Here is a 65,979-nt window from a genome sequence, read left to right as displayed (position 1 = left end):
TTTCAGCTTGTAACAGGGAAGACCCCCTTTTCTGGGAACAATCAGGAGCAGGTACAAATTCCATATAATATAGTAACATAACAAGAAACGGCATTCACTATAGCTAACAGTCGTGCTCTCACTTCCCCATGTTGATACAGTTGCTGCGGAATATACTTAGATCAAATAGCTTCCGGTTTCCTCCAGATTCTAGGAACTTGAGTTCTGCTTGTGTGGATTTATGCCAAAAGTTGCTCCGCTGTAATCCAGGTATACATTTTTTTTATTTACTGTGCGGAGGCTGAATATAAATCTCTCTCTAGTGTAATCTAAAACATAGATGTGGTAGTATGTTTCTTCCTCTTATTTACTGTTAATTTCTGATGAGACCATCCTTGCAACTATTGAGTGACATATCCAAGTGGGTGGTTCACGCTGCACGTTGCATGTGAATTGTGCATATTTTCTAGCGGTTGGCTGCATACGATCCTTATTCATGTAGATTTAGAGTTGAAGTTTGCTTCGCTGATGTTTATTGCAAATTGATATATTCAGCCCTTTCTGGTAAAAGTAAATTTCCTTGATATATACACTACTGTTCTTTTAAAACATTTCCGGTGAAGATGCTAGCTGTCTTATAATTGGATTTGTATCAAAACCATAAGATTTTGGTACATGGAACCCTGTTTCCTTAAACATGGGAACCTTTTTATGGTAGGTCATTATCAAATTGATTGACGATGGTTAAGCTGTACAATAGATTTTGGTTCATGTTACTATGGCAACACTTGCATGTTATATTTTTCGTCAGATGCCCAATAGATACTACAGAGTAGACTCTTAGCTTATAACTTTTGTGTCAGAAAACGGTTACCCCAAGTATCAAACATGCCATTTCAGCTATACAGTAAACTATTTGATTTTTATTTTAAGATTCTAAAGTTGTTTGTCTTAACTTTGTAGTGTGATCCTAATCAATGCTACACCTTTTTGTATCACCAGTTGAGCGCTTAACGTTTGAGGAGTTCTTCAACCATCCATTTATTTCTGAGCACCTTTCAGAGGGGTCCTTGAGGTAAATAAAAATTTATCATCATTCATCATGATGTTGGGAATTGCTTGATTCCGATTTCATATAGTTACAGGACAATACCCAGAACAAGAGATGATTCCGGAAGCAGTCCTGCAAGGCATACTGATGAGAGCTCACAGGAGGATTGTCTGCCTTTCCATTTGGATGATGAATCTAGTGGACCTGATGCAAGCCCATCCTTCCAGTCAAAAAGAACATATGCAGAGTCAACTCCTTTTGGATTTCCTCTTGCTGAAAGAATTGGGAACACAGCTGCTACTAATGCTTCTATTGACACAGATATCTGTTCTAGGAACAGGAAATCTGTTTACAAGCCTGACTGTGCTGATTCCAGGCATAATTGTCTAAGACCTTCAGATGTAACTTTTAGGGAATCTCCAACGGTTACAGAACCAATGCCAATGGTGTCCTCCAGAGGTGCAAAGCTTACCTTGTTATCAAATCTTATTTCTCTCTGAGCTTGAAACCTGTATTTGATCTTTTGTTTTTTAATCCCATTTTCTGTATTCTGCAGTATTGGATTCAATGGAGTTAATTGACCAGGACTATGTCCTTGTCTCTGGTCCGCCTGTTGAAGTTTCATCTTCAATGGGTAGTGTATCTCTGGGGACTAACTTGCCTTGCAAATCTGGGAGTTCACCAAGAACATCTATGAAGGGTACTCCATCAAGTTCACCAATGCTAATACCTGGTATGGTGATCGGTAACACGTGTGGTAGTCTTGGCAGCAATAGCTCTGCACCATCTGGGACTTCACTAGGATCAGTAGACATTGGAGATGTTTCGGAGCAGCCAGCTACTGATTGTCTAACACGGATTAGATCATTGCAGCAATGTGCATCTGCTATCAGTGAGATAGTGAGTGAGAGGGTAAAACTTCTTGTCTAGAATTTTCCTCCATAAGTAAGCCATTATTATTCATGATCATTGAGAATGAATGCATGTATGACATCCAAGATTTTAATCTTCTGGGAATTATGATACAGAAGCAACTTTGTCAGAAGCGAGAAGCAGTTGAACTTTGTTCCTAGTTCTAGTTTAGACCTCTTCTGCTAATTCTGCTTCTTTACACTTTCTACTCTGATTTGCATGTGCTTACCTAATATTGTGAACTTGTGCTCAGATGGACTGTGGCAAGAACTTGGAGGCTTTCTCTGTTCAGTTGGTAATACTTGCCATTTGGAAGCAAGCATTACATATTTGCCATGCTCAAGCTGCATCTGCAATTGAATCAAACCCATCCCAAAAAACTACAGTAAGGGAAGAATCCATGATGATGCATAACGTGGATGTTCTGGATGGCCCTGGTGCCACTACATTTCGAGAACAAGTTGCTGGCTCCCAGATTGAGAAAGATTTTCTTCTTGAAGTTGAACGAGCAGAAGAACTTGCTCATGATCTTGGTCCAGTCGATGGTATGTTCATAAAGTTTATCCAAATACATAAACTAATGGAATAATAGGCTGTAAAAAGAACCTTGAAAAGCTGTAGTGATGCAAGATTCTGTTTTTTCTATCTGTCAAATTATTGACGTAATAAAACTTAAACACAGGAAGCACAGAGATGCCAGATGCAATGGAGGTCATTTTCCAATTTGCTCTTGCATTGGGACGCCACGGTGGTGTATGTACTCGAACTTTTATTTTATTCTCTAGTTTCGAAATTGTGATAAGATCACAGCCTAAATCTGGAACTTGAGTTCACTGTAACCCGACATCTCCTCCCCAGTCTGTGGCAAGAAGCGTATGGCTTGGATGGTCAGATGCGGGAATAAGTTTCATGAGTTGGCATCATGCCGCACCAACTCATGGAAGGACCCAACCAGACGGGCCATTCTAGCCTTTGCTTGCTTCTGTTCAGCCTTATGCTTTTCAGGCTCATATTACTCCTAGTGCAATTAAGAGGTTGTTTAAATATGTTTTCTCGCCTATTGTATGCTTCTTTGTGAGCAAGTTCTTGACATTTAACTGAAGTGTTCTAGAACCACACAAAAAATGCTTGAACCAAGTATTACTAGCAAACATGCATTATGCTTTGATTTTGAATAATTTGTTAGTCTACCTTGATCCCATTGATCTAATATTGATCTGAACCTAGCATGAAACCAGTGTTTGTTGATAATCTGTATACTTGGTTATTCAGTGGTTTTCGTTGGTGGGTGGGTGCATTATTTCATACATGGGTGCTGTGAACAAATATTAAATTTTTCACAGGTTCCTAAATGGTGTGATTTGAAAGGGCTTATTATTCAAAATAGTTGCGATTTAGATAACGATCATCTGGCAATTGAAATGAGCCTTAAAACTGGTGAACAAAAAATTTGCTTTTTGGTCAGCATTCAGTGTTGAATTTGCACAGTAATAGGATGTTTTTGCTATTTTAATTTTTAAAAACTTCTAATGTAATGGCTTAGTGACCCCACTGAAGTAGCTTGACTTGATCTGGTACTAATTGATTTCAAGGCTGCGCTAGTTTCTCGTATGTAGAAACAGATGTTCTGGTTAGTCTCTTTTGGCCTAAAAAGGCTGAACCTGATTGGGGGTGATCCATTTGTCATGCAGGTCGACGAGTTGATGGGTAACATGGACAGTGCTGTAAGCCATTACGCAAAGGCAGTCCACCTCTTCTTCTTTCTTCTGGTGGAGGCGCCATCGCTTATTCTAAACCCCCCATTCTCTCTCACGAATGCAGATCGCATGCGGTTGCGTAACTACATTGATATCTTGAACAATCGGAAAGGTCAATCCAGATCCCTGAGGATGGCCCTTCTCAACTGCGGGGAGCAGACGAGCCTCTGATGAAGAACCAGATTTTCAGAGTCAGGTTGCCATTTCTTTCTCTTGTAAATTTGCATTAATTGTACAGTTTTTTTTTTAGCTTGATGAATTACCAAGGTGAGGAAGAAAAAGGTCGGATGTATTCCCTTAATGTAATGGAGGTGGTGTAAGTGTGGGTGTGGGTTTAGTTCTTAATCGGTTATTGTATAAACATTTGTTTCAATTGCAAGAAAAATCCGTTGATGTGCAGCAAAATATATGTTTTTTTTATTTTCAAAAGTCCTTGTCATGGGCGTGGCATTCCAAACCCATTATCTCCATCTTAGACCTAATTGCAAACGAGAGAGAGAGAGAGAGTCACTAAACAGCAAGAATAGAGACTATCATTTTCCCTTTCCTCTCCTGTTATTATCTATGGTGCAGTTTCTTTCATGTGGGACATAATCTTGCATTAGTTAGCTTAGTTTGGTTGATTAATGAATTGGGTCCTACGTTAGCAGTTGCACCAGTCTGAGGCTTTAGGGGAAATTCCAGTTGGTTTAGTTGTTTAGTTAGAGACAAATATCTCATAAAAAGATTTTTCACAAGGGGCCATATTTGCTAGTCATTTGAAGGTACAAATGCCTCTTCATTTATTTATTTTTTATTCTTTTTCATGAAACTAACCTTACATTTATGATCCATATGTTTTTCTTAATGGGAATCAGCCCTTACAACATCTGATTAGTAGGGCTGGGAAACAAGCCAAGCCGCTCGTGTCTCGGTTCATGTTCAACTGGTAACATAGGCTTGGGAAGCTGAATATGAACGATAGGTACTCTGCTTGGCTCGGCTAGGTTAGGTAGTAACTAGTAAGAAATATATTTTACATGTATTTTATTATAATCCTATTTCTTCCATCTCTAAAACGGTGCATCTTTCTATAAACAAGCCAATTCAAACTCGGTTTAGTTATGAGCTCGAAACTCAGCTTTATTCACCACAAGAACGAGCCAAACTTGATCAAGCTCGTCTCATCTGACTCTTTTTATCAGCCTTACTGATTACAACATACACGCAGGTTTTATAAAGCTTCAAAAATCAACAGCCTACAATTTGTGATCATATCTCAGGTCATAAAATCATGTTTTTTGGTCAAAGAAATACAATTCAAAAGTTGATCCCTATCATATTGAGCATGGCGAATCCATCTATGAAGTCTGATTGGATCAAAACAACCTCCATCATGGTGATCTAGGGGCATTTGTACATACAAACGTTTATAACAAACACTTTCCCTTTTCATGATGTTAATTTTTTTAATAGAATTATATTCAATTGTTGTAAATACAAATCTTTTCCTAGAAAAGTTTATATGATTCCGTGCAAACATTTCTTCTGATAACATGTGAGCGACTGCTCAGAAAGATGGAATAAAAATAAGCATCTTTCTCATGAAATCACGCACACGGAAACTCCTCTTGACTGGGATCAGATGTATTATATATCTAGATAACGCATTTTTTTTCTTACAGGAATGTCATTATCCAAGCAGAAAGAAAAAACAAACCTCAAGAATTCCATCATTTGAGCATGATAAGGATTCTGATAAGAAATCTCACGAGAACACGCTTTCCCATGAACTCTCAGTTGCTTGCATTGCTTCTTCGACATCCTTTTTCTCCTTCTTTCAAACAAAAATTCCAGATTCGAGTGGTTCAATAGCTTCAGAGATTTTGTGATCCACATATGAATAAAACATGTCAGAAGAGACCAGCAGAGAAAAAAAACTCTGCTCAAAGAGGTAATAGGGCTGAACAACTTCTAGATCTAGATAACAAAATTTACAGCTAATGTCAATGGAATATAGCAATAGTACATTAAATACAGACACGGAAACCGTTTCCAATGCAAAGGTAAATCACGGCATCTTCCAACTGAATCCTTCACTCTTGTTATCTTTGATTACCATCCTTATTGATTGATGAGCATTTGATATTTTTATCTACATGCAGGGAACACACACAGGGAAATCTAACAAAATCTGCTCGTCACCAAACCATTAAAGCAACTGGCGTAGCTGCTGGTTTTCTTTTTGAAGGATCTCTAACTTCTTCATAATCTCCACTTGATTTTCCAGAACAGTGTTTATCTGGGTGGTCATTTTCATCTGTGAAAAACAGCACAAAATTCCCAAACAAATTAATTGGGCATAGTGGACCCCATTAACGATACTCTCCTGTAACATTTCATGGCCAAGTAAACCCATTAGTGCCACCTTAGGACAGCATCATTGTTGAATAATTATAAACCATTTGAAAACTGAGAAAAGACTGAAAAAGAAAATAAATAAGAATGAAGCCTAGCAATCTGGAATACAGACCTCTAGCATATGAAATTGACGTAGCAGCTCGATATGAAGGTTCCTCACATCTTCGTGGTTAGCTCTATTCAGAGATCCAAGAGTCTCTTCAATAGCACGCTGGACAAGCTGAAGAGTAAACGAGGGCGTACCATGCTGTTCGTCAACTGAAGACGGACTCTTCTGCAAATGTGGTTGTCCACCCTGTTCCAAAGGTTCATAGATTATTAAAAACTTCTACTCTAGAGTAATCACCAAAATGAAGCTAGACTACCACAACTTGGCAGCAAGTGTGCGAGCGCAGAGAGAGAGAGAGAGAGAGAGAGAGAGAGAGCAACATTAGCTGTCGCAGGGACATTCCCAACACCAGTGGTGCTTGCTGCTGTAGGAACACTCCCCGCAGCCATGGTAGCCTTGGAGAACAAACTATTCACGAGCTCTTCCCTTGTTTCTGTTCCTGTCTTCTTCAGTTTGGGTGAAGACACAGAAGAAGTAGCTCCATCACCAGAAGAACGATTAGCAGCTATTCTTTCAAGATATGACTGTTTCCTAAGGAGGTTCAGTGATCCAGGAAACTCATAACTTGCTTGTCCTGGTATTGTTTTGCCAAGAGTTGGTGTCACAGAGGAACTAAGACTGACACAAGAAGATGGTAATTCTGAAGGCACAGGAGGTATCTCATGGCTAGAAATATCTTTTCCCTGAGGTTGAAAGGCTTTAGGGCCTGTGATTAGTATGGAGCCCATAGCAGGTATGTTGACTGAAGCTGGATCCTGTAAACCATGGTAGATGGTAGACAGCTTTCCTCCAGCTGCAGAAGACCCAGGTGGTAGGATGTAGGATGAAGCAACATCTGGTCGACGACGATGGGTGAGCACATCAGATAATGCATCTGCACCCCAATCTTCAGGAGGAGTTGCAGAATGGGATTGATCACTATTTAAACTTAAAGTTGCTAAAGGTGTGGCACTTGATTGCAATGATGCACCTTGAGTATCTTCCTGCAATCAGTATATTAATTAGAGAATTTGCACTAGAACATGTCATGGCTACTATCTAGATATTGGCAAGCATCGACGACAAGCACATGCAGAACCACCACGGAGAATTTAGATTTCAAAGAAATGCACTGCATATTGCGCAATGGATGGTAAATTTTAACTGGAATGACTGATTCCTTGCATATAGAAAAAAAACTATTTAAGATGCAGTCCTATGCATCAAAAAGTCCATCTTCACAGGGAAATGATTAGGTTTGCAAATGGATCGGATCCCAAAATACATTGGGAAGTCGGATCTTGGGATCCAGGACTGCCAAATTTTGCAAATTTGGCTTCCTGAATCCAATCCGTTTGCAACACTAGGCATGACATATATAACTTGGAAGAAAACATTACTTGCCAAAATAAGAAGACAAGTTTCTTATTAAAGAAAGTTATATATAGATGTGTGTGTGTGTGGTGTTTGTTAGAAATAGTAATATGATGCCTCGGAGAGGTGCTTCCATAAAATATTGCAGTTTGTTGTATCATTTGGATTAAATGTGTATGTACTATTGCTTTTATAAACAGTGAAGCAAACATGACCATTTCCATGTTAATCCAAATTGTGTAACCTATGCCTGCTTAACTGAATAGTATACTCTTCCATATGTTGATGGATGTTCTATGGCTTATTCTGTATCATCTTTCACTTTCTTAGATGGCATGAAGTTTGTCCAATTCAAACACAAGGTAACTCACATCCTTCAATTATCAAACTTCATCTTCTTTTACTTGCTTAGTGGCATTGATTCCTCGTTTCATCCCAACTGTCATCCACTAAGGATAACTGAGTCTAACAAATGATATAAATCAATAGGAAGCAAATTATGCATTTACCTCCATTAAAATTAGTGGGGCACTGGGGACAATGACACCTTTAAGTCAGAAAGTGAAAGATGCAAATATTTTGTCATGGTTCCAGGGTTTCAAAATCAAGACATTAGGCCTAAACCAACCCCCGGATTTTGAACATGAAACTTTGGATTTCAAGTTTGATTCAGATTTCGATCCTTTAATGGCTGACAAAAATTCTAAACATTTTGAGATGAACTCATAAAAATGAAATTGAATCACGAAAAACAATTCAATTATCTAAAAAGACTAAAATCCTAACAGAATAAGACATAAAACTACACATTAGGAAGCAAAGCTGTTCAGGATGGTGACTGAAGGTATTATAAAATAATGCAAACATCTAAGAAAGGATACATTCACAAGTCTCCCTGTTTGTTAGGGTTTGAAGCATCGCTGAAGGCCACTTAGTGAAATCCTATTAAGTCTGCTTGATTTGACTTGAATAATTTAATAGGTTTGATGATACCATTGCCTCCTAGACTAACTGTACTTACCCTCTAAGCTACGCCTAAGAAACTTGCACTCACGACGAAGGAGCAAGGGTGCACCAACCAGTTGTTGAACTTGGCCAATGAAAGGACATTAGAAATGAGTGTGAAACATTAAAGTCTTTACTGTGAACTAAGACATTTAAGAGGTCAGACATCTGATGCGCATTCTTCATGTTCAAATTGCAGAAATAATCCAAATGGTACAAGGGGCGCCATACAGGCATTTGCCAATGAGTTACCCATGAAGACCAAAAAACATCAAGCATGTTCCCAGAGGCACAATGAGTTGCTATGTGTGCCAATAGAAACTAGAAAGCACTTCACTCAATTTTGCAGTGCCTTGCATGGCATACGGCACAAGCGAGCTTGTTCATCAATGGCCAACATCTAGGAAATAAGCTTTTTTCCATAATTATCTAGGAAATAACTTGATAAAGTGGTTTTGGGCCCTGTTATGATTGTTTTGACAATATTGCATACAATAAGTATACGCTGATCATCAAGACTATACATTCATATTTTTGTCGCATTGCAGTGCACATTGGTTTTGCACATTCTGCTGTATGCAGAAGGCTCCCAGTATCATACAATTGATTTTTCTCCCTTATGGTTGTGCTTTGAAGTTCAGAAAAAAGCCTTGAAGCACACTATTTTTTTCTGCATCGCAACAGTGAATTAGCCTTGCTGGGGATAGTCTTATTAAACATTGTTGTACCAGGACTTGTGTCAGCCCTCAATTTGGCATCAAAATATACAAGGTTGAGTCTCAACAAAGGAATTTTCTCAAAATGTCATGTTACGACTTTAATCAAAAGCAACACTAAGAATTAAGAAGAGAACCCTAGATCCTATAAGCAAACTAAGTAAGCATTTCATTACTGGTCATAGATGAGAAACAACTACCACTAATTCACCAAATTGAAACTGTTAAGATATATATATATATATATATATATATATATATATATATAAAAACCGAAATACCCATCAGGGGTATTTCAGCCTTTTCACTGTAATAGGCATCAGCCCATTAAGGGCTGACCAGTCCCTTTATTTTCTTTTTATTTTTTGTATTTTTCCTTTTTTTGGATTGATGGAACAGCTCCAACTAGCTATTGGAGTTGCTCCCAACGGTCACAAATGTGATGTGACCGTTGGGAGCAGCCCAACAGCTACTTGAGCTGTTCCTTTGTGTCTCTTTGTGTTATAAATAAGCCATCAAAGCCTTTGTATTCTCTAACTCTTTAAGAGCTTTCCTATGCAATAACAAGATTAATTTTTACCCTTATGAGGGTGGCCTGGCTTATTCAATCAAGTGTTAAACTTGATTGAAGTGTGTTCTTGCAAGTCCATAAGTCATGTATTTTGGATTTAATCCATTTCATTACATGTTATCAGAGCTTTGGTGCTCTTGAAGTATTATTCCAATAATATCAAGAGGAGGATCGTGAGCTTGGTGAAACAACGAATCGTGGATTGTTACATCGAGAAGCGCACTATCTCTCAAACAAATCTTGTACTCTCTCTCTCTCTCTCTCTCTCTCTCTCTCTCTCTCTCTCTCTCTCTCTCTCTCTTTATTGTAAAGAAACGGAGAATGAAAGGGAAGTAATCGTCTTCATTCCCGTACGACTCAATGATACAAACTATGGGCATCCATAGTTAAGCACAAAATATGAAAAAAGGGTCTATGGGTTTAGTTAATGGTACCAAAAGAGAGCCTAAACTCATTCTTACCAAAATTGAGAATGGAAAGAAAGTTGCTCTTTAAGGATAAGAAATGTCTAAAGTCATTTTCGATTATGAAAAGAAATGGAAAGAATGGAGGATGGGTCATTCCAAGATAATTGGATGGCCCATCAGTAGTGTGGGCATCCACAAGTGTTCTAGCTTAGCGAAATTTGATTTCGCTAGTGATGAATGAAAACATCTTACAGACATGTATAGTCTTAAAGATATTACTCACATATGCAATGTTCAAAACAAAGGACTATGACTCAAGGAGAGATGAGCATTAGAGAATATTACAATGCATTCTTCCTCCTTTGGGATGAATTGGCTCTTCTTGAGTCAAAATGGCATTGCCCCCAAGATGTAGAACTCCATGAAAACCAAATTAAAGCGGAGCACTTCTACCAATTCGTTATCGATCTTAGACTCGAATTTGAAGAAATCAAATCAGCTCTCCTTCGTAGAGGATGTGTACCAACCATAGTCGAAACTCTTGAGGAGCTAACTATGAAAGAAAATAGATTGAAAAAACCATCCGCCTCAAAAGATGAAGAATTCATGCTTGCTATGTCAAAGCCCAATAATCACACTAGGAGTTATAAACCTCCTTACTTTGTAAAAAATGAGAATGGAAGAAACTCAAATGACTATAAAAAAAATGACAAAAGAAGTGATTATAAATACAAAAAGGGTGGCAAAATCATATGTTATCACTGTTATGAACCGGGACACATTAAACCATTTTGTCTCAAAAGAAAGAAAGAAGATCATAGAGATGATAAAAGAGTTGCTTCGGTGGGAACTTCCTTTAAAATGAATGATGTAGACGATTCCAAATGTATTGGCTCACTATCTTTGGCTCAACTAATGGAGGCACTGCAACCAATGTTCAAAACTCAAGCTTCTTCCTTTTTGGGAGAAGTCGTATTCACAAGTGGTGACCCTGGTAAGACTTCTTGGATCTTTGACTCCAGTGCTTCTTTTCATAAGACTCTAAATGAGTCCATATTATCCAAATGTCATACTAACCCAAATAATTCTTATGTTTCAACTGCCGACGAAACATCTTTAAAAATCAAAAGTTTTGGGATTTTTCAAAAACAACCAATCTTTCACATACCGAATATTAAAGTAGTACCAAAATTAAATTTAAATCTATTATCTGTTTCTCAAATTACGGATCATGGATGCAAAGTATTATTTTCATCTAATGATTGTTTAATACAGGATCTCCAGTTCGGAAAGTCGATTGGGTGAGGCCATAGAAGAGGAGATCTCTATGGAATGGACAATCTTGAGTTATCAAAACATATCTTCTGTAATTTTGTGGAAAAAAAAGATATAAAAAATTGACACAAAAAGACTAGGATATCCTAGTGTGTTCAAATTACACTTGTTTTCATTTCTTACAAGTTATAAAGAAAGAGACTTTGTTTGTGAAGATTGCATTCTTGTTAAATGAAGTCTTTACCCTTTGGGCTAAGACATTTGATATCTAAAAATCCATTTGAGTTAGTGCATCCGGATGTGTGGGGACCGGCTCCAGTTGTATCCAAAGGAGGTGTATCTTATTATGTTGCGTTTATGGATGACTATAATAGACACTCTTGGATATTTTTTCTTAAACAAAAATCAGAAATATTTGATTGTTTTAAAAAAATTTATTGCTATATAAAGATTCAATTTCAAACCAATATTCAAATTTTTAGAACGGATTAAGAGGGAGAATTTGTGTCAAAAGAGTTAGAAAATTACTTATATGGGATTATTCATCAAAAATCTTGTTCATACACTCCTCAACAAAATGGACTAGCCGAAAGGAAGTAGACATTATTGAAACCATTAAAACACTTATTATTTCAAGAAATGTTTCAAAGGATTTTTGGGTCGAAGTCGCCTTTACGACAGTATATTTGATAAACAAAATGCCTTCAAAAAACATTAAAAATATCTCTCATGTTGAAAAATTATTTAAAACATCTCCCGATTATAAAAGGTTAAGAGACCTTGAATGTAAATGTTTTGTCCTTACCAATAAGAATGACACTTCCCCAAAAGCAATTCCTTGTGTTTTTAAGCTATGCCGAAAATCAAAAGGGATATAGATGTTATGACATTGAAAGAAACAAATTATATATTTCACGAAATATTACATTTCTTGAAACGAAAATGGTTTTAGCAAAGAAAAAATTCAAGAGAGTTGTGACTATTCATTTCTTTTTTATCTTGTCAATGAACATGAAAAGTGTGAAAACATTCATGATATGCATGAGAGTGAAAAATAAAGACACTCATGATGCAAATGGGAATCTAAATGAGGGTCTTAATAATATAGACCTATCTCATAGTGACATACAAACCTATACTCGACGCACCGAAGACCATCAACCATGTGCTTTAGAAAGATATTCCCAAAATCAAGATGTAGATTCTTTAAGTATTAAAAAATCTGTAAGAATTTCAAAACCCCCTAGTAGATTTGTATCCTATGAGTCTTTTAAACCAAGGTATAGATCATGTCTAATGGTCATACACTCGTATACAAAACCAACATCTTACCATGAGGCTAAAAATCATCAAGAATAAATTAAGGCGATGAATGATGAATTAGAAGCTTTAGAAAAGGCAAAAACTTGAGAAATCCAAACATTACCTAAAGAAAAGAAAACTATAGGATATAGATGGGTCTACAAGATAAAAACTAAAGGGGATGAGACATTGAAAAGATATAAAGCTAGTCTAGTAGTCAAGGGATAGAGTCAAAAATATGGAATAGACTATAATGAGACGTTTGCTCCAGTCGCTCGAATGACTACTGTTAGAACTATTATTTCTATAGCATCAATTAAAAAATGGCTTATCTTTCAAATGAACATAAAAAATGTCTTTTTGAATGGTAATCTAGATGAGAAGGTTTACATGGATCCTCCATTAAGTTTAAATTTAGCACATGGAAAAATCCTTCGATTACGAAAAGCCTTTTATGGTTTAAAACAAACTCCCAAAGCTTGATATGATAGGTTTAATAATGTGATGACACAACTTCATTTTAAATCTTATTTTACTGACACTGTGTTATTTGTTAAGTCTTCCAACGCAAGAATGGTAATATTACTACTATACGTAGATGATATGATAATCACAGGAGGTGACAAGCAAGAAATTAATCATATCAAAGATGTGCTTAAAAACAACTTTGACATGACAGGTCTTAGTTTTTTACGATACTTTCTTAGAATAGAAGTGGCTTACTCACCTCGTGGTTATTTTTTATCACAAACTAAGTATGCAACAGAGATTATAGAACGATCAGCAAATGAAAAACGAGTTAATACACAAGAGGTCATAAATGCAAAAATGAAAAAAAATGATGGAGAACCTCTTAAGGATCCAACTCCATCCAGACAAATAATTAAAGCTTTGTCTTATCTCTCCATTACTCGTCATGATTAGTGGCGTAGCTAGGATTCATGTGGGGGGAGGGGGGGGGGGGAAACAGGGGTGTAGGAAAAAAAAACGGTTTGATAGTTGGGGGTTCGGGGGCACCACCTCCGAAAAAAAAATTGAGATAAAATAAAAAAATAGCTACAATTATTAATAAAAATCTAATTCATATGGACAAATCAAACTATTTGTTGCAGTTAGGGCTGGGGTACAAAAATGGATAAAAATCTATTTCATATGGAATCAGGGTTGGGCTAGGACTGGGCTTTTAAAAAAAAATAAAATATTTTAACTGTTTCGGGAGGCAAGAGTGGTCATGATATTTCTCATGATATTCATTTTGTTAGTCAATTTCAGCATGCTCCCAATACAATACATGAGTGTTGTAATGAGAATTATTGGATATATTAAAAAATCTATCAATTATGAATTATTTTTATCATCCTCTTCCTCCTTAGAAGTCATTGTATATTCTAATTCTAACTGGGGAGGGGATGTAAATGATAGACGCTCAATCACTGGTTTTTGTGTTTTTGTAGGTGACTCTCTAATTTTATGGTGATGCAAGAAGCAACAGAAGGTGCCCCTCTCTTCTACTGAAGCTGAGTATTGTGTCATGGCAACGACTACATCTGAATTAGTATGGTTGAGACAACTACTAGAGGATTTGGATATTCACATCGCAGAACCCTCTAGATTATGTTATGATAACAAGAGCACTGTATACATTGCAAACAATCATGCATTCCATGAGAGGACAAAACATATTAAAATGGATTGTCACTACATTTGTGAAAAAATCCTGAAAAAGACCATCACATTGCCTTACCTTCCATCCGAGTATCAACTAGCGGACTTCTTCACTAAAGCGCTCCCGTCACGTAGATTTCACTTTCTACTTGGCAAATTCTCGGTTGTTCCACCATGAGTTTGAGGGGGGGGGGAGTGTTAAGATATATATATATATATATATATATATATATATATATAACTGAAATACCCATTAGGGGCTGACCACCTTTTTATTTCAATCCCTTTATTTTCATTTTATTTTTTGTATTTTTTTTTATTGATGGAACAGCTCCAACTGGCTGTTGGAGATGCTCCCAACGGTCACAAATGTGACCGTTGAGAGCAGCCCAACAGCTACTTTGAGCTGCTCTCTTGTGTCTCTTTGTGTTATAAATAGGCCTTCAAGGCCTTTGTATTCTCTAACTCTTTAAGAGCTTTCCTGTGCAATAACAAGATTATTTTTTACCCGTCAGGGTGGTGTGGCTTATTCAATCAAGTGTTAAACTTGATTGAAGTGTGTTCTTGCAAGTCCATAAGTGGCGTCTTTTGGATTTAATCCATTTCATTACAGAAACATGATATATAAATGATCAGTTGACACAAGCACCCTTTTCTGATGCATCTCTAACCAAAGTCCATGGCCAAATGAACTCCTTATCGTTTCTTATGCTGTCTCACCTGGAACACAGGAGACTTTTAAGCTTGATGTTATACTGCCAAACCAAACTTATGATGATTTAGACTACAAATACCATGTTAAATTTGCAAACTTTCACAGAAGGGTTCCACTCTTTCCAAGTGTTTCTCAACTCAAGATGCAATTCTGATGTCCAACTCAAGAGTCGAGACCTATCCACAAAGAAATAGCAAGACAAAGAGTAAAGGTATATGGCATCTATCTATCCTAAGTACCAGCAACTGCTTCAAATCTCACTCATTTTTTTCTACCAGAACGGGCTTGGAAGTTGCAGTGCCAATGCGCATTATTTACTAGGTTATGGCTACCCAGATTATGTTATGTATTTAGTATTTACCTCTTTGATAATGTATTCAATCCAATTAGAAATAGCACATTCACCATCCATATGGTCAGGCTCTAGTAAAATAATGAATTTACAGAAAGGATTGACAGTGAAAAGTTAATTAAGAAACCAATAAAACAACTTAAGTCATAAATATAAGTAGGCATCAAATAAATTATATTCACATCTTCCTTAAAATTAAGCACATGCTAATACAAATAAATGGGTAAAGCTAATAAATACCCTTTTATACCATTTGAATATGAAGAAGAAAATTGTAGAAAAGATTAACCCAAGATCACCATGTCCCATTTTGAACCATCAGAGAGAGAAAGAGTTGGCTTGAATTCTATTTACCAAAAATTATGATCATAACGCTTGGAAAGGGGTCACTCAACTTTTGACCAAATACCAAGGAAGAGGGTTGATAGATGAGAGGAGCAGAAGACATGTCTTTTTATAATGACTAATCTGGTTACGTACATACTACATAAGTATGAACTCCTAAGTAGTCAAAACCGCTAGTCGGCGCCCAGGCACCAGCCCCCTAAAAGGTCTAGTCAGTGCCTAGGCATGACTAGTCGGCCTGGTTGGGACCAAAAAAATAAAAAATAAATAAATAAACAAGTGCAATAAATTCTTTAAATAATATAAAATATGTATTTAACATAGTTCATTAAGCTAAACAACTAAAACTTTAAAAAATATGAATAAATCTAAACAATCAAAACATAATTACATTTTTAGCATTCATTTTCATCTAAACAAATATTTGTTTAGCTGCATCAACTAGAAAAGCACAAAAAATAAAATTATTTTAAATAAACAGATAAAAAATATAAAAATAATAAAAAATACTAAAAAACTTAAATATTTCTAAATACTCAAACAAAGCATGATTATAATGTTTTAAATAGTGTAAGAACAAATGTAAAATACCAACCATGGTGCCCCTACCCCAACCTAGGTACTTGCCTAAGCACCTTCGCGGTCCTAGACAGTAGACTTGCCCTGGGCGAGATTTTAACTACATAGATGAACTCTCTAATCATAAAATTTAAAAGTCCTTGACATGTCTTTTAAAGTGTCATGTCACTTTGACAAAAGTTGTATAAAGAAAATAATTTTTTGTCCTGTATACACCTACTGCCCTTACAAATTGTGTAGATTGGATTCTAAGCATAGCCAGAAATCTTGCTCTCAGACTTTCCTTGGCAAGGGAAAATCTTGCAACAAATTGATATTTTTTGTAATTTGGAAGACATCAGAAACATCTTTGTACATTTTTCATTGAAAATAGATAAGAACATAAAACATGTAAGCATTAAAAAATGAAAACTATAAAAATCACAATAAAATTGTGACATATTGGAAATAGGCGAGGTTTTGAAAATCTCATCCAAATATCAGGGTTTTCACAGCCTGTGAAAATAATACAAAAAGATTGCAAGATCTTTCAAAATCCCAGCAATATTTGTGGCACTGCCTCTAAGTTGTCTCAATTACATTTTGAAAAGCATGTTGATCAGTATTAAAGATCACGACTAATTTGATTTATTCACAATAGTTGGCCACGATAAGAACGCAAAAGTCTAAGACTTGGCATAGAAAATAAACTGAGCAACAATTTCTAACATAACTAGATTATATGGCTAAAACCAGCAGCTTCCAACTGTTGAAAGAAACTTGTGTCAGGCAGGAATCTGGACCAAGTCACCCATCATGACCAGCAGTTAAAAGAGAAAAGAAAAAAATCCTATTATTGAAACTATGGGTGAGAACGACAAAATGCTGCAACTCATTATAAGACAGGCATCCAAAGCATGACGCATTAAATTGAGTAGGTGTAAGCTCAGTCTACGCAGAGACTGATAGGATCACCATCTTCTCAGAAATTATTTATTTTTACTATCTAATGGTGATGTTGATTGAGAAAACTTAAAAATGACAAATCTACAGTTTGAAATTTGTAGGTAAGAATAACAGAAAACTTGTTACAAGCTTCACCACCCAAAGCAATATTTAACTGAGTAGATTTTAAGCTTGGTTTAATTTTATGCAGAAATTAGATGAATCACCATCCTCCAGAAATTGTTTGTATTTCACTATCTAATAGTGATGCAGATGCATATTTATAACAGGAAAAACTTTCATACTTGTCTGGATGAGGAATCTGACTTCGTGTCCAATACAGAAGGTATATCAACCACATCCTCGATGTAAGCAAATCGCTTGGAAGATGCAGAGGATAGCAGTGATGATTTTTTATCATTCAGTATATAATCATTTCTTGCTTCATCACGGTCATCACGCCAGTTGGAAAGTGATGGTGTGATCGGCTGAACATCCACAAGAGGAGAAAAAACTTCCATATCATCCTTAAAATTATAATCAGTCCGTACTGCCTGTAGCCTTGATAAAGCTCCACCTGCCCACGGATTCCTCAGTGGAGTCTCTTCCACTGTTGAAGGAAATGAGGCAGCTGCGGTTACCCCACTGCTAACAGGTAGAGAAGAAGAATCAGAACCAGAAGCTGAATGTCCAAAATTGCGCGAACCAACAAGCCCTGCAGCCGAAGGAAGAGAAGATGAAGACAAAGAAGGAAGTGGATCTGGCATGAGAATTGAATCGTCTCCACAACCTCCCAAAAGAGCAGTCTCCAGGGTACAACTGCTTTCATTTACCACAATCGGTTTAGACCTCTGCCAGCACAAACTTGTAATAGCCTGATGAAAAACTGACAAACTTTAGTGAATAACAAACAACAGAATGTCATGAGTAATGAAGTTATGTAACCCAACAATCCAGCGTTTCATCACAAGAAAAGCAAAACCATCAAAGATGATAACAATACTGAGACAAGGCTCTCACTAGAGATGGTATCTTAACTACATTCCTGAAAATACTGATCTAAAAAGACAAAGCCATCTCCCTAGTGAACTACAACCAATCACTAAGTTGCATATCAACATTCAGGAAAAAGAATATGCTTGTTGCAAGATGATTATTCTTATTGATAGAATTTCTATCAGTATCTAAACAAAACTTGTCTTGAAGATCTTACACCAGTGATCAGAACTACATTATTCTGCAGAGAAAGGTATGTGTGCGGTTTATAACTCTCTTCTAATATTTACACAAATATCAAATAGACAGTATGATGTTGGAGACCTAAAAGCTATCTTCACCATGGAACATATCAGATGCAAGTGTTCATTTATTTAGTTTTTCTTCAAGAGGAAGAACAGTAAAACCCAGAAAATTAAATCCTGAAGGTAGTGGGCCAAGCATATCTTTGTGAATGAGATGGCTTGAAGGGGCAAGCCTCTGCAAGTTTTTTAGTTACGGTAACACCTATATGATCTAAAACAGATGAAGCTGACAATTCATTTTGTTACTTATCCAAATTTAGCGAAACTTGTTTACAGTTATTGGCTGCAGCTTTGCACCCAACAGCTTGAGATAATCAGCACAGCACAATTTGGTTTGACAAGTATATAAACTATCCAGCAGTTACACAATCAAAAGATGCTTTCAGATGTCATAGGATAGTTTTGGAGAAACTATACAAGTAACCTGTTTCTCATGCAACAGACTACAGACACCATGTCATGCAAGAGTTGCCCCAGAAATTGATATCATGCTAATCAGCTGAGCAAACCCACATAAAGCAGCTATCTCAATTCAGGGCAGTCAGAGAAATACTGATTTTTTTAGGCAAAAGGAATATTGATTATGTATAGCATTTGTAAGGAAACAATCACAACAAAAGCCTGACTTGCATGGACTGAATTAACATCTTGCAGTATGTTGTAATTTAGTTAAACAATAACAGAATATGGCCAGTCCACTGGACATGAATATTCTTGTATATGGACATCTTTAACATGGTTATCATATTTATGGAGTCCACGACTCCATATCGACAAAAAATGAATGCTTCAGTACATCATTTGGATTTCACATGACATGCAAGTGCAATATCCCTAGATCCATAGTTTGTTGTATATTGGTCTTTCTCACTGATCGCTAACTCATTTTTCAATGTCACCTCCAATTTGGAGTATATGCAGGGATTTAAGTTAGACAGGATTGAGACAATATGATCAAGTTCAGTCTAAGTCACATTGGCTTGGTCAGACGGACCTATGTTGGCAGCACCAAATTGTCTGGAACTGAATGGAAGTATTGTCCACATGCCTATTAACCCATTCACTCCAGTAATGAGGTCCTAAACAGTGCCATGTCTAGATGATATCAAATGGAATGAGTTTACACATGCAATAAATTCTTGTCTAGCAGATGCCAAGCAGAAGGAAAGTTGAATTCAAACATATAAGCTATTACCACTATCAGATAATCAAATGCTAACTCCACCTTCTCCTGGCTAGATTTGGACTATGTTGAGGTTTCACCTGTATTTAAGATGGGTTGGATTTGAACTGAGCCAAGGTTAGGTCTGCCTATTCCAACCTGGGGCTATATTCGGCCTACATTTAAGTCATGTCAAATGCTGGGTTGTTTTGAGGCAAGGTCACAAATCTCTCTCTCTCTCTCTCTCTCTCTCTCTCTCTCTCTCTCTCTCTCTCTCTCTCTCTCTCTCTGCAAAAACACAGTGAGGGAAAATGTGGTGATATTTTAGAGGGTTATTCACACAAAAAATACCCAAAAAACTTTTTTATAATTTAGATTTACACCCAAAAGATTTGGTAATTCAAATGTATATCTCATTTATTTTACACTTAACTAAAAGCATGCCTATGGTTAGTTCCTAAGTTGTCCTTTCTATTTTTGTGCAAATTCACGATTTTTCTCTTAAGAAAAAGTCAATTTTACCCTTATGTATCTTTCCCTCTTTTCCCATTATATTTCCTTTTGCAATTTTTTCCCTCTAGAATCACACATAACCCATCTCCCTAGACTGCGTGACCCTCCATCTTCCAGACTTCCACCACATCAAGGAAGGTGTACCAAATGAAGGTGGAAGAAAGAGAGGTGTTCACATGATTAGAGAGAGAGAGAAAGCTTTTGCATTAAGATGGGGGTACCCTCATATGACAGTGTGAGGAGTGCTGGTAGTGGATTTTTTGGGGGGGAGGGGTTGGGGTGTTGTGAAGAGGAGAGAGAGAGAGGACAAAATAGGCAACAAAAATTAATGAGGATAAAACTGGTATAATTTAATGATTAACATTAACCATTGTTATAAGGGAGAAGAGTTACCAAGCGTATGAATTTAAATAACTGAAGATAAAACTAGGCATGATTTTGAACTTTAAGCTTTTTAACTATGAATTCAAAATATTAAAAAAAGAATTTTTTGTAATAATCCTGTTTCAGAATTCTGGTTGTTATTGAGAAAATCTTGGGAAAATATTGGCATATATAAAGATATAAAAGACATAGAATACAAATATGAATATACATAATACAAAATTCTTTCAAAATAGGTGATATACTGATATTTTGAAATCATATTTTTCAATATTCTTATCAGCCTTTAAAAATGTCATGATAAAATCACAATATTTTGAAAATATTGGTGATATTTGTGACAGTTTTGGGCTACGGATATAATAAAATTTCACACATGAACATCCATAAAGGAAAATAAAAATACATATGGACAAAGATACTAAAACTCAAGGGCACAAACATCTAAGACTTTTTTTTTATAAGCAAACACCTAAGACTTAATAATAGAAGCAAAAGTCATCACTATCAAGCACACAGTAATATCATCAATGGTTTTGTTAAAAGAATCTAAAAGAAGGTTTCTTTTTGTAGGGGTTGGGGTGGAAAAGCAAAGAAAATTATCAGTAATTCTTTAAACAAACACAAGATAAAAATTTGTAGAATTAAAAACAAATTTTTGGAAACAATAAAATATCAAAATGATAACATGCAATAAAGAGATTTTAGCAATATTTTCAAATTAACACAAGATTTAACTTTTCATATAAAAATCAAGAAATAACAAAAAGAAAACATTCTAATATTTACATGATTATAATAGTAACATATTGATAGGACAGACATGATCCTGAAATTGAGACAAAACCATCTTTAAGAAAAACGGATACTAAACAACCTGCAGTTCCAAGACACAGGTATCTCAGACACGAATATCCAATGAATCCAGTGTCTAGACACCCATAGTGACTTTTAGGTCAAGAAAGAAAAAGTAGATATTTGTGGTCACAATCAATAAACTGCAAGATTGAAAAGTCTATGAAACTATTAGACATCTGTGCTAATGTCCTAGACAAACAAAAAACTACAAAGGCTGATCTCACCTGCATGATAAGAGAAAAAGAATAGTAAACTAGAACTCTTTCAAGGATTAAAACGACAATGCCAAATAATGAAAACATATACATTATCCAATCATGACAGAAAATAATGTGAAAAATTTTGAAAAGTAAAAACTCAAATAACCTATTTACCACCAGAGGAACCAGTAATATTTGTCCTAAAATACAAAATTTTCACTGTATTAAGTGAATGCCATCTACACAATTACAGGAAGGTCTGAATAATATGGTGATACACTAGTATTTTAAGTTTGATTTTATTTGGTTCAAAAAACTAGGGTTTGAATCTCACACATTCCCAAAGTATAGAAGTGGATCTCACACCTCTGAACTGGTATAAGCACGGAGCAGATTGACAGGCTGTAGCTTTCCACGAACATCATAAAATACTATATAACCACTGTTTGTCCCAGCTGCCACCATCCGACCATCATCTCTAAATGCCAAGGATGAGAATGGTGCCTCGAATGAAGCAACAGATGATATCCTTTTACTTCCAGAGTCAAAAGTGTATATTTTCTTATCTAGGCCACAACTAGCAATTATCTGCATGTCAGTAGACAAAACTAATTAACTGCAACTCCAAGAACAGTCAACACACTAGCATCTTTTAAAGATGAAGCATCATCTACAAAGAAAATGGGAAGTTCTTACTTCATACAACACATTAAATATGCAAGACAAAATTTCACCAAGTACCAAAAATGGGTAAAGACAAGACCTTGTCATTTGAAGGTGAAAAGCAAACACCAGTGGTGGGTGCTGAATGTTGCTTCAGCCAAGAAGCCTGTAATGAGAAAAAACAGTAGTCATATTTTTATCACACATAAGCATTACATTATGGAAACTGTTATATATAGCATAGAATAACCAGATAGCCAGTAAATATCATAACAACCTATAGCACAGAAAACAGTATAAGAAGGCAGTCCCCATTGTGAGGAAGAATTTATTATTTGCAATCAAATCACACAGACCCAGAATAACAGTCTGGTTCAAGTTCAAATGACCAATACAAGATTGTGAAATTTCACCCATTAACTTAATATCAAAAGCGCTAGGAGGTGCCTAGGTGTTTTCCCACCTAAGTACTAGGCATCGCCAGGCACCGCCTATTGACAGATAAAAGAAATGCATTTATTTAAAACAAAATACTTTAAATCATAAAAGAAAAAGAAAAAGAAAAAACCTGGAAATTTTGAGTATTTCAAAGTACACAACTAAAATATGATTATAATGTTTTAAACATTCTAAAAAACAACTATAAAAAAACAACCTTGGAGCTTCCGCACCTTGGAACCTACGCACTACCAGGTGGTAGGCTGACACCAAGGGCACCTGCATTAACTACTAAGCCTATTAAACAATTGTGAAAAAAAGAGCTCTACATCTGCATTATTTTTTTGAAGTGATTTCCTGTAAGATACTCGGGAGAAAAGAATTCTGGTGGTCCGATCATCCCTTTAAACCAGTATTCTTCAACAATAGTTACTCGTCCTTATCATATCTAAAGCACAAACACATGATTGTCACTTGCAGGAGCCATTTGATTTGCCTTTGCTATTTGACAGACATACTGTATGATGTGTAGATGAATATGCAAGGTTGAGGATACTGTGCAATTAAGGTTTAATGCAGGACAACATCCTCATTTCAAGTGAAACCAATTTCTTTACAAATCCATTACCTAATAGTTTCACTTCGACCAATTCATATGACCTTGTCTTAACTTTTCAAGAGCGAAGGGGAGCTACCAATGACTGCTAGCCCTTTTCAACTCTAAGAAATGAGCGAAGAGGATGCATTGCCACTATTGCATATGCATGAACACACATCGTGGAGAGAGAGAGAGAGAGAGGTTCAACCAATTTCGCATCTGAAGTTGAAAACTATTTTTTCATATATGAAAATACCTAATAAATGCATCTTGTTCTGAAGAATATTATGAGAGAAGTAACAACACAAGTACCTTCCGGTTATGCCTATTGGTGTCCCAGAGAAGTATTGAACCATCATCACCTGCAGTCACCAAAAGATGCCTGCTAATTCGAGAATAATCAAGCACTCGCAATACCTGTACATAAAGAGATAACAAGGAGTAGCTAGGATTTAATCCAAAAAATAAGAACCTCATGAAAAATTGCTATGTTCAATTCAAATAATGGTAGAGAATAGCTATATGCAAAAGAAATTGATAACAAAGCAACCTGTGCATTTGGATCCTTAAGTTCTGTGGTTCGTGCACTAGAAGCAAGATTGTGGAGAATAAGATCCCCTTTTACACTGATAGATGCCAAATGCTCATCCTTGCAAGTGTATGCAACACCTGTTATTGTTGATGTATGGCCCCTCAACCATTTGATGCAACGTTTTCTTTGCAAATCCCATATTTTAACAACTTCACCACTTCCCCCAGTGCAAAGATATCTAGGACTTTTATTACTAAAGCTTACAGACAGGATCGACTCCTACAAAGCCACACAAAAAACAGATCAAAATGTCAAAACATGAAACATGCTAATGCATTTAGAATACCGATTAATGCATCTTTATTCATTCATGCCTTCATGATACAAAATTAATTAATTAATTAAAATACTCAAGTTCAGTCCTCCAAAGGAACCTGAGGACCTTTGTGAGAGGGATAGATAATGACCAATTAAGGGGTAAAGATGCAGTTTTAAATTTTAAGTCATATAAAAGATCCACACAATTGGACTCACTTTAATTTCCATAATTAAGAGAGACCTGAGAACAGTTGTAAGCAGTGTCTCTTATGAATTTTATTAGTTTCATAGGGATAACCGACAAATTACACAGTTTGAATCTCAAATTGTATCACACAGATATTGACCAGTGAGATTACTTGGGCTGTAACATATGAAATCATGTAACACAGCCTTACAATTGGACCCAGTTTAATTTCCATATTTAAAAAGTTTTCAGGAACTTCTTTTTGAGATTATCATGTTGGTTATTCTTCTTGTTTTACATAAAGAGAGCCATCTTAGCACTATGTGCTAATGTATGTACCTCTTTTCTAGGGCCATATCTAAATAGCTCGAAACTTTCACAATCTCTAGCTGTCCAAAGATAGGTATAACGTGTCAATTAGAGGCATGCAAGGCTTCTTCCGCAATAATCAAATTAAATAGAATTTTCAGAATTAAGAGCTAACAAGCTACCATACTGGCCTTACGATTATGCAATATGAGATTTAATGTCTCAATAGTAGTCTAAGAATATGACAGCTTCTTGTGAAGTGTATGCAAATATTGGCAAGACACCGTGAACAATATAAATTATAGAATCCATTCATCTCCAAGATTTTGACATGCCAAATAAAATCACAGTCATGGAAGACAGATCTACTTTTTATTCATAAAGAATATCAACACATGCAAACACATACCAATAGATTTATACAAATGGAAACGAATGCAAAAAGCTGTGCCGGATATTGCCTTAGAATTTTCACATGTTCATATATAAGAGTGCAAATAATTGAACATTATTTTCTTCTAGCAAAGCACAGAATAGATGTTATCACCCTTATCTAACTTTACATAATTGGTTTTGAATTAATAATCATGAGAGTCTCTTACATCAATATTATCTCCAACGTCATTGGTAGAAGATGGTATTGTTCCCAAATTTTGTCCGTTCTTCCGCCATAGTGAAATTTTCTTATCATCCCCAGCACTTGCTACAACTAAATCTGCATAAGTTTGAAAAATTAATTATGCACGTGATTCATTGGTCCAGAATTAAGACAACAAAGGCTAATTAAAGTGGCTAAAATCATTAAAGAGTATGCTCACCAAGTGTACTTTCACTGTTGCATGTCTCACAAAGGGAAGAACCAACTTATGCCATGCAATTATCTAACAATGAGGTACAAATTGTTCTATTTGTTTTGACATAATATTCCATTCACAAGGGCCAATAAAGCATGTGGCAGCGAAATCCTTATACCCAGATGGCCACCAAAAGAATTACTTTTATGGGGAAAATACCAGTGAAATTAGGTATTCTTGTGGCAACTTTTTGCAACTTAAGTTACTATAATCTTACTAGTTAAAATCATGCCTACGCTGCCTAGACAACCTAGGCCTACCGGCTACCGCCTAGGAAGCCGAGGTGCCTACAAGAGTACCTGAGTAGGGAGGCCAAGGTTGGTATTGTTTATTTTATAATGTTTATAATCATGTTTTGGTTGTCTACTTTGAAACGTTTTTCAGATTTTTTTATTGTTATAATTTTTATATATTTATTTTAAATAATTATATTATTTTGTGTGCCTTTAGATGATGATTAGGTGTTGCTTAGCGCCTAAGGAGGCACACACCTAGGTGCTGTTAAATTATATGTAATATCCTAGGCTAACTAGGAATTGTTTTTTTTTTTAGTCAAGTTAGAATAGGATTTTCTCTTTTTATTTTTGTACTGATTTAGCCTTTTTGACTTGAGCCCAACGACTCCCTCTTCTATACTCTCTTAATGTATTATAAATATGGGGCAAAGCCCTCCTCACTATGAATGTTTTTCTCAAGGGTGTTTACACATTCAATAATATTTTTTTTCTCTCTTTATTGTATACCCTTTTTCGGGTATTTTGTATGAACCTTTGTGGTTCTTGTGAATGATCTTTTCCGGCATTTTGGTTGGAGCTATTTGAAGCTTTTGGTGATGATCCAAGAACTCAATTTCTTACATGATATCAAAGTGTGGTGATCAAGCTAAGTTTATTTTTGGTGCATCGGGAAACATATCATTCAAAGTTTGAAGAAGAAGCAAAGTTCTTTTCAAGTGTATGTGTAATTGTGATCGTGTGAAAATCTTGGAGGAGCACTTGTACTCATTATCGATAGTGAAGAACTCATTATCCTCTCTTTTATCTCTTCTCTTCTTCTTTCTTCTTCTCTATTCTTCTTCTTTCTTTCTTTCTTTTTCTTTTTCCTTCTCAAGCCTTGTAAAATGGATGACAATGATAATGTCACCATTAAACTCATTAAGCTCAATGACTCTAACTATGTTGGATGGGCTTCAATTATACACCTTATATGGGGAAAGGGTTGTGGGGATTAATTGATGGGACCGATTTGGAACCTAAGTTAATCCTTACAAAGGTAGAAGGTGAGAAAGAAATACCTTTTAGAAAGGCTAAGAAAAATAAAGTCATTACCACTTATGAAAAAAAGTGGAAGGAATGGACAATAGGACATGCCAAGATTGTGTCTTGGCTCATAAGTAGTGTCGATATCAAAACATGCTCAAGTCTTGCAAATTTTGAACATGCAAACGATGCTTGGAAATATCTTAAAAGAATATATTCTCTTAAAGACATTGCACATGTGTGCAACTTACAAGACAAAATTCGAAATATGGTTCAAGGAGACAAGAGCATTAGAGAGTACTATAATAGCTTGTCTGAATTATGGGAAGAGTTGGCTCTCCTTGAACCAAAGTGGCATTGTCAACAAGAAATAAAACTCCACCAAAATCAAATAATGACTTGGTTTTAGCCGTATCTAGATCGAGAAATCATGTTCGTCCATACAAACCCCCACACTATGGGAGGACAAATGATGAGAAACACAAAAATGAATTGAAAAAAAAGAAAGTCATTTGTTACTATTGTCGAGAACTGGGACATGTGAAAACTTATTGTCTAAAATTAAAAAAACCATATGAAAAGAAGGTTGTTTATGTCGAATCTCTACAAGAATCAAGTGAGTCATCCATTGGAAGCATGTCCTTAACACAATTAGTGGAGGCACTTCAACCACTACTCAAAGGAGCATCTTCATCCACTGAAGTCGCAGTCTCCTCCATCGGCATTTTCAATCCCGGAAAATCTCTTTGGCTTCTTTACTCAGGTGTTTTTTTCATATAACACTGAACATTGATATGTTATCTGAATGTCATAACTCAAATGAGTCAAATGTTTTTACCGTTGATGAAATATCTCTTAAAAACAAATAAAAAATTTTGAAAATATTTCTCAAAACTTAAAAAAGATATATTCTTACAATCTAATTTTGACTTCTAATAAGACCTAAAATAAACTAACCTATGCATTACATTAACATCAACTGCTAAGAATTAAATATAAACTAACATGAATACCTATTATCTAGATATCAAACAAAAAAACGTTGTTGTATAAAAAAAACTAACACAAACACGTTGATTCAATCAATGACTAAACCTTACACGGCTAATAAAAATAGATAGTTAATAAATAAACAGTGACTTAAACAAATAACTAATAAACATAAATGTTGTTAACGACTTAAACAAAAACTAACTTAATCAAAAAAAAAATAACATGCAGTGACCGAAAAAAAACAAAACGCAGAGACTAAAAACCGGTTAAAATAAAAAAAATAAAAACGTAGCAACTAACTAAACAAAGCAAAGACAAAGAAAATGAAGAACGTAACTAAGACAACTTATTCTTTTGATATATTACCTAAACCGATAAAAATCAAAAACAACATTATATATGCTACAGCCTGACGTACATAACCAAAACGAAAGCACTATGGAATATTAAACAAAATCGCTACATGTGAAAATAATAAAAAACGGCTAAACTAAAAATGAAATATATTTTTGTTCTTTTTATTTTTCAAATGCAATAAAACTAACCTAAACTAAATTAGTATTCAGATGATGTGATGAACAACTAAAACTATATGCTATGCAATGTTTTATGCTATGCGAAACCTAAATCTACGGTGAAAAAGAGAGAGAAAGAAATGACCTGTCACAGATCACCTCCGATGGAAGAGTTGAGAGGAGAAAGTGGTTGATCCCAGCTGCATACACACCTCCCCGACAAAGAAGGTAAGAAAAGTCGATGAAGACGGGGTTTAGAGGATCGATGAAATAAAGAATAAGAAGAGAAAGAAGAAGGAGAAAAGAAATTGGCCAAGAATGAAGAAGAAGAAGGGAGAAGGGAAGATGGAGGCAAGAGGGCTGCTGAAAAAAACGATTTATCCAGCCCTCTTAATCCTATTTATAAGCCTAATTAGGTTAAAATCTAAAATTTCTAAAAAGGTCCAATAATTTTTCACTAATTTCCACAAGGGTCCTTCTTTAGAAACGTGTTTTTCAAAAGGATTTTTTTTAAAACTAATTAAGTCCTAATCTAACTAAATTATGAATTAGAAAACTTCTAACTAATAAAAATACTGAAAAAACGCAGGGTTGAATCGAAAAATGCGATTTTTTCAAAAATTCAATTTCGAAGTAAATTCTCGAAAAACAACGATAAAGATGGGTTTTTAATGCTATTTTATCATGGATCATGCATAAATAAAGATGAATAAAATGTGAATATGTATGCATGATCATATTCCATAAATTATATATTCCTAAACTTAACCTAAATCTTTTATTTGTCTCTCAATTATCTAACCATGGGTGTAATGTTTCTTTCTCCTCTCGTAATTGTCGAGTGTAGGATTACCCGTCAGGGAAGTTGATTGGGAAAGGCCATAGAGAAAGAGGCTTATACTACATGGATTTTTTAGAAATACTCAAGAATACATTATGTTGTAAAGTTTAGAAAATAAATTTGGATTTATGGCACAAGAGACTTGCCAATCCTAATATATCCAAGATCCAGTTTTTTTTAAAGATGGAAAAATTTTGTAATTCTGAAACCTTTACATGTGATAAATGTATTCTTGGAAAAATGAAGATATTACATTTTCAAGAAAGAACCTTTGTCTCTTCTCGACCACTTGAGTTAGTACATTCGGATGTATAGGGACCCGCACCTGTTATATCAGAAGGTGGTTTTATGTATTATGTAATTTTTGCAGATGACTTTACAAGACATACTTGGATTTATTTTCTTAAACCCTTGAGGCATGTGCCTCATAGGCCTTGAGGCGCACGCCTTGAGGCGAGGCGCGCCTCGGACTGAGACGCACACGCCTCGATTTATTTGGTAGGGCTTAAACAAAGCCCTACCGACCCCTTTTATGTGTTTTTATTTTTTTCTCACCACCTATCTCCCTCTCGTTTTCGTGCACGACAGCAGGACCACCATCGTCGTCGACCTCCTTCTCGCAACAACAACAGTCCCAAATGTCAGTTAAGGTAGGATCTCTGCATAGTCTTCTTCCTCGTGTTCACACATAATGCATTTGTTGGCCACATGAATGTCTCTCTTTTTAAGGTTAAACTGGGTTGTCAAGAGAGACCAACCATGAAAACATGCGAGCTCTAGGGGAAGTCTCAGCACTTAATAAGGCATGTTTGGAAACCACCCAATGCCAGATCTTGTCTTCAGTGCATCACACCCACCCCAGTCTGCCAGCAGGGCTCTGTTCAAGACATCTAACCTGGTGATGCCTAGTCCACCTCTGTCTATTGGGAGGTGACCAGTGCTCATTCAACTATATGCCTTTCCTGGTTTCAGTAACACCATACCAAATGAAGGCCTGCATCAATTCAGAATTACAAATTCCAGTGACATGGGTATTATTGTATTTCTGAGCAATGTATATAGAAAGAGATCCCCAGCCACACCCAATATCCAGAATTGTCTGCCCATCTTTTACATCTGCTCTCTCACAATATGTCGCCAGCATTGCTCTCTCAGCTTCCTCTAATGTGTCAGACTTATTTTTGAAGTAACAGCAGCTACAAAATACAGTTCATAATATTTCAATTTGTTTAAACTGGGTCAGAAAGATCTGGTATAAGAAAGAACCAAGAGTAGCACACTTCAACAAACAGTTCTCGTGCATTCTTATTTTTGGCATTCTTGGGTCCCAGCAAACAAAGTGTTCTATGTTGATTACATAGGATTTCATTTTTCAACTCAGATTTATTTGATTGATTGCATGTTTTCGGTTTTAATGAATTTTTGTATTAAGGATATTGACAGAAATTTATTTATGTTAAGTTCCATGACAGGATATAGATGTATTAAGCCTAATGACAGTTTTGAATTTCTGCGTTAAGCACATTGACAGAAAGTGATCTATGTGTTAAGTTCCAGGGCAGTTTTGATTCTTTTTAGAAAAGAATAATTCATTTGTTTTTTGTCCACAAGGATGCTTACCGATATTCTATGTTGCAGTTCATGCGCAGGTGTACGATGTTTATCTTTTTTTTATTTTTCTATTTTTTTTAATTCAAGAAAGCATGCAGCTGTAGAAAGTGAAACGATTTTTAATTTAATAAATGTCCATGTTTTATTTTTTAGATACTTACATAGATTAAGTTGTTGCATTAATGTTACTTTTACATGCTAATCTCATATTTTTTTCAGTATTTATTTGAGATTTTTTATTTCTTGTTGGTTGTTGCTTCATCAATAAAGATTTATTTATTTATTTATAATTTTAGATATTTTTTATAGTTTTTTAAAAAAACTTTGAGGCTTACGCTTTACGCCTCGAGGCTTACGCCCTCAGATTTTGGTGGAGCGCCTCACTACGCCTCAATGCTTTTCACAACACTGGTCACAGGGCTATTCCAATTCGACTTCCATCCTCTACTCCCCATATACTGTTGTCAATGGATCTCAATGATGGCATCTTGTGTCATAAGTCTCTAACCATGAAACATAGCTAAATGCAGATGGCAATGATAAAAGTTGATAAGTCTTGTTCATTTTATTCCCTCTAAAGCATCATCTCTTGAGCTACCAATGTTCTGAGTTGATCATGCAGGATAGTTAATTCATGCCAGCTTATACTGCTCCTTCTTACATCAGTTGGTAATCTTCCATTTCTGGGTCGTGCCTAGATAAGTTTATTGAAAATTGGAAAAGTTACATTACATAAATTATAGAGATGACAGTTGGTTTCCCTTACAGTGTGAGCCATCACTTGACAGCTTAATTCCGAAAAATAGAAAAATATAAACCAATGTTGTTATCGTGGCTAATCAGCCTGAATTGGCTTAATTTGTATTGTATTGACAAAAAAACGATACAATGCTGACCTGAACCGGCTTGTTTTCAAATAAATCTACAAAATGGTCAAAATAATTTTTGTGACGTGTCTTTTTGTGGTAGAAAGTTGGTCGATTCAGTTCGCTTCAGCCCTGAATCGGAATCACCCAATTCCCTGAATCGATCCGAGACTATTCTTACAACATTGATATAAACTCATTCTTTTAGCACCATGAACCTAGGGTAGATCGAAGTCACTATCCAATTCGCCCCCTTACCCCAAAAAGAAAAACAAAAACAAAAAAACACAGCTTGATTTCAGAAACACAGTATCAAAGATGCACATACAGTCAGCACTATGAAACTCCATTCCATCAAACAATTAGGCGCAACCTTCTTTCTTCCAACATCAAAAGGCACTTCCATTGTCCATCTCGATGCCAATATTCCAAAACACCCAAACATCCGTTCACAATATCTCAATTGACACTCACACCAATCCAAAAAACACTATTCGTTTACAAATTACTAATCTGCACTCGATCATCCACAGTATCATCTCGAACAAACCATTCATCGACAGCAACATTTCCACCACTCACTCTCCTTTTCTTGCGCAAACCACATTATCAAACTCCAATTGCCAAAAAAAAAAAAGCCAACAAAAACGCAAACCACAGCACAACAACGGCGATCCCTTTCCCAAATCGACTTCAATTTTCACGCGCATTGCAATGTCGACTAAACCCTGATCACTTTCGACCAACAAGCACTGATCAACATAATTGAACAAAGAAGCCGAAAAGAAACACACACAGATCGATCAACGATGGCTCAAACATAACCACTAAACTCACAGACACGACTCTATCGTGAAGCGTCGCCTTATTATCAGATGCAGAAACTCTATAATCTGAAATTTAGAGAGAGAGAGGGTACTGGTATGATTCCATCTGACGGAGTTGACGGAGAAGCCCGGGGAGGGAGAGTACTGAAGAGTGCAGGGGTCCCCCGACTCGATGGCGGTGTCGAAGATCTTCACCGTGTCCCCCGCGGACGCGGCCACTAGGGTTTGTCCTCCCGCCATTGCTCCTCCAGCACTGCCCTGCAAAATAATACCCCCCTCCTCCTCCTGTCCTTCCCTCTCCTCCCTATTGATGTAAAAACTCCCTTCGATTGACTCTATTTACATCTTTAGTTTCTTTAAGGACGCGGTAAATAGCATGTATAATGCAACCCTTAATGGAAATGAGTTTAAATGGGCGCACTTTTCTGTAGGAATGGGAAAGGAAACGAGCAGCTCGCTGTTCGGCTCGGCTTGGCTCGTAAGAAGCTCGGCTCGACTCAAAACTTGAGCTCGGTGAATCGAGCTATGATCCAGCTCGTTTAAGTAAGTGAGTCGAGCATGAACATGAAAGCTCGGCTCGGCTCAGTTTGTTTTAGATATTAATACCTATATATTATATTATATTATATATATATATATATATATATGTGTTTGTATTTTGTATGTATTATATATATTTTATATTATTAAGCTCATAAAACATTTAAAAATATTTTTTAAAGAAAAGGAGCCAGCTCGTGATCGGCTCTCTCAACTTGGCTCATAACGAGCTCGAGCTCAGATCTGCTTGAAACAAGCTCGAGCTAGAGCTAAGGTGTACCTTAATGAGCCGAGTCCAAATAGGCCAAGCTCAATGTAACGCCTCAGATTTTCAAAACACTACTTTGGTCAAACATTCATAGATTTTTTTTTTCTTTGCAACAAAAATAGACGATAATGAATCGTTAGTTTTGGAAAATATCTCGCAAGTCACAGGTATGTGGCCAAGCGTTCATTGACCACCAAAGTGTTTCATTTATAAAAATGAAATATTTATTACAAGCATCGCTGCTTAGAAAAGTAGTATTTCATGAAACTGGTTTTTATAAAGAAAGCAGTACAAAACTGTTTGAAAAAACTCTGGAACTCGATGTCGCCTTACTCCACATATTGCATCACAGGTTCAATACTTGTATTCTTCATTAAACAGGGTCAGCTGGTCTGGTAGAAAAGCATTTAAATCAAATTAAGTATAAACTCATGAAAATACACAGACCACTTAGGGTCATAGTTCACAATAACGACGCTCAAGTCTCCATGACTTAGCGTATATCGCAAAATCTTTTTCACGATCACAATTTGAATATTTCGCTAAAGTCTCCAAGACTTGGCATATATCATGTAAGTCTCTTCAGGATATCAATTAAAACATCGAGTTCAAGTTTACAAGACTTGGCACATTTGTATCCCCCAAATCTAAGCGAGAGCTCTTTGAGCTTAGCTTACTGATGTGGATACAAAACGGTTCTTTGCCCTATCGGTCAAGTAGTATACTGATCTTAATATCGTTCATAGGTTATCCAAGACTTGTCAGAACAATGCATATTCATTCATACATTCATATATCGTTGAACCTAAAACTAATGCATTGTTTTGATATTAATCGTTCACCCCTTAGTACACGGGATAAGCTTAAACTTTAATATTAATGCGATGTTCTGTGAGTTTATTATTCTATGTATTTTAAATACCTCAGAAGCCTGATGACCATGTCCATGGTAGGGCGGTAGAACTCATACCAGGATAACCCTACCAGGTTGTTTCAGATGCATCATCTACTGCAATAGTGGGTTCAATCTTCATATATTAAGGATAATCCGACCTACAAACCTTCTGAGTGACGTGAGGTCCCTTGAACTCTATCGGTTTATGATAAATATGTGGTACTCACGGTTGTACTATCATCGTCTGTCACGGTGAGCACTAGTCCTGAAGGGGTTCGGTGGCGTAATCATTCTTTATAGGACATTTGAATGTCACTCGGGCAACCAGTGTATTATGCACTAAGAAAATATGTACCCCAACCTCATTCAGTATTCTAAAGCATAGTCCAACAGTGTGGTCCAAGGACTATCATTATGTTTTATTCATACGCATGCATGACTCTGCTCTTGGCATCTACAACCTTCATGAACACTTCATCTCTTTCAGGTGGACAACGAGCTCCGGAACTCCAGCCCTTACGAGTCTAGTTATACAACAGTATTTTACATGAGCATACATGTACCACAATCACATCGGATCGACTGCTCGACATATGTAGCTACAACAAGCACTTAAGCCTAGTCAAGGCGCAACAACTAATCTGGCACATCGGCTCTTATGAGTAGGGTGCCCTCACAAGTGAAGGTGAAACGTGCTATTCTGGCAGCATTCTGACAACAAGGGCATCATCGTGACATTTAAACTAGTTCAGACAAGTATTTTGCCAAACATTTATGCAGCACTTCCTCTCCTTAACGGAAGAAGCATGACGACCCTTTATACTTGTAGAAAGTAACTTATCAAAAATTTGACAACACCTCCTCCATATGATAGAGTATGTGATATATTCTTTCTAAGCTTTATTGAGCTTCTTTCAAAAATTTTGGCAGCACTTCTTCTCTTTGACAGAGAAAGCGTGCATTCTTTTAAGCTCAGTAAACATCTTTTCAAAAAAATTGGCAGCACTTCCCCTCTTTGACAGAAAAAATGTTACGCTTAACTCAAAGATAGATATACAACGTTGTGTGTAATTCGCATTTATCGTGGTTCGTTGGAACCTTAGGCCTTAGTTTAGGCTATGCGCAAGTGACTTAGGTTTTTACGAAATAGCAGTTTTGCGCAAGGGCAAAGCCTTTCCAATATGGGCTTCTTTCATCAATTAAAATCTTGATAAAGGAGTGACATATAGAAACGCATTGGCGATAGGAGTTGATCTTCATTTGAATGTGCATTTATGCGTTGCTATATGTAATATAAGTAGGAGCTTGTATGATGTAGCACAATGGCGTAAATGAAAACATATGCAATGTTTGACGGAGAAAATTAAACCAAATAACTTAAAAAAGCAAATACATATATATTTGCAGAAAGCATGAGCCTTGGCATCGTTCGACACGATGACAATCTTAAATGCATAAGCAAATACATATATATGTAATATGCGAAAAGTAGGAGCTTTTATATTGTTTGACGTGATGATAATCTTAAATACATAAGCAAATATATATATATATATATATATATATATATATATATATATATATATATATATGCGAAAAGCAGGAACCTTAGCATCGTTCGCTGTGATGACAATCTTAAATACATAAGTAAATACATACATACACACATATATATATATACATGTATATATATAATATACAAAAAAACAATAGCCTTAGATCTTAAATGCATAAGCAAATTATAGAAAGCAGGAGCCTTGGCATCGTTCAACACAATGACAATCTTAAAAGCATAAGCACATATATATATATATATATATATATATATATATATATATATATATATGAAATATGTGCATATACGTATATATCGAAAAAGGTAGAACCTTGGCACTGATTAGTGCGCAAACCTACCAAGATATGCAATAGTGCTCCAACGAGGTAGTTGAGGCACGCCTAAATCATGGCCGATACGTCCTTTACATCCGGTATGGCCACAACTAAGGGTGTCTCTTACAACTTCCAACAAAATGGTGATCCGACAAAGTCTACACCAAGAACCGGTTTGGACCTAGCTTAGGTCCAACTAGGTTTGAACCTACCTCAACTAAGTTAAGTTTAGTCGGATGGGTTGGGTTTAGGCAATGAAAGGGTATTGAAGATGAAGTTGTCAAGACTAAGGTGACATGTCCAAACTGGGTTTAAGCTGTGTTAAGTGGGTCCAAGCCCACCCTAACTAGGCTAAGTCTAGGTCAAGTGAGTTTGACTTAGGCTAAGACCAAAACCAAAGAGGAGAGAGAAAAGCTAAATTAGTAGGTCAAGTGGGTCTTAAATAATAGGCTCAACTTGGGCTAAGCAAGTCCAAGTTTATTGCAAGTGGGCTAGGTCTACGCTAGAACCAAGAGAGAGGAGAGAGAAGAGAGGGGTTAGAGTGATAAAGAGGAGAGAGAAGGGAGGGAGACGATTTTTCTAAAGGGGGCTCACCCCTATTTATAGTTTTTCAAATGGGTCTTGGATCCATATATGGTGTGGATCTAACCCAAACCCTTTACTTGATCCAAGACCCAAGCTTGGGCATAAAACAATAAAATGACATTTATATCCCTTTGGGGCCCACCTAATTAATTTTATGAGATATTTATGTGGAGCTCACAAGATATTTTTGGTGAGATATTTTTTTGGCACCTGTTGGATATTTTTGTGGGTCCTCCAGGTTTTTGGAGTTTTACCGATAGTTTTTGTGAAAAATTATGAGTACATCTTCTTTGTATCGATAAAATTAAGAAAGTTGACTCATTGAAAACTCTTAATTTTACTCAGGAAGGAAGTTATGGCTCCTTGACTTATTAATCATATATTTGCGAGTATATATATGTTGTAAGTATAATTGGTTCATTAAAATCTATTCATTTTGCATATTGGGTTCATATGCTATTTTTACATAAAATACCTCGTGGATTTATTCAGATTTTTTGCTGAAAAACTGCAGGTCTTACACTAGGCCAGTTTACCAGAATTACTTAATTTTTTGGAGCTTGAAAGAGAATGGGAAAAAAGGATGCTACTCACCCAGGTGGTAGCCCATGCGGTAAGTGAGGTCCTGTGTCAAGCTGAAGGCCCAAGATTGAATTTCGCCCCCACACGAGGCGGTTGTTGTTCGTGTAGGGTCCACGTAATCTCAGCTTGCCTTTCAAAAAAATAAAAAAAGATACTACTTTATCCCATGATATGACATATGATGTTTTAGGATGCTATTTCAACCCTAGCTGTCCAACTATTGCATTTGGGATTTCGCATGTCGGTGAGAATATGGATTGTTCAAGTCGTTGGTTGGATGGCAAGGATCAAGTAGAATGGATCCCATCATCAGTCATATGATGAGATATGTGCAAACCAGTGTGCTCTCAAGAATGGAAACCATAGTCACAAGTTTAAATTTGCAAAAACATGTCTTATCACATTTTTACTGGTAAAATATATGCAATGATAAAAATAGATTGATAATCATAAAAAAAAATGTGTATAAAGGAATCAATAGTGTAAAAAATGTGTAAAATATGGTAGTGGGCTTAGGGAGAAGGTTCTGACCCCTGTCGACTCCCACTGGGTCGGTATAAGGGCTTCGGTGTTGATTCCCCCACTCGGGGTTTGCCTTGTAGGGACAAATAAGTAAATTATATATGTTGTTATTTCTTATTAAAAAATAAATTAAAAGTGTTGCCATACTTTCAAAATGTCCTCATATATTGAACATTTTAAGCAGTTGGATAGTGTTGGGATTTGTTTTTGTAGATACCGTGAAATCTATCATAATCATGTGTGACACGATTCAGACATGCTATGACACACAGACACATCCATGATATGTATGAACATTCACTTAATATTTTAAATGTTATTTTTATTTTTTTATAATAATATTATAGTAAAAATAGGTATTTATATATTAAAACATTATGCAGGAGCAAGAGTGTTTGAATCATAGTCACTATGCATTATAAAATTTTCATTGTAGAGAAGACATTAAGCTTAATGAATGAATTATGAGATAGTTTTAGTGTTTTTTCTTTAAATTTTTTTTAATTTTATGTTTTCATGTTGATCATGCATAATTTTTGCATTTTATATACATAATTTTATGCATGATCCATCGAAAAAATGCATTAAAAACCCATTAGTGTCAATGTTTTCGAAAGACTGCTTTAAAATCAAAATAAAGATAAAAATGTCAATTTCAAACCTTACCTGCATTTTTATAGTGTTTTAATTAGTTAGGATTTTTCAATTTGTAGTTTAATTAGTTCAGGAGTTTTCAACTAATATTTTATCTTGTTTAGGATTGTCCTTTTCTGAAACACATTTTTAGAAGTATATGCATTTAGAATTTTTAAAACTTAGATGGAGTTTTTAGAAAATTTGGTTTTAACCTAGATTTTTAATATAAAAACTAATTTTCAAGGAGGGGGCATCTTTCCTCTAGGGATTCATGCGCAGCTGCTTCCTCCCTCTCTCTCTTCTCTCTTCTTCCCCTGTTTCACTCTTGGCTGGTTCCTTCCTCAGCTCTTCCTTCTTCTTCTTCGTTTCGTCTTTACTTCTATAATATTGTAGCATCTAGGATCGTTTGCTTTTGATTTTTGTTTTTGCATCTAGGATAATAATACATTGAAGTCATTGCATTATCTAGTTTGTTTCTTGAATGTTGATTTCATACTAGCTAATTTTAAAATACACAACATATAGTTTATTGTTTTTATTATTTATTTTGTTTTAGTTTTTTTTTTACACACAACATAGTGTGGTTTGTGTGAATTCCATACCAGATCTGTCATTGTTGATAGATCTTGTCATATTTCCTTAGATAGGCCAGGATCGATTTGAGCTGCATAAATCGGTGCAAGATGATCAATGTGAAAAATTTATTGGTTTAATGATTTGATTTGTCGTTCATTAACCAGATTAGATCACATTGTCATAGTCGATCATGTGCTTTTAGTTTGATCATGTTGGTTGGCACATGCATCCCAATTCACACACACCAGCCCGATCACGCATATCAAAGTGATATGCTTGTGAGGCATCTCTCGGTCATGTCATCACCATGCTGGATGCAGCCAAGTCTCTCAACCAATACTGCATGACCTCCTTGTTTTATTTGATGTATTGTTTTATCGTTAACATTTTTAGACTTAATTAAGAATTTTTAGATTCAATTAGTTATAGCTTAGTTTGCAATAGATTTTTTATTGCTTTATTGTGTAGTAAGGTCATAATTCAGCACTAGTTAATTAACATTATAAGTTAACCGTTAGATTATTTAGTTAGATTTATTGGTTAAATATTTATGTTTAAATTAATGTGTTCTTCTATTTATAGTAGTTTAGTTTAATTCACAAGTGGTTAGAAGTAATTAGCTTATTTAAATTAGTTAATTTTAGATTCATGTTTTCTTGAACTTGATTTAGTTATTTGTTTTGAGTTAGTGTTTTTTCTTGTTTCAAAGTTAGTTAGTTTGTTAGTATAGTTGTTACCTAGTTTGTTACAAGTTAGTTTATTTGTTACAAGTTTGTTAGATTCTTATTTCTTGTTGGACTAACATTAGATTTTGGTAGAGTTTCTTTGTTTTTGTTTTTGTTTTTGTTTTTTGTTTTTTGTTTTTTGTTTTTGTGTTGTAGGGAATGTTTGCATGTGAGATAAGCCTTCAAAGGTATCCTCAAAGAGCCCTCAGATATCTCTAAGAGGCCCCTAAGAGAGTTGATGAAATGCTGCGGTGTGGACTCGGTACACACCAATCCACGATCCAAATGGATCCAAACACACGCGGAAGCTTATACAATGTAGAGTTCAAACAGAACTCTGGAAAACAGATTTTTGGGACCTGTGCACTCTGTTTCGACAGAGGCGGTCCAAATGAAAGTTGTGCATGATTTGCACAGCTTTCCAACGAATCTAGAAACACAAGATTTGGAGTAGGAATGTCCGTTCCACGAACTCGGAACCAGGACTGCTATTCAAGTATAACACAGACTGGTGATTTCGACAACAGTCTGTTTGATGGGATTTTGGGACCAGTGAACGTTGAAGTTTCCAAAAACTCACAATTGACGAAATGAAGTTTAGTTATAGACCTTTTCAGAACACTAAATAACGCAATTTTTTGATGTCTCTACAATCCTCTATGAAATTTTGAATATCTGAAATGATATAAAAATATTATTGCAGGAATTAAACTTCAAGTATTCGATGACAACATAAATTGATATTTTTGGAATATAAATACAATGATTCAATAAAATTTTCAAACATCAAAGTTGTAGGCTTCGGTCTTAGCTTTTCACAAAATAAAAAATTTCTATTTTTTACAAAACAAATCTTTAGATAACGGCAAAATACCGAACACTACTAGGACTGTTCTGAACCAAATTAATCACAGTGGGTCACTGTCAGTCAAAGACTTTGACAGCAATTTTCAGGGCCATAAACTACCGAATCATGAAATAGTCTCAACTACAGAGTTAGATACAATCTTCTTAGCTTTTCGGAATGCTAAAGAATGTCCAAATCGGATTAGTATTGAGACCGATATGACTATTTCTTTGAAGATGTCTCTGACAAACCGATACAACAATTTTACGCAATTTGTTATAATAACGAGTTCCAAATCACACTTAATATTCTGGAAATTAACTTGATTGAGCAATCCGATTTTTAACATAAAAATGATCTAATCATGCATTTAAAAGAGTCAATGAACAAGTCACACTTTCAACAAGATGAAACAATCAACACAAGTTTCATACGATCAAAGTAAACAAACAAAATGAAGAACCCGCTATTATCCAGTTTGTAGTTGGAATGGCCATCGTTGGGAAGCAACCAATGTCACAAATGATCCACGAACGGAAGTTTAGATCAAACTCAATGAATGAAACCATCCACGAGTTTCACTTCCATACTCACAGGGTGATACAAGGTTTCACTTTCTTCTCCAAGCAACCTTCCACCAAGCATCCACACTCAAAAGCTTTTCTCAAGCACCAACCACACCAAAAACTTGATTTTTCTCACTCTAGAACCAGTCACACTACCAATTTCGAAAATGAAGAAGACCCCTAACCCCTTGGTTGACCTCCCTAGTTAAAGGCTTAGGTTGCTTGGGAAGAGACACAATAAAGAGACTTTGGGCCTTCCCAAGCTTTGCACCAAAAACGAGTGTGCAAGCCTAAATTTTGTCAAATGCTAATAACTCCACCAATAGTCCATTTTTGACTTTGGGCTGGTCAACATGAATTCAAATGACACTACAAGAAAATACGTTGTTAGCGACAGACGTTAGCGACGGAAAGATTCCGTCGCTAGTTAGCGACGGACGTTAGCGACAGAAAGATTCCGTCGCAAGTTAGCAACGGATTGGCGAGCGACAAATATTCGTCGCTATAATTACTGAATCTTATGAAAATAGCGACGGAAGATAGTCCGTCGCCTAGTCCGTCGCTAATTAGCGACGGATGTTGCGACGGACTGTTTTGTCGGTACGATCGCACCATTTACCGACGACGTTAGCGACGGAACCTAGTCCGTCGCTAAATAGAGACGGATGTGGCGACAAAATATAATCCGTCGCTATTTTCGCGAATTTGATTTTACGTTGGCTTAGCGACGAAATGAATCCGTCGCTAACTTTCGAATAACCCTAATCCCAGGCAGCTTTTCCTTTTCTTCTTTCGCTGCTCCTGCCATTCGCCGCTCCCGCCGTTCGCCGGTCCCACCGTCCGCCGGTCCCACCGTTCGCCGCCCGGACAAAGGTAACGCCCTCCCGTTTCCGGCAGGGGGTTAACCCCCATTTTCACGCAGGGGGTTAACCCCCTCCCGGTTCACACAGGGGGTTAACCCCCTGCCGTTTCCGGCAGAGGGTTAACCCCCTGCCGTTTCCGGCAGAGGGTTAACCCCCGTTTTCACGTAGGGGGTTAACCCCCATTTTCACGCAGGGGGTTAACCCTTTCCCGTTTCCGCCAGAGGGTTGACCCCCTCCCGTTTCCGGCAGGGGGTTAACCCCCGTTTTCACGCAGGGGGTTAACCCCCTCCCGGTTCACACAGGGGGTTAACCCCCTGTCGTTTCCGGCAGGGGGTTAACCCCCTCCCGGTTTACGCAGGGGGTTAACCCCCTGCCGGAAAACGCAAGGGATTAACCCCCTGCGTCCCCTGCCGTTTCCGGCAGGGAGTTAACCCCCTCCCGTTTCCGGCAGGGGAGTAACCCCCTTCCGGAAAACGGAGGGGGTTAACCCCCGCGTTTTCCGGCAGAGGGTTAACCCCCGCGTTTTCCAGAAGGGGGTTAACCCCCTACGTTTCTTGCAGAGGGCTAACCCCTTGCGTTTTTCGGCAGGGGACCCTTGCCCCCTGCCTTTCCGGTAGGGGGTCGACCCGGGCAGGGGGTCGACCCCGGCAGGGGGTTAACCACCTGCCATAACAGGCTTGGGGTCGACCCGCTGCCCGAACAGGGGGTCAGTTAACTCCCTACGTTCCGTAAGGGGGTTAACTCCCTATGTTCCGTAAGGGGGTCGACCCCCTGCCGGAACAGCAGGGGAGTCGACCCCTTGCCAGAACAGTTTTTTTTCCGTGGTGACTTCATTTTAAAACAGTATTTTTTTGTGCAGATTTTTCAACGGAACTCGCTTGTGCCACGCCACCCGTGGTAAGTAAGTGACAAAAACAATGCAAATCGGGTAAATACCCGTGGTGAGTAAGTGATGCAAGCGCATCACATGTTATTTAATTTATTGAATATAACACTTTATTGTTCACACACTCACTTAATTGTTGATATCTAGGACTGCTTTGTTGGAGTTCGGAGATCATGCTGAGCATGATTTTAATGTATGAATATGGAAGTGTTCTTATTTTTTGAGTACAGAGTCCATGCTAGGCATGGTAGTAGTTAGTGGGATATTGAAGTGTGTTTGCTGCAGGTACATGTTTGAGATTTGTTTGATATGAGTTATTTCAATGTATTGCAATGTTTGATGTGATTGGATCCATGCTTACATGTAGTTACTTTCAATTTGATTATGTCTACCATGTGAAATTGTATACTGAAAGCATGCTTCAAATGAATGTATCATGTCATGAATAGTTTGCACATGAAAATATTAAGTTATCAATGCATGTATCATAATTCTTGTGATTGTATGACATCATATATTGCATGATAAATTTGATATTTTCTTCATCATAGCATTCTGATGGTTCTCTTTTAACTGGTTAGGATACTATTTGCAACATCATACAACAAAATGACTGCAAATCGTGAATGGATGTACCGTAGGATAGTGGACAATGAGTTATAGCATGAATATATGGATGGTGTTGACAATTTTATTGAATTTGCAACGGCAAGTGTCAGTACAGTAGATCCCACAGGTCGGATTAGGTGTCCCTGCAAGATTTGTATGAATAATCGATTTGTAGAACCTCATGGCGTTACACATCACCTATACAGGAAGGGTTTTGTGAGTGATTATCAGAACTGGACGTTTCATGGAGAAGAATTTAGAAATGATTTTGATGCACGGGTGAATGTGGTGCACGATAATCCATATACGAATTTGATATTTGATGCCGCAGGAACAGAACTGGGTTCTGCTATGAGTTCTAGTGATGTAAGAACTGCCATAGATAAAGAATCACCAAACGATGCAGCTAGTAGATTTTATGATTTACTTAGAGATGCTGATGAACCACTTTGGAACGGTTGTGAGAGTCACACTATCTTGTCTGCAATTCTTCAACTAATGAATTTGAAGTCCGAGTATAATTTGAGTCAATCATGTTTTGACTGTTTGTGGATGATTATGAAGAGTATGTCGCCTAAAGATGAGAAATTGCCACAAAATTTCTATCGTGCGAAAGTTATGGTCAACGCTCTAGGTATGGGTTACAAAAAGATTGATGTTTGTCCAAATCACTGCATGTTGTATTTCAAGGAGCAGGAAAACGACATATCATGCCCGTCATGTGAGCATCCTCGGTTCAAGCCAAAGACAAAAGACAATGGTAGCACGAGATCAAAGGAAGTTTCATGCAAGTCGCTCCGCTACTTTCCTATCACTCCTAGATTGCAGCGATTGTATATGTCTTCAAGGACAGCTAAACACATGAGATGGCATGCAAATAAAGTTCGACACGATGAAAACAAGATCACGCATCCTGTTGACGCTGAAGCTTGGAAGCACTTTGATCGTACTCATCAGAACTTCGCAATGGAAGTGCGAAATGTTAGACTCGGTCTATGTACAGATGGATTTAATCCATTTGGGGGTAGATCAACTCCATACTCATGCTGGCCAGTATTTGTTACTCCATACAACCTTCCACCAAGCTTGTGTATGAAACGTCCAAATCTTTTCTTGTCTCTGTTGATCCCTGGTCCGACCTCACCTGGCCAAAATCTTGATGTATATCTAAGGCCATTGATTGATGAATTAAAAGTACTGTGGGATGACGGTGTTACCACGTATGATGCCCACAAAAAACAAAATTTCAACATGCTTGGTATAATCACATATAAAGTTTTTTTGCCTGCCTAAGAACACATATGAGCATAATAGAATCACATATAAAGTTTTTTTGACTGCATTAGAACACATATGAGCATGCTATAATCACATATTCAGTTTTTTGACTGCCTAAGAACACATATGAGCATATTATAATCACATATTCAGTTTTTTGACTGCCTTAGCACACATATGAGCATGCTATAATAACATATAGAGTTTTTTTACTGCCTTAGAACACATATGAACATGTTATATATCATTTATGATAGAATCACATATAAATTTTTTTGCTTTGCCTGCCTTAGAGCACATATGAGCATGCTATATTCACATATTCAATTTTTTTACTGCCTTAGCACACATACGAGCATGATCGAATCACATATATAGTTTTTTGCCTGCCTTAAAGCACATCTGAGCATGGTAGAATCACATATAGAGTTTTTCTAGATGCCTTAGAACACATATGAACATGCTATAATCACATATTCAATTTTTTGACTGCCTTAGCACACATATGAGCATGATAGAATCACATATATATATATATATATATATATATATATATAACTTTTTGTCTGCCTTAGAGCACATATGAGCATGATAGAATCACATATAGAGTTTTTTTATTGCCTTAGATCACACATGAGCACATGATAGAATCACATATAGTGTGTAATTTATTTCATTATATTTTGTTTATCAATACTGATTGTTCTTTTCTTGTGTAGGCTGCTAGCGATAATCAGCGTAGTGGAGCTGAAGGGACAGATAAAGACAATGAACAAGAAGACGCACAAAATCTTGGCGATGATTAGAGGACTGTGTTGAAGAAGTTCTATTTTTTTTATTTTTCCTAATTGTAATTGTTGAATTGTAAATAATTAAACTTCTTAATTTTAAGGTGGAACGATTAATTGTTATAGATTCTTGTTATATGAATTTTTTTGTGTGGTTTGTTTTTTATTTACAGGAAATATAAATTGTACAGGAAATAGAAATTGTACAGTTCTCGGTATTTAATTTTCAAATAATTTTTTTTAATTTTTTTTTCATGTTTGCGACAGAACCATCCGTCGCTATTCATATTAATCTAGCGACGACATAGCGACGGAAGTAAATCCGTCGCCAAGCCTTGGTCGCCGTTTAGTACCGGCGGATTGGCGACGGAATATAGCTCTCGTTATTCCGTCGCAATTAGCGACGGACCTGGCGACGGAATAATTTCGTCGCCAGTTAGCGTCGAAATATTCGCGACGTAAGCATATTGTCGCCTCGTTGTTGCTAATCCGTCGCTAACCATGTTAGCGATGGATTAGCGACGGAATGTGGTTGTCGCTAATCTACTGCTTTATTGTAGTGTGAGGTCCAAGATGGACCACACTAAAGTGGTGCCACCTAGGACCCCCCTCATGAAGACGGATCAAGATCCGGATCCAAATAGGCTGCGAATTGGATTCTGCACCAACACCAAGAGAGAAGCGAATTTGCAAAAAAAATAAAAACTTACCCTTGGACCCCATACACCCTCTAGTACCACAAAAAGATTCTACAGGGTACCAAAACTATCCAGATTCGTAGAATCTGACTCCTAAAAAAATAAATAAAAAAATACATGAAATAACTATTGATGAAACAATATCTAAAAATATGATTCCATAATGGAATCAAAGCAATAAAAGGATCATGATGAGCATCAACTAACTAGGAGATCCATTAGGACCACAGATGTCCTGCAAGCGTGTGGATCACCTTGGGTAGCGATGTCCGGAACGGGTCTGGATATTTGGATTGGGATCCAAATTCGCTTATGTCTCTAGATGCTCTGCATCATCTCCCCCAGGTTGAAAAGGCTTCGTCCTCAAAGTCGACTTCTCGTCTTCAGTATCACAACGGTACCGCTCCAAGTGTTTGACACATTCGAAGTTTTGAATTGAGGCGGCAACTGAACCCTGTAAGCATTAGAATTAATGATGTCAGTAACTGCACAAGGACCAATACGCTTAGGCGCCAACTTACCATGCAACTCAGGAGGTAAACGTTCTTTAGTAAGAGTAACCCATACCAGATCTCCAAGTTCAAACAATACCTGTCGAAGCTTCTTATCATAGCTTGTTTTATACTTACTGATGTTGTCTTGAAGATTCAAATGTAACTGTTCATGAATATCTTGAAACAAAGAAACATGATCTTAAACAAAATTTAAAACAGGACCAACAACAGGAATAAGAGCTAAGTCAACAGAAGAACAAGGATTAAAACCATATAAAACAGTAAAAGGGCTAAATCCAGTAGAACGATTCACAGATTTATTGAAAGCAAATTCAACTTGTGCAATTATTTAAGTCCATGACATAGGTTTATCATTAATTAAAGCTCGCAACAAATTTCCTAAGGACCAATTAACAACTTCCGTTTGACCATCGGTCTGAGGATGATGCACAGTGCTAAATTGTAGATTGGTTCCTAACTTTTTCCATAATTGATGCCAAAAATGACCTACAAATTTAACATCTCTATTAGAAGTGATAGTTTTCGGAATGCCATGCAATTTATAGATTTTCTTGAAAAACAAATCCGCAATATGAGATGCATCCATAGTTTTTCTACACGAAATAAAATGATCCATTTTTGTGTATTGATCGACGACAACAAAGACAAAATCAAGATCATGAGAGGTCTTAGGTAATCCTAAAACGAAATCCATGGTTATATCTTGCCAAGGTTTTTCAGAAGTAGGCAATGGCAAATACAACCCAATATTTGTGACATTTTCTTTTGCGATGTGACATGTATGACATTTTTCTACAAATCTATTCACTTTTTTTCGCATGTGGGGCCAAAAATATGTTGAAGACACTAAATGAATTGTCTTATCTAGACCAAAATGTCCCTCATTATGTATCTCAGAAATCAATCGTTGCCTCAACGAACAGTCTGGGATACAAAGTAAATTGCCTTTAAATAAAAATCTATCAACTAGTGAGAAATTGTCATGAGGATGACTTGTCACTTCATTAATAATTTTTAAGAAATAGCTATCTGACTCATATAATGGCGTGAATTTCTCAAAACCCCAAACAGATGATTTTATGGTAGACAGAGGAATGGTTTTCCTACTTAAGGCATCAACGACAACATTATCCTTTCCTGCCTTATGTTTCAAAACGAATATGAGCTCTTGCAAGTATTCTACCCATTTGGCTCTACGGGCATTCAACTTATGTTGACCATTGATGTATTTGAGAGCCTTGTGGTTAGTACGAAGAATACATTCTTGATGCACCAAATAATGCCTTTAGTGCATTAATGCTCTAACGATAGCATAAAATTCTTTATCATAGGTACTATACTTCAATTTGGCTTCATTCAGTTTCTCATAAAAATAAGCCACATATTTACCTTCTTGACTCAACACACCACCTATACCTACACTAGATGCGTCACATGACAACTCGAACGCAAGATCGAAATTAGGCAAAACTAATACTGACGTCAAACAGAGATAGGATTTCAAACGCTCAAATGATTGTTGAGCTTTTGGATTCCATTGAAAGGTCTTGTCTTTGATACAGTCGGTCAACGGAGCAACAATGCTGCTAAAATGCGGAATGAACCTCCTATAGAAGGAAGCTAACCCAAGAAAGCTACGCACAATAGTAATGGAGTTTGGCACAGGCCAATCTCGAATCGACTCGACTTTTGAAGGGTCAACAAATATATCTGTCGTCGAGACCACGTAACCAAGGAATAAAACTTCAGTGGCCCAAAAGACACACTTATCGATAGATGCATAAAATTGTTCCTTTCTGAGGATATCGAACACTAAACATAAGTGTTCTAGATGTTCAGGTTCAGTTCGACTATATATGAGAATATCATCAAAATAAATGACCAAGAATTTGTCGATGTAAGGTTAAAAATTTTGATTCATGATTATCATGAAGGTAGATGGAGCATTGGATAGACCAAATGGCATTATGAGCCATTCATAGAGACCATCATGAGTCTTGAACGCGGTTTTCCATTCATCGTCAGGCTTAACTCGTATTTGATGATATCCGCTACGCAAATCTAACTTAAAAAATATCTTTGAACCAGTCAGTTGGTCCAACAGATCATCCAATCTCGGAATGGGGAACCTATACTTGATGGTTATCTTATTGATAGCTCGACTATCAATACACATCCACCACGTTCCATTCTTCTTGGGAACAAGAAGAACATGAACCACACATGGACTAAGACTTTCACGAATGTGACCCTTAGTGAGCAATTCTTTAACCTGTCTATGAAGCTCTTCATACTCTGTAGGACTCATGCAATAATGCGAAGCATGTGGCAATACCGCGTCAGGGTGTAGATCGATATGATGTTGGACTTTCTGCAGAGGGAGTAATCTGTTCGGTAATTTATCAAAAAAGACTTCACAAAATTTCTCTAAAAGGGGTGTGACTCTAGGATCCATGGTGTCAGACTTTGACTCACCACGCGATGAATTAGAATCAACAGAAAACAAGAAGTAGCACATGCTAGATTGATTCAGAGCCTCTTGGAGCTCGTGTCTAGCAATAAAAGCACTTGAAAGTTTAACTTTTGAAAGAGCAAGTTTGGGTGAAGTGGGGTGGGAAATTTGAGTGGAAATTGGAGTACGAGAAGATGAAGCAGATGATGAAGATGAAGACAAAGGTGGTAGATCCTTGGATGGCTTTAAATGGATCTTCCGCCCCTCGAATGTGAACGAGTATGAGTTGGATCGACCATTATGAATAACGGAACAGTCATACTGCCATGATTTTTCGAGTATGATATGACTAGCATCCATGGAAAGCACATCACACCATACTTGATTGAAATATGTGTTTTCAATCAAAAATTTGACCAAGCATTGCCGGTTGACATGAACATCAACACTCTTTTGAAGCCAGGACATCTGATACAGACGGTGATGAGTATTACAACTCAAACCTAGCTTAGTCATGGCTTCAACTGAAATGACATTCTCACAACAATCTGAGTATATGATGAATCAACCCATTTTTCCATTAATGGTGCAAGCAGACTCAAATATGTGAGTTCTTAGCCATCGATCACTCATTTCTTGCCTCGGGGCCAAACAAACTCGCCTCGTGATGAGTGCTTCGCCTCGATCAGGTAGCAATATATCCTCTTCCACAAACTCGTCTTCTGGTTCTTCTTCAAAGGATTTAATCTCTGGGTCATAAATGGGATCGAACTCAGGATTGAATTGAACATCATCTTCTTCATAAATTCCTTCAACGAATAGAGCTTTTCCATGACATTCAGTGGACTTATGACCGAGTTTTCCATAAGTATAGCACTTGATGGGAGTGCTCAAACTAGAGGTTCTAGTCTGGTTTCTTATCGAGCCATTTTGGCTCGCAACTCTAGGTGAGTTTGAAGCATTGGGGTGACTGTAGGGTGGGACAACTTTCGCACTGGGGACCGTAGGAGCCCGCGCTACGAGTCTAGTCACATGACTAGGCCTAACTAAGGTCTTTCTTTGGGTGGACCTCTCTCATTGACGTGCCTTTTGATGTGCTTCAGACACAGTCCAACACTCTATGAAATTCAATATATATTGTAATTGGAAGTTCAATCCTCCAATATACTTCGAAACTAATTGTTCTTCACTCTCACGGATGTCGTTATGTGCCACGAGATCATGAAATTTTTTGTTGTATTGATTCACCGATCTGGTTCCTTGTTTTAGACTTTGATATTTCTGATATAGCTCACGATGATAGTTTAACGGCAAGAACTGAGCATGAAGCTTCTACTCCATGTGCTTCCATTGCTCAATCGGGGTTTGACCCTGATGTTTGTGTGTCTGCTTGAGCTGACGCCACCAAGCTGCAGCTCGATACTTTAATTTGAAGGATATTAATCCCACACGACGATCTTCAGGTACCTCCTTAAACTCAAGGAATTCATGAACTTCGCTAATCCAATCCAAGAATTCTTCGGAAGTTCCAGTTCCCTTGAATTCTGGGATATCAAAACGTAAGCCTGAATCCCAATGAGATCTCTTAGGTTGTATGTTATCTCTTCTCTCTGGACTTCGTTGGTGTGACTCAAAGTCACCATCAGAATCATACGATTGGGTTTCACAGTTTCCTCAAGAACTGTGCAAACTCCTCTCATCACGCCGATTATTAAATCTAACATTTTTTGCCATCTAACAAGTTAAATCTTCAACTCGGTGATTAGCCTCAGCGAGTTGTCTTTGCAGATCTCACACCTCATATCGGTGGTCACGTTCATTGTTTCTCCTATTAAAATTATTTTGACCTCGACCGCCCATTCGACCTGCCACGGTGAATGGTACATAATTTTGTTTGAACTCCCTACAACACCAAGAATCGTGTCAGATTAAAAAATACAACAACCCTCGCTCTAATACCAAAATGATACAATGCTATAGTGTGGACTTGATACACATCGATCCACGATCCAGGATCCAAATGGATCCAAACGCACGCGGAAGCTTATACGATGTAGAGTCCGAACAAAACTCTGAAAAAATATATTTTCGGGACCTCTGCACTCTGATTCGATAGAGGCGGTCAAAATAAAAATTGTGTACGATTTGCACAACTTTCCAACAGATCCAAAAACACCAGATTCGAAGTAGGAACGTCTGTTCCAAGGTCTCAGAACCAGGATTGCTATTCAAGTATAACACAGACTGGTGATTTCGACAATAGTCTGTTTGATGGGATTTTGGGACCAGTAAACGTTAAAGTTTCCAAAAACTCACAACTGATGAAACAAAATTTAGTTCCAGACCTTTTCAGAACACTAAATAACGCAATTTTTTGATGTCTCTACAAATTTTTGAATATCCAAAATGATATAAAAATATTATTGCAGGAATTAAACTTCAAGTATTCGATGACAACAGAAATTGATATTTTTAGAATATAAATACAATGATTCAATAAAATCTCCAAACATCAAAGTTATAGAATTCGGTCTGAGCTTTTCACAGAATAAAAAATTTCTAATTTTCATGAAGCGAATCTTTAGATAACGACAAAATACCGAACACTACTAGGAGTATTCTGAACCAAAATAATCACAATGGGTCACTGTCAATCTGAGACTTTGACAACAATTTTTAGGGCCTCAAACTACCTAATCATGAAATAGTCTCAACTACAAAGTTAGAGACAATTTTCTTAGCTTTTCAGAATGCTAAAGAACGTCTAAATCGAATCAGTATTAAGACCGACACAACCATTTATTTGAAGGTGTCTCTGACAAACCGAGACAACGATTTTACGCAATTTGTTATAATAACGAGTTCCAAATCACACTGAATATTTCGATAATTAACTTGATTAAGCAATCCGATTTTTAACATAAAAATGCATGATTCAAGATTGGTAATGCAGAGATAGTGTATATAATGAACCAAATGGACAATAGTAGAAATGCAAATGGAGGGAAGGAGTGATAGTGCTAAGTGTCTGTGATTGAAGTGTGGGAAGTGAAGATGCAAAGTGTGTTGGATGCTCGGATATTGTGCACAGAGGTATGATGTAGTGGGTAGTGTGCTGAATGTGAGGATGCAGCAACGTGAAGTGCAGTGAATACAGCAAGGTGGGTGAGTGTAAGTGAAGCATAAATCTATGCTGGTAATAGCGATTGAGGCTGGGCTTGGGGCTGATCCTGGGGATGAGATGGAGGTTGGTGACATGGCTATTGTGCTGTGAGGAAGTGAAGAGGCGATGAAGGAGAAAGGGGGGCTTCGGCTCTGTTTTATAACAGAAAGTCGTTAGGCTCCTTTTGAAAATGGTCCCTTGAAATTTTCAAAATTTTTAAAATTTTTAAAATGGTTGTTGTTATTTACAAGTTTTTTCAAAAAGAGAATTTACTATGATTTTTTTTCAAGAAAAGGGGTTTAAACTCATATTTTTTGAAATCTTTCTGTATTTTTGAGAGAAATTCTAAAAAAAATAAGAAAGAAATATGAGGGATTTAGGAAATGAGGTTCAAACGGGGTTTTTGAAGTATTTTTATAAAATTTTGTTTTGAAATTTTAATATTTTATGAAAATGAGGTGTTTGAGAAAGTACAGGGTTAATTTTGGAAAATTGGGTTTCAAAACGGGTATGGATATGAGGTTTTTGGTAAATATTTGAGTTTGGACGTCGAATTGGGATGAATTCAGAAAAAATATTTGAGAAAATACAACAAATTGATTTTTTGAAGAATAGAAGATCCAGGATCAGAATTGGATCCAGATATCTGATTTGGATCTGAAATTGGTTCAGATGTAAAATTTGAATCCGAATTCCAGTGAATCTGAGAAATAAATAGAATTTTGATTAGAAATTGACCTTATTTATTTAGAGGATGGGGCCAAGGGCAAAAAGAAATTTTTTTGCAAAATTTGGAAAACTTTTTGGTGTTCACACCTTCGTAAATTAAAATCGAACAAGCATTTATATAAGTCTGAAACAATTTGCACAAACATTCAGAAAAGGCTGAAATGATTTGCACAAATATTGATAAATGATGATCACGATTTGCATAAACATTGACCGTGCACTTTTACCATGATTTGTACTCATGCATAGTGCAATTTTTGTCTAGTTGTACCATCACGATTTACACAATGATGTATGAAGGCTACGTCTATGTCAACGATAGGGTTTTAGACATGGACAACAGGTCAGGTCGGGTAGGGTTTTATATATAGATCTATATTAGGGTTTTACATTTTGCAGGTTTTTACGCACGTGTACACAAATTGATACAATGTTTACACTTAGTAAAGTACAAATCAATTTACAACTTGATACCAGTTTAAGTAACAGTTGCAAATTGATTTCACTGTAATGATTTGTACAACCACAAACATAAAGCGGAAAATATTTGTATCGCAAATCGATTTAGGGTTTAGGGTTTAGGTTTTTGGGTTTAGGGTTTAGGGTTTAGGGTTAGGTTTTAGGTTTTAAGGTTTAGGTAGTAGGGTTTAGGGTTTAAGAAGCTACCACGACAATGATATATCTTTGTTTGTCTTTGTGAATGCTATCAATATATAATATCGTGATTGACGAGCTTTGTGTTTTAGGTGTGGTTTTGGTTTAGGAATTTGGGTTTAGGGTTTAGGGTGACGAACTTTGACTATGTGAACGATATATCCTATCATAATTTAAAACTTGATACCGATTTAAGTCACAGTTGCAAATCGATTTCGCTGCGATAATTTATCTTATCGCGATTTGTTTTGATGAGCTTTGTCTAAGTTAACGATTTTCTACCGTGATTTACACAATGACAGATAAAAGATGAAAAAGTAGATAAAAAATAAATTGACATGAGACATGCTATCGCGATTTGACTGATACGTCCTATCGCGTTGACTAATTTTGTAAAAGGCAGATGAAATGACATTTTTTAATTTAATTAATGCGCAATACAATTTATTTGCTTGCGCTTTTTGAAAACTGGCGATCTGTGAAAATGACATTTCCTTTATATATGAATGATACGTTGCACAAGTTCAGGACGATGTGGCTTCAGTTTGCTTTGTGAACAAGGAACAGACAAACCAACAGTTTCTTTATAAATGACATGTTCATGAATCGAACATATAACTTGCTTTATCGTAAAGAGGGTATCGATATTAAGGAAGAAGACGACAGCTACACGACCAATGCTGGTGAATCAGGCGTATATTGTCTAAACATCATATCGATTTTCTTTAAAATTTGTCTCTTTTATGGCGTATATTCGATTTGAGTTGTATACTGTAGAATGGAATTTCAATATCGTTTCTTGAGTGGAATATCCACAAAAGGCGATGCCCAAAAACTCAGCAAAGAGATCCAAGATAACATCAAATGAATGCAAAACAAATTTGCAGAAGGGAACACTATCAATAATTTTGTACATATGAAACCACTATCTATTATATATTTATGTATGCCATGGGTGTGTATGTTAACAAGTTCATATTTGTTGCAAACAGACTATATCTGATTTCATCATGTATATTCAAAGCAACGCAATAAACAATACTATATGCATCGTCACCCCTTATTTTATGGTATATCGGTTCTTTCATATGTTTATTTTCTTTTTTGATTTACTTTTGTTGCTCCATATTTTAACATTACTATTATCACAATTTCCTTCAATAGAGTATCGTCCGTCGATTGCCATACTCCATTGGATTTCAAGATGGACTACCATACTGGGGTAACGATGATCATTGCGGAGACTTTTGGTCAAGTGAAAAGGTAAGTGAACAAACCTCTTGTCTAAGGTTTAGGCATAACAGTCCTAACATAATTTGTACTATCGATTTGCGAATATTGATTCCTATACTCTGGCAAACTGTTGAGCATTGGGTCTTATATGTGATGAATTTATGGGAAAAACAACTATGGTGCTACAACTCATTGGACTTTCACACTGGTGTACAATGTGACATTATGCATTTTGTAAGTTTCTATCTATAAGTGTGTCGTATCTTTTACGGTGGCCCAAATTTTACTTGATTATGCATTAACCACAAGTGGGATTTGTTAAAGATGTCTTGGGTGTCGACATTGGAGAGTGAAGGTTTCGCTCAACACATGATGCTCCTTTATAAAATAATGTCATCGATTATGGCGTATTTGTAATGAAATATATTGAAGCAATATACAATAGATGAGAACCTGATTTTGACGTTGTATTCTCTTTATTATCCTCTATTATTGGGGACTCAATTTATATATTGGTGTCATATTACATTTTTTGTTGCAGGATGATATACCTGGATTCCGCACAGAACTATGCGAAACATTGACGAAGTTTCTAATTGCGGAAGAGAAAAAAAACCAGTCGGCAAGAATACCTAGAGGGCAACGAACGACATGACCCCCCCAGGAGTAATAAGATGTACATCAACTTCTAACATATTTTATAGACTGTACAACCAATTTTTTATAAAAAATTTTGTAAGACTGTGTATACAAATTATATAAATATCTCTTTGTTGAAATAAATAAAATTTAAATTTACTAAACACGCCAATAAGTTGGATTGTTATATAGTAAAAGCAAATCGTTGTTATGTTCGCCCTCTGTAATTGAAAATCGCAAAAGCGATTAGCATTGTGTAAAGTGAAAATAAACTATTTTCTTTAACGTGACTTTCTATAAGTGTATAAATCTATTTTAATCAGTGTAGCACACAAATGTCACTAAACAAATCGTTGTAATGATCAGCCTTCGTAAATTAAAATCAAACAAACATTTATATAAGGTTGAAACGATTTGCACAAACAATGATAACCGATAATCATGATTTGCATAAACATTGACCGTGCACTTTTATCATGATTTGTACTCATGCATAGTGTGATTTTTATCCATTTGTGGCCGACATAGATGTCATTGTGTAAATCGTTATACCCTCGTAATTTACACAATGACGTTTGTCTTTTAGCCAATGAGCTTTGTCTAAGTGAATGATATGTACCATCGCAATTTATACAATAACGTATGAAGGCTACGTGCTATCGTGATTTGCTTTTACAGGCTATGTTTGTATCAACAATATTTCCTAATCACTTTTACTGGCGATTGGGGTTGAGGGTTTAAGGATTTTGGGTTTTACTTCAACGATACAAAATGAGTTAAATTCTTAAATACAAATTAATTTTGTTCGCAAATACAAACAAAGACATATCATTCTCGTCGTAACTTTGTAACTACAAATCCACATGATTTACAACCACATTCATATACAAAAAATTTTAGTATTTAGTTACAATATCTATGGGAGAACATTTTCATCAAACACATATCTATCTTTTAGAGACTCCCATTTTTATAGAAGAGATCATCAAAACATCTGTATCGTTCGTCGTCACATCCTTCTATGCTGTAAAGCGATTCTATATGCAGCTGAGGATACATCCTCTCCAAGAAAATGAGCTCATTAATAATGGCAGCCCAATGCACTATTTTCCTCAGACTGAGGCCAATTCTTAGAGACTCTAGCATTGGTGCACTATTGACAATAAGCTTCGCAACTTAAGCTCAAACACCGTCCTCTTGAAGGAGTTGATGGGCTATATGATAAATTGCTTTTACGTATTTGTCATGAAGTATATCGAAGATTAGGCTTGCGAACAATGGAGGGTCTGACAGTAGGAATAAATCAAATAGATGGACATCAGCATTACCCCACTGTCTATCATGCAAATAACCACCATAATCATCATCAAAGATTATACAAATCTTTCCTCATGGTGTGAAACAACTACGTTATCAACATCAAACCCCATCTATCAAGCACAAGTAGAAGGAACACAAAAGAACAAAGAAGAAAGAAAAATACAAGGAAGAAAAAGAAAGAGAAGAAGAAGAAGAAGAAGACGAAGGCTTAGGAGAAAGAAGAAGAAGAAGTTACGCTGCCACAGAAAAGAAAGAGGAAGAGAGGTTAAATAGATTGAGGTTTTAGACCTGGACAACGGGTCAGGTAGGGTTTTATATATAGATCTATATTAGGGTTTTACGCACGTGTACAAAAATCGACACAATGTTTAGACTTAGTAAAGTACAAATCGATTTAAGTAACAATTGCAAAACGTTATGAATAAATCACTGTATTACATATTGATATCATTCACATAGACAAACAAAGACATATCATTGTTGCAGTTAATTCATAAATACAATTAGACATCCCGTTAATTACCTACTGGTGATGATATCTGTTTTTTTGATGATGATGGTCATGTATTTTATCTAAGCCAAACCATTGTGGTCAGGTAAAAAAGAATAGGTTTTTTCATAAATTAATGCGGTTGTAAATCACATCGATTTGTAGTTTTAAAGTTACTGTGACAACGATATGTCTTTGTTAGTCTTTATGAATGAAATCAATTTATATTTATGAAGTTACCGCGACAATGATATGCCTTTGTTAGTTCTTGTGAATGAAATCAATTTGTATTTATAAAGTTACCTCGATTTGTATCGTTGAATTATTCTTGATTTGTTCTTTACTAAGTCTATACATAGTGTGGCTTTGTTTATTAATTTTCTTTTTGGCCATTTATTAATTAGTCATTTCGACCATTAGTCATGATGTATTGTAAATAGATATTAATATGTAAGAAACTACCGCGATAATGCTATATTTTTGTTTGTCTTTATAAATGATATCGATATATAATATCGTGATTTACTCATCGATTTGCAACTGTTACTAAAATATTATTTCTGTATAAAGCGTAAATCGACATCATGCTGTAAATCACTTCGAATTTGCCTGGATTTTTTTTGTTGTTGAATTTTACGTCATTTTGTAGACGAGACAATGATTTGTCTGTGCACTTTTATCGCGATTTGTACTCATGCACATTGTGATTTTCATCCAGTTATAACATTGGAAATTATGTCTGTAGGGTATTACTGCATGTTGAAAATTATACAAGTTAAATATTGATAAGTTGTACGTAATGCAATTTACATGGGAAGTAATATAATGTCTTACATACATGTTCATGCGAAGGGCTTGGTTGCTTTTGCTTAGAGGTTGGTTATTTCTTAGACCTTTTCTTGCCAACCAATTCTAGTGCACCATTTATCCTCTGACGACTGCGATCAGATGCATGTTTTCTTTTGATACCCTTCGCTTGGTGAATTTTTCCATCATAATCTATAACATTCACTCCTAACTTGTAAAAGATGATGTTTACGTTTCGACGTAACTTCTCATGAGTGTCAAGAGAAGCATGATTTTCACCTCCGTCGTTCACTCCCATTTTTTGGACTGGTCTTCATGATCTGCAACAGACTGATGGTGAATTAATTGCACGTTTTCAAGTAACTCCCTTAACGCTTTTCTCATGCATACATAGGCTTCTTCACTTTTTGATGCCAAATCTTCAACATGCATAAATGATCTACACAATTGTTGGTAACGGGAGGCTGTGTGGCACTTCTCATCAACACCAGATTGACTGACATTATCTGTATCCAACAGTTAAATCTTTGTTTGTCTCTTTCATCTTCGCATTAAATATGACTCAGGTATTTCTTGTATCTTCTCTTGATTAAGTGCCTTTAATGCATGATGACATAAAATAACTTTGAATTCATACTTTTTCCATGTAATTTAACTGTTATGTTATCAACATTGTATGTAACATGTGCTTCGTGCCTTTTCTGATGCTCTTTGCCCTCCCATACAATATGGTATTTGTGCATATTCTCAGTTTGCATGCATCCTTCTATGTTGCAATTCATGACCTGTATAACCTCCTTAATCCATTCAAATACAGTTAGTGTATACAGATCTGCAGGTCACATCAATATTTTCATGCCCAAAGTTACAGGGCGTGTATTGAAGCATTTCATATCTTATTCAAGCTCATTCTGTCTAAGTCTGTCTACAAATAATTCATGTTGTTCCATGAAGCGAAACATTGTTAAACATGAATACAGGGTTTTCTTCAGTGTGACATGCATAGATTCAACTCTTTGTGTGCTTATCATACCTGCACAAAAAGTATTGTCTTCCATATGCCAATGCCCACTTCTCTTTTCTGTATATAAATTTTGTAACCACATACAATCTTCAAGGTCGTACATCTGAATCATTTCCTCCCAATCAGATATAAAGGTGACCTCGTCTATGCTCTCAAGTACACACCTTATAAACTTTTTGTCAAATCCTGTCTTCTGATTAAATATGTATCTTATGTTCTTTGCTGCATTTTGAAAGATATGCCACAAACATAGGCGATGATGTGCATCTGGCCACACATGAGACACTGCAGCCGCAATTGCGTGATCACCATCTGTAAGTACAATTTCAGGTTGCTTCCCATTCATTGCCTGTGTAAATACTCTGAACAACCACTCAAAGTTTTTCTTGGTCTGGTCATACAAAAAAGCTCCGCCTAATATACAACTATGTGAGTGATGATTCACTCCGACAAACTGCGCAAATGACCACTGTTCAATATTAATCTTCACTGTTGTATAAAAAACAAGTACATCATTGAAGCATTCATAAAATACTTTTGAATTTGAATCTGCCCAAAACATATTCACAGCATATCCATCTTCATCCAATTGCATTGCACTAAAGAAACCAGGGTCAATGTTTGATTTCTTCTGTAAGTAATCAACCAAAGAACATATTTCTCCATTCTTTATGTTATCTGTCATCTTCCTTCTCAAGTGGTTTCTTAGATCCATATGTGTGAATGACACGTTCTCGCGACCATCATCTATGTGCGTGCACAAATTGTATGTCTTCCTTAGTGCAATGCCGATGCTATCAACTATTTTAGTAATTGCAGCATGTTCTTTAGTTACTTTACGATATGACCTTAACATAGGAGTCATAAATGAAGCAAATAAATCATGGTTATGATCACTGATTAAAGTACGAACTCTATATTTCCCATTCATAAGTCTTCTTAACACCATTTTCGCTGGACATCCACATTTTGATTCTGGATTGCTCATTGTTGGATTTCAACTTGACTTCTTTCAACCTTCCTTAGAACAAACATATGTCTTTCTCACCACGACACCCTGTGCATTTTTTGACCAATAATACCTTCTAACACTGAAGCCAAATTTTAAGGTATAATCATTGTAAAATTTATATGAACATCCTCATTATTAAACTGCATTCCTTCTAAGGGAACATAGTCAGGTGTACTATCATATACATTCCCAGTGCCTGCACCTTTATCAAGTGTACTATCACGATCGTCTACCTTATTATCAAATTGCATTTCTTCTACTGAAACATTCAAGTCAAGAGTGAATCCAATGTCTGCACCCTTCTTATCATGTGCATCATTAGTGCACATGTTCACTTTTTGAGGTTCATCATTAGTACAGATGTCCACTTCTCTATAACTTTCTAATGATTGAGATAAATCATCTTCATTACAACCAGATGATAAGTTCACCACTGTTATAAGTAAGATATCAATTTGCGTTAGCCAACACATACATTTACTATAATTTATTCAAGATGCATATAACAATGGATACCGATAAGGTTAAGCAAGTCAAAGAAACGATTGAATGGATCACAGTATAAAAGCAACAATGATTTGTTATTTGCTTATACTATGCATCGAGTTGTTATTTACCATGCTAATAAAATAAATGATTTGTCGTATATGTGTGTTGACAATAACGATTCACGTGACAACGATTTAATTATATCTACGACACTATGAAGCGATTTTAATAGAGATCACTAAATGAGCAGCGTTTTGAATACAAAAATCGCCACTGCAAGCGCATAAAAATGTATTTCCGCACACACACATTTTAAATTCTTTCTACAAATATCTTACAAATCGATACTAGAAAACATATAATATCTTATAAATCGATATACATATCGCATAATATATTACAAATCGACACAACAATTCAGCATAATAGCATACAAATCGACATTACAAAACACATAATATCTTACAAATCGATATGTATATCGCAAAATATATTATAAATCGATACAAAAATTCAACATAATAGCTTACAAATCGATATTAACAAACAAAACAATATCTCACAAATCGGTAGTATGTTATTGCAACGGCGATTTGCGATATATTGCATATATTGAGTGAATGGATGATACCGGATGGGGTAGAGGCCCTTCCTCACATCTGTAAACACGCATTCTTGTCAATAGGTCCCAACGTCTTACAAATATCGTTAAGTTTCCAACATTCGAAAGGACAAGATCCACCTGCAATAACAAAACAACGCTTTAATGGCACTCACGGAGACATATGTTCTTCAACAATAGCATGATGACATGAAAAGGTACTCACGATGCCTTAATGGCACTTGTGGGAATGTTTGTGCGCCATTGCTTTCTTCCATTCTGCTTAACGACAATGAAAAAGAAGAGAAGACTGTAAAAAGAGATGTCCGACAAATGCCCTATGATGCCCACCAATGATCGAACCAGTCGATCGCGAACCCGAGAATGTTTTGTAACACAAGGCAGGAATGAGAAGGCGACAATGTGTTGTAACACAAGTGAAAAACCAAGGCGGGAACCTGGACTTGAGACGACGACAAAGGCTGCTCTGGCGGCGACAAACCACGGTAAAGGTGCGTCATCAAAGGGAGCTCCTGTTACAGTAGATGGTGCAAAAGTTTACAGATTAGGGCGAAAACAGAATGTTTGGACTTTGAAGAGTTAACATCATCCTCGACTTTCTGAACGAAGGACATTTTTATCCTTTTCTCGAACCATCGTTTCTTTTTTTTTTGAATGAACAATATTTTTGTTATTTTCTTGAAGCATCGTTTCATGGCGAGAATAGCAGAAAAGGGTACTTAAGTCTTTGCAACCGCACCGGACTTCGATGCTAAGTGATATCAATACACACGGGAATACGAGCCCACATGCTCATATACATTGCGCTCAATCAGACCCCGAACACGCACTGTAGCAAACAATGCATCTTTGGGGGAGAACACACAATACCCTCCCATTGGTGAGGGATTGGTTGACCCATAGTCGCCGACACCCCCAAACAAATGAATATTATTTTGTTATCATTTTGTGGCCCCACACGTGTCACATGCAGACAGAAAGAGGACACAAGACACTTCATTTTTGTTGGAATTTCCATTGACAATGTTGCACAATAGGACACGACACCAGATATGAATTAAAAGTATCCACGTGAAATTGGGCCCCAACAACGCCAACCAGTGACCAAAACCATAATGGGTCTAGGAATGGCAGTGGAAAGGGTGCCCTGCCCTGCCTCGCCTCGTTTGGAACGAAGATGGAGGCGAGGATGGAGGTTAAAATCAAAACCCGTGTGAGGATGAAGGCGCGGATGGATTTACGCTTTTCCCTGCCATGCCTCATTCCCACCTTGATCCCCGCCTTGCCCTGCCCCCAATCATTTTAAGGATGATAATGGACCAAAGGAAAAATGGGCTCCGCCGTGCCTCGCCCCCATTTAGACCAAGGATGGAGGACATGAAACGAAGATGAAGTTACTAATTTTGAGACAGCCACTGCCATCCCTACAAAGGTCAAAGTTTGAACGACCCTCAACAAAGTTTACATTGCCAAGACAATGATTCTAAGTACTGCTGGCAGAGCGAGGGGAACTATGTCCATGATCCTAGGGGTAGTTTCTCCTTGTAAATATAAAAAAAAGCAAGACTCGTTTCACCATTTTGTTTTATTTTGTGGCCACTCTTCAAAGTTGTAAACTTTTTCATAGGAAATTTGATTCTCCATGCCAAGAAATTTAAAATGAAAAAACATAAAAAGTATGGATGAGAAAATTTTACCACCATTTTTCCATCGTTTTGGCCCGAGAAAATTTTTATGCATGATTGAGACAGCGTGAGAAGATTTTATTTTCTACACTTTGTTCAGAATTTTCTTGTGCTTTCCCCACTCCCAAACATTTCTAAAGATAAATGAAACAACTCAAGAAGCATGTCAATGGGTCGGGTTGAAGTCTAATATCCTACGGAACTGCTTCAAGGTTTTGGTATCCAAATCCAATTGTAAACCAGAACCGCTTCAGGCAAAAAGCCAAATGGATCCGATCCTACAAGTGCTTTCCGTGATTGTACCCTCATCCGTACCCTGCTCCGATTTTGACGTACCTGATTAAGTACAGCGTTAGCGATACCGATTCCAGATCCGAATTTAGAACCTCATGAAATGGCCAAAGTACCCCTGACCTGTTCACGTTTTTAGCAACCCTTTCCGCGCCTTCACCTGAGTTGGGGATTCGACGCCGCCGCTGATACCAGATACCTTCGCGGGTTTCCGGCGAATTCCTCTCTCTCGAAGAACGGGAATCGGATCTCCGGAGACCTTCTCCATCAACTACTTCCATCATCCATCGCCTGAGTTGGGGGGCCGGCAACGCAATACCCGCCGAGTTGTTTCCCGGCTACTCTCCCTTCTTCGGAAGCAGAAAAGGATCACCGGAGATCCCTCGGCTATTTCTTTGCCAGTGAATCGACTTCGGAATACCTGTAACCAGGGTGGTTTTCCGCTCTGTATGTATAGGTGTGACAAAATTCGGTCTTTTATTCCGGATTTGTTCTGCATCTCCCCCCCTGCCTGATTCAACTCTAATATGTACTACCTACTGTATCAGACAGAAAATTGGTGTTTTTAGATATTGATTATTGTGTTTCTGATCGTAGTTTGTGAGGGATTAGTTTCTGTTGATCTAATTTAGGCCATTCGTCGACTTATCTTGGAACAGTTTCCTTTGTTGTACTTTTTTGGAGGAGCAGAAGTGCGATTAGCGTTTGGAAATAGGAATTTGGAGGAGCTGTATCGAGTGGATTGTGTTTTGGGGGTCTGATTAATGGCGGTTTCTTCGTCGAGATTGGGGCTGAGTTTGGTCGAGTTCGAAAATTTGCGGAGTAATCGGAGGGTTAATTTGTTGGGGTTTAGTTCGTCGTCGGGATTTAAAAGGATACATAATGTAGAATTTTTGGTTTTGGGGCGGGAATGTAGCTCTAGGGTTAGGGTGCAGAGGTTTAAGATGAGTAGCGAGCTGAGCGCGCAGACCGAAGCAGTGGATGTGGTGGTTAATAGGGAAGTTGAGGGCCTTTCGGATGGAACTCTGGTGAAGGATGCGCCCGGATTGACTGAGAAGAGTTTCGCGCCGGAGATTGATAGCGGGCGTGGCGGGGGCTCTTTTGGCGGTGGTGGTGGAGATGGAAGCGGAGGAGGGGGTGGTGGGGATGATGAGAACGGTGAAGAGTTCGATAGGGATGATGAGGACGTTGAAGAGTTTGGACCGATTCTGAAGTTTGATGAGGTGATGAGGGAGATTGAGTCCCGGGGTGCGTCTCTTCCCGCTGATATGTTAGAGGCGGCGAAAACTGTCGGCATTCGTAAAATCATTCTCTCTAGATACTTGGATCTGCAGGTATCTGCGCGGCTCTGTTTGCCAATTGTTTTAGTTCTTAGTTTCTCTTTGTGAATGTTGTTAATGGTGATCATCTTCTTGAGTGTTTTATTGAATTTCGGTTTTCTTTTCGATAATTAGGGGGCAGTTTGGCCTCTTGGTGCAGCAATTCAATCTTGCGGGATGCTTCGAAACAGAATGCTCGCTGACCCTGCTTTCCTTTTCAAAGTGTCAACAGAGGTGGGCTTTTCATCTTATTTTCTGGAGTTAGATTGTGTTCATAGCTCATGTAGTATCACTTCAGCAATTATATATTGTTGGGTGTGTAAATTAAGATTTGAATGATTGTTCTTCTAACAGATAATTATAGACTCTTCTTGTGCAACATTTGCCGAAGTTCAGAAGAGGGGGAAGGACTTCTGGCAAGAATTTGAGCTTTATGTTGCTGATCTTCTAGTTGGTATTGTGGTTGACATTGCTCTTGTTGGAATGTTGGCACCATATGTTCGCTTTGGACGACCTTCTGTGGCTAAAGGGTTCCTTGGAAGAATACAGCGTACTTGTGGAGCTCTACCTAGCAGGTTTGTACTCCATGCTTGGTGCTTATTGTCATGAAGTGGACTGGTTTTGTGGCTTTATGTTGCCTGAGCTTTGCATAAATTTTTTGATAAAATTTCCTATACATAATCTGCATGAGTTGGTGGATGGTAAGCAACTCAGGTATTTGGGTTTTGGATTGTTTCCCTTCTCAGGTTACCTGCTGTGAACTGACTAGTATGCTTTTACTTTCCTATTTTGAATTGCAAGAGAGGCCAAGTCTCAGCAATGTAGAGCATATGGATGGCTATTTTAATGACATTAACTGGATAGATGAGATCCTGTTCTTCTTTAGTATGGGACTATTGGTCTAGTAAGGGGTTTGATATGTGGTGATGGTATCTATCTAATAGCTCTGCAGGTGATGTCTGGTATATAATCTTTAAATTCATGACGCTGATACTCCTTCTAACTGCTTTCATATTGTAAATTTACTAAAGCATGCATACACTAACCAGATAAATGGAAAATATCTCCGGCACATTCTCTATGACACGTTGAAACAATCACTGTTCAAATTATAACCACTTTGAGGATGAATATT

The 65,979-nt window shown here is 36.7% G+C and overlaps 3 protein-coding genes across 8 annotated transcripts in view; 2 read left to right on the top strand and 1 right to left on the bottom strand.

Moving 5' to 3' along the window:
- Positions 1 to 4,104, top strand: part of LOC149839906 (serine/threonine-protein kinase ATG1c-like) — a 12,616-nt gene extending 8,512 nt beyond the window's left edge. Inside the window, exons 6-14 of one of the 5 annotated variants that reach the window (XM_090002892.1) lie at positions 1 to 51; positions 141 to 249; positions 982 to 1,054; positions 1,119 to 1,489; positions 1,587 to 1,942; positions 2,196 to 2,487; positions 2,625 to 2,695; positions 3,634 to 3,666; positions 3,764 to 4,104. The exon at positions 1 to 51 is cut by the window's left edge and continues 30 nt beyond it. In XM_090002892.1, coding sequence (XP_089859018.1) covers positions 1 to 51; positions 141 to 249; positions 982 to 1,054; positions 1,119 to 1,489; positions 1,587 to 1,942; positions 2,196 to 2,487; positions 2,625 to 2,695; positions 3,634 to 3,666; positions 3,764 to 3,799 — 1,392 coding nt within the window. In that variant the 3' untranslated portion in view covers positions 3,800 to 4,104. Of the gene's footprint in view, positions 52 to 140; positions 250 to 981; positions 1,055 to 1,118; positions 1,490 to 1,586; positions 1,943 to 2,195; positions 2,488 to 2,624; positions 2,696 to 3,633 lie in introns of all 5 variants that reach the window. The other 4 variants (XM_090002891.1, XM_090002889.1, XM_090002890.1 and 1 more) reach the window with 4 other exon arrangements.
- A 1,415-nt stretch (positions 4,105 to 5,519) lies between these two features.
- NEDD1 (Transducin/WD40 repeat-like superfamily protein) lies at positions 5,520 to 32,924 on the bottom strand. The gene is made up of 10 exons (XM_090002887.1): positions 32,739 to 32,924; positions 25,483 to 25,595; positions 24,085 to 24,345; positions 23,847 to 23,951; positions 22,599 to 22,664; positions 22,202 to 22,423; positions 17,723 to 18,292; positions 6,529 to 7,191; positions 6,212 to 6,394; positions 5,520 to 5,998 (listed from the first exon to the last, which is right to left on the bottom strand). Exons 1-10 carry the CDS (start codon positions 32,884 to 32,886, stop codon positions 5,891 to 5,893), a joined length of 2,439 nt encoding a protein of 812 aa, XP_089859013.1. The 5' UTR covers positions 32,887 to 32,924; the 3' UTR covers positions 5,520 to 5,890.
- Positions 32,925 to 63,687: 30,763 nt separating this feature from the next.
- Positions 63,688 to 65,979, top strand: part of LOC149839904 (protein RETICULATA, chloroplastic-like) — a 12,114-nt gene continuing 9,822 nt past the window's right edge. The window contains exons 1-4 of one of the 2 annotated variants that reach the window (XM_090002886.1): positions 63,855 to 63,982; positions 64,185 to 64,859; positions 64,980 to 65,078; positions 65,199 to 65,419. In XM_090002886.1, the coding sequence (XP_089859012.1) occupies positions 64,290 to 64,859; positions 64,980 to 65,078; positions 65,199 to 65,419 (890 nt within the window). In that variant the 5' untranslated portion in view covers positions 63,855 to 63,982; positions 64,185 to 64,289. Of the gene's footprint in view, positions 64,860 to 64,979; positions 65,079 to 65,198; positions 65,420 to 65,979 lie in introns of both variants that reach the window. The other variant, XM_090002884.1, reaches the window with a different exon arrangement.

This window comes from Nuphar pumila, chromosome 4, assembly GCF_984573655.1.
Source record: "Nuphar pumila chromosome 4, dmNupPumi1.hap1.1, whole genome shotgun sequence".
NCBI classification, from domain to species: domain Eukaryota; kingdom Viridiplantae; phylum Streptophyta; class Magnoliopsida; order Nymphaeales; family Nymphaeaceae; genus Nuphar; species Nuphar pumila.
The sequence above is the reverse complement of the archived record's forward strand: the minus strand, read 5'-3'. Positions and strand labels throughout refer to the sequence as shown.

What these genes read in the sequence shown, in the direction of transcription:
- NEDD1 (XM_090002887.1), bottom strand. Translation starts at nt 32,886, where the DNA reads ATGGCGGGAGGACAAACCCTAGTGGCCGCGTCCGCGGGGGACACGGTG. An exon ending in ACGTTGGAGATAATATTGAT is followed by an intron (nt 24,346 to 25,482) that starts GTAAGAGACTCT and finishes GTGGCTTTGTAG; the next exon opens with GAGTCGATCCTGTCTGTAAG. An exon ending in CCAATAGGCATAACCGGAAG is followed by an intron (nt 22,665 to 23,846) that starts GTACTTGTGTTG and finishes TTCTCATTACAG; the next exon opens with GCTTCTTGGCTGAAGCAACA.